The 69,535-nt window shown below is 47.3% G+C and overlaps 4 protein-coding genes across 8 annotated transcripts; 3 read left to right on the top strand and 1 right to left on the bottom strand.

The window, feature by feature from the left end:
• Positions 1–30,340: 30,340 nt before the first annotated feature.
• On the top strand, positions 30,341–54,015 carry BSDC1 (BSD domain containing 1). Of its 4 annotated transcripts, none has more exons than XM_027109280.1 (11): positions 30,341–30,393; positions 30,659–30,719; positions 35,494–35,610; positions 37,961–38,128; positions 39,569–39,623; positions 41,564–41,679; positions 42,102–42,170; positions 42,340–42,418; positions 43,370–43,846; positions 49,668–49,771; positions 51,720–53,259. In XM_027109280.1, exons 1-11 carry the CDS (start codon positions 30,383–30,385, stop codon positions 51,750–51,752), a joined length of 1,290 nt encoding a protein of 429 aa, XP_026965081.1. In that variant the 5' UTR covers positions 30,341–30,382; the 3' UTR covers positions 51,753–53,259. The 4 variants fall into 4 exon arrangements, with proteins under 4 accessions (XP_026965081.1, XP_026965080.1, XP_026965078.1 ...); XM_027109279.1 differs by lacking the exon at positions 51,720–53,259 and adding an exon at positions 53,909–54,015 and having other exon boundaries at positions 30,362–30,393; XM_027109277.1 differs by lacking the exon at positions 51,720–53,259 and having other exon boundaries at positions 30,362–30,393; positions 49,668–50,085.
• On the bottom strand, positions 53,813–55,838 carry TSSK3 (testis specific serine kinase 3). The gene is made up of 2 exons (XM_027109282.1): positions 55,294–55,838; positions 53,813–54,523 (listed from the first exon to the last, which is right to left on the bottom strand). Exons 1-2 carry the CDS (start codon positions 55,436–55,438, stop codon positions 53,862–53,864), a joined length of 807 nt encoding a protein of 268 aa, XP_026965083.1. The 5' UTR covers positions 55,439–55,838; the 3' UTR covers positions 53,813–53,861.
• An 11-nt stretch (positions 55,839–55,849) lies between these two features.
• FAM229A (family with sequence similarity 229 member A) lies at positions 55,850–56,814 on the top strand. The gene is made up of 3 exons (XM_027109281.1): positions 55,850–56,135; positions 56,217–56,356; positions 56,549–56,814. Exons 1-3 carry the CDS (start codon positions 55,998–56,000, stop codon positions 56,649–56,651), a joined length of 381 nt encoding a protein of 126 aa, XP_026965082.1. The 5' UTR covers positions 55,850–55,997; the 3' UTR covers positions 56,652–56,814.
• Positions 56,815–64,119: 7,305 nt separating this feature from the next.
• On the top strand, positions 64,120–68,329 carry LOC113621889 (uncharacterized). 2 transcript variants are annotated; one of them, XM_027109283.1, is made up of 4 exons: positions 64,120–64,847; positions 65,083–65,337; positions 65,622–65,706; positions 68,141–68,329. In XM_027109283.1, exons 1-3 carry the CDS (start codon positions 64,480–64,482, stop codon positions 65,698–65,700), a joined length of 702 nt encoding a protein of 233 aa, XP_026965084.1. In that variant the 5' UTR covers positions 64,120–64,479; the 3' UTR covers positions 65,701–65,706; positions 68,141–68,329. The 2 variants fall into 2 exon arrangements, with proteins under 2 accessions (XP_026965084.1, XP_026965086.1); XM_027109285.1 differs by lacking the exon at positions 68,141–68,329 and adding an exon at positions 66,522–66,571.
• Positions 68,330–69,535: the final 1,206 nt, after the last annotated feature.

The following is a 69,535-nucleotide window of genomic DNA, read 5'->3' on the forward strand; positions in this document are numbered from 1 at the left end:
CTTAGTATTTTACATGAATTCTTTCAATGAATTTTTATAAAAACCCTAGGAGTAAGTACTAATATTATACGTTACAATATTGTACTTATTAATACTGTACTTTTAAGACTCAGAGAGGATAGGAGATGATCCAGTTGCAACAGAGCCAGGACTCAAAACCTCCAGAGTTCATGCTCTTATAAATTACATTCTACTTTCTTCAAGGCTCAAAATATAGATAATACCTGAATCTAAGAATTACAGTCTCCAGGTAAGTCTCCAGTGTCCCAGTACAGAACTTAGAGACTGGCAAGTACAGTCTCAGCTCACACCCATTACCATAAGTTTGTGGAAACATTTAGTGGATGCTTGGGCTAGCCAGCATGCATTCTCCATTCTTATGGTTTTAGTGCCCTTTTTGTCTTTGGTGGAATCATCCTTGGCCCCAACCACAGCCAACGTGCTTTGCATAACGCTGGCACCATCCCCAGGCTCCGGACGTGTAAGAGGTAACATAGGCTAAAACCATCAACACATCTTACCCTCTGACCACAGTGACTGGCTCAGAGATGGCCATGTGACTTGGTCAGAGCCAATGAAAAGCAATGAAATGTTTGCTGGGGTCTCCAAAAAAGAGCACTCTCTACTCGGTGGGCATGTGGGATGTGAGGGATGCTGCTGCCACACCACAAGGGGAACCAGACTAACACAGATGACAGCCCAGCTCAAGCAGGAGCAACAGATGGAGCCCAGGGACACCATCTGAGCCCCAGCTCATGCTGTGCCAGAAGCCAATTGAGTCCCTTTTTGCTTTAGCTGGTCTGAGTTGGATTTTCTATCTCTTACAACAGAGACACTCCTAATTGATTGACTCCACAACCCTTGGTTCTCTCCTCTGTATTTTTATGTCCTGGACCTTCTCTGTCAGTGGACTATAAGCCCTTTGAAGGCATGAGCCGTGCCTTACTTCATAGATTTCCCCCACAGCCCCTGGCAGAGTGCTTTGGACAAAGTAGGTTTGCTAAATACAAAGGAATACTCCTTTCTTACCTGCTAAGTAGAACAAGTATAAATCAAGTTTAAAATCCGTCTGCTAATGAGGAAGACAGAAGCTGACCTACCCCGAGCTCTCCTCTCCATCTTTTCCCATCACACAAAGCACGCAGCCATCCATCAACTTACCCCTTTTATTTACTGACCCACTGAGCTCTGAGAAGTTCCTACATCTTCTACCTCTATCGGAATCCCAAAAGGCCTAGTTAGAGCTGCCAACCACAGCTAACAACTCTTCAGCACTCTTTCTTTCTGCAAATGGAACACAACAATTACCTCACCCAACAGAAATGAGGCACCTCCACCCCCCAGAAAGACTCTTTCCACTGGCCAAATAGATCCCTCAAGGCCTATGTGCTAACCGAACAGACTTTACTCATAAAAGACCAACAACAACGGCGTTAAATGCCAATTTACACCTACTTTACACATATTTATAACAAGTGATGCATTAAGTTTAGAAGCTAGAGAACCAGTTAGGGAAAGAAGTAGAGGAGCCTCTCTAAGCAAGTAAACTGACAAACTTAAAAGTGAGAACTGACAGCTAGGAAAAGGTAAAAAAGTTATAAAAAACAGACCCAGAAATTTTTTCAAAATATCAGCCTGAGGCCACTTGACTAAGGGTATTAAATACTCCTACATATTCAAAATGGCCTGAGGACATCACTAAATTATAGCCCAGGGCTATAATAGGTGGGACTAAGTCATCAAGATGATTCTTTTTATATTCACTCTAGACTCAAGGAAGTTATAATTTGGGGAATTGTTTTTTTCATCCAAAGTAGTTATAATTAACATTTTCATTCAGAAAGGAAGAGAACTGTCAGATATCTGAAAAATTCTACTCTTCCCAAATAAATCAGCTCTGAAAGTTTTCACAGGACTAAGATTTCACTGTCATTCTCACCTCTTCCAGCCACTCCAAACCTTCCTGGCTTTGGCAATCAAAATATTAAGGGGAAAACAAGACACAAGAGAATGCTACATTTAAAAACCACATTCTGTTCTTCCTCAGAACTGAAAGAAAACCTATCAGACTGGTAAAATCACATTTTTCAATGTAATAATATCCACTGTTGATGGAACTGTCCTTTGGAACACCATTTTAGAGGGGAATTTGGCAATATTTATCAAAACTTAAAATGTACACATCTTTTGTCCCCAAAATTTCATGGCTAAAAACTTACCCTTTTGAATGTATTCCCAAAAGTACATCAAGTCAAAAGTACAGAGATATCCATTGCATGAGGTTTTTGTTCAAGTGCAAAAGTAGAAACAATCTGAATGTCCACCAGTAGGGGACAAATTAAATCAACGAGGTACATTCACACAGTGGAATACTATGCAACCATGCATTCAATGAGCTAGAGCTGTCTGTGTTCATATAAAAAAGTCACCAAGATATATTAAGGAAAAAGGCAAGATTCAAAACAAAATGTACAGTATGATCCGATCTATGTACATGTTTTTGCTGGTATATGTTAAGAATTTTTTTCTGGAAGGTTTTATGAGCAAGAATTAACAGCAGATATCCTTGAGAAGAGGGACTAGGGGTAAGAGGTGTGTGGAAGGACCTTCATTTTTCATTTATAAACTTTCTGTACTGTTAGGATCTTTTACTGTGTGCATATATTGCTTTTTTTTTTTCTTTCCTTTCTAGCAAAGAAGAAAAAGGAGGAGGCGCAGAGGGATAAGGAGTTGGTAAATCAGGGAGATAAATACCTAAGTAGGCCCAATACTTCTTAACTTGTAGAATGGTCTTATCTACAGGGCCTCCTCCCAGGTACTTGCATTTTTTCACTGTAAGATGCTCCTTTCCAGCAATAATACCCAAAACCCATTTCCTCTGGCTTCCTCTCTGCAAACATTCTAGATTCTACCTGGTCGTATAAATACCCCCTGACTTTGCAAAACTCTATCCACATACTTTCTTCAAACCTTTCTCCAACCCTGCATCTGGCATACAATGTGGAAGTATTTATTCACATCAGTCCCACTTGCCTTCAGGGCTCTGCATCCCTGGCACATGCTGAGAATCACCACTTCTCCTGGAAAGGAAGCTCTTAGGGCACACGGCTCCCAGAAGCACATTCATCCACATTCTGGCAGTGACACTCCCAACCTTCCCACGGTTCCAATTCAACAGTTACTGGCTACAAGCAATGCCTGACACAAGGAAGATGCTAGGAATAGAAAAATGAACCAAGTACAGCTCATGTCCTCCAGGAGAGGGCAGATGCCAACACTAGTACCTGCAACCAACTCCGACATACCCCCGAGGGGATCGCAAGACTGTCTTCACTCCAGTGCCAGAAGCAGCTTTGAACTCCACCCACTCTTTCTGACAACACTCCTCCAGTATCACCAACAGGAGAATCATGGAAACCCACTCATCAATTGTTAGCATGTACTGAGCGCTACTCCTCATGAAGCACTGTAAGAAATACTTCACAAGCATTAATTAATTTTAATCTCACAATAACTCAGTGCAGTAGATAAAATCATTATATCCTCTTTTTCAGAGAAGGAAATTGAGGTTCAGATTTACAGATAACACGTTGAAGCTAGGATTGGGACAGAGATTCGTTTGAATCCCAGAGTTGACATCCTTAACCACTATGCCAAATTGATTTCCCAAACCCTCCAGGAAACCGCGAGAAGGGCTGGAGAACTCACTCACTCCTTTCCCCAACGCACGGAGTGCTGGGGAACTACTCGCAAGAAGAGTTTCCACTTTCACAGAAAGTATTTCTGGGTCAACTGTATCGTTGATTCACCAGCTAAACTGATCGCAAGACAAGGGGATCCTTCCCCATCCGGAGCCAGACGACCCTGCAGAAATCACCAGAACCCGTTACTGTACATGTTCTTTGGCCCCCGAGGGTGAGAACCGAGGCCTTGCCCCTCCCATGGCCTCTCCCGGACAAAGTGACCATCGCTGCGACGGTCACTGCCCCAGCGACCTGGCGCCATCAGAATGAGCGCGTGCCCATACCACCCGCTGGACGACGCCCGGGGTAGGGGGCAACCCAATGTCAGGGAAGGAGGGGAGGGAGGGGGTCGTTCATCGAGTGAGGGTTCGCCCGGCTGGGTCCGGGGATTCGCCAGCGCAGGACGGTCCGAGAGAGGCCGACCGAGGCGGAACATCCCTGCCCGCTGCCCACCTCGGGCCCCTCCCCGCGCCCCGAATCCTCCCCAAGCCAATGAAAGCGGCAGCGTAAACCCTCTTCTCAGCTCTCACCTTCCAGCGGGTTGCAGCCCCGCCGCCGCCGAGCTACGCGCACCGGCACGCCCCCCTTTCATTCACCTGTCGCCCCCTCCGGTGAGAGGCTGGGCAGCCGACTAATCATGGGTGCTCCTGGGCTGAGGAAGGCGGGCCCTTGGGCCAGAAGGTTGGTCAATGGCTCTGGTGCCCCCTCCAGAGGATGCGCTCTGAAGGCTCCAGTTCTCGCGGGGTGATGGGAGTTGTGGTCTCAGCGTTCATTTTTCGGGCAAAGATACAGTGGACAAAACTACAAGTACCAAGATGCCAAAAGGGGCAAGGACCAGCGCTTGTAAAAGGCTGGAGCTCGGTTCGGTCTTCTGAGTCCCACTTGAGGAACCTGCGAAGTAACGGTCTCTTTGTCCGAGGAGCTAAAAGCACGTCGTGCATATTAATACAGCCTGGAGAGTAAGAGCTATGACCTGTCAGTCCGCACACATTTTACAACCGCCAGCGCTCTCCGCAAAAGTTCTGGAAATGAGTTAAATGGTTTAATGTACTCAACAGGTTCTTCTTCAACACCCGCAATACTCTCTTCCCTTGAAAGGATTTCAGGTTTATATATACAAGTGAAACTGATAAACAGCAGTACTGACATGTTCCAAGTAACAGTACAGGCACGTTCTGGGACGGTTGTGAAATAGACAAACCAGGCTACTGCTCTCAGAGAGTTTAGTTCTAATGAAGGGTGTATTCGTTTGCTAGGGCTGCTGTAACAGAGTACCACAAACTGGCTTAAACAACAGAAATTTATTGGCTCACTAATCTGGAGGCTAGAAATCCAAAATCCAGATGTAGGCAGGGTTGGTTCCTTTTGAAGGAAGAATCTGTTTCAGGCCTCTTTCCTTGGCTTGTAGATGCCCATCTTCATGCTCATACACTTCTGTGTTCAGACTTCCCCTTTTTATAAGGACACCAGCCACATTGGATTAGGAGTTCACTGTACCCCAGAACCACCTCATCTTAACTAATGACATCTGTAACAGCCGTATTTCCAAATAAGGTCACGTGCTGCAGTACTGGGTCGTTAGGATTTCAACATAGGAATTAGGGCAGTGAAAGGGGACACAATCCAACCCATATCAGGGACAGATGGCCAATAAATAAATAGACAACTTAAAAAAGGAAATAGGTAAAGTACATGCCAAAGAGTTAAGACAGGTGGTAAAGCAACAAAGAATGATTCGGTGGCTAGGTTAGGTTGAAGGTCATGGATGGCCTCTCTCGGTTGGTAACATTCCAGCTGAGACCCTAACTAGAAGAAGTGAGCCAGGCTAAGGTGAAACAGAAGTGCATTCCAGGCAGAGGAAGAGTTAGTAAAGGCTCTAAAATAGAAACAAGAGGATGACCCCTGGAGTGACAGGCAGACCAGCTTAATGGGCGTGCAGTCTGTGCGATCCTACGGAGCCCCACTCTCAGAAAGGCCCCATGCTTGGTTTAATGTTCTGCTGCCTTAATTGCCCTTTTGCAATTCTTAATAATTTTTGAACAAAGACCACTATATTTTCACTTTGTACGGGGCCCCACAAGTTATGTAGCCAGTACAGGTGACAGGAAATGTGAATGGATAGAGAAGCAGAGGCCAGATCACCTAGGGATTTGTAGGCCAAGTAAAGGGGTTTGGATTTTTTTGTCTGTTTTACATGGGATGAGATACCTTTGAAGGAACGTAAGCAAGGGAGAGATATGATCTGATAGTAGTGGTCACAGTAAAAGATGCTAATCGGTGAGGTTAGGGTAGAGGTGGTAGAGATGGAGAGGGCCGGTTTAGAATATATTTTAGAGCTTGTCAACGACTAAACTGCAGCTCACTCTAAAAAAAACTTAGATAATTTAGATAAAGATAATTTAGGAGGTAAAATGTCAGCCAAACATCATTGTACAATCCATCAGAGAAAAGCAGTTTATTTATCCCTCGCAAAAGCAGACACCCAGAGAAGGACAGCAGCAGTTACATCTTTACTCTCAGGGTGCCTCTCCTTGTCACCCAGTTCCCAATGACCAGCTCAGGACCCAAGGATGCTTGATCCTCATGGCAGTGGAGAAGTCATCAGAAGGGAGGCATCTCCAAGCTCAGCCTCTCATATCTTCTAACCTGGGAAGTCATGTAATTGGTGCCTTAACCTTAATTACAACCATATATGAAACTCACCCTGTGTTAGTAATTCTACATTTCCTGCATCCAGTATACAAATTTAAGGTATCAAATTTTATGGCTGTGACACATATGCCCTGTGCTAGATAACTTAATAATAGTCCAGGCTACTAAAATAAAGGGGCTTTTAAGACATGGAAGCAACCTAAATGTTCATTGGCAGTTGAATGTATAAAGAAGATGTGGTATATATACAATGAAATATTACTCAGCCATAATAAAGAATGAAATAATGACATTTGCAGCAACATGGATGGACCTAGAGATTAACATAGTAAGTGAAGTAAGTCAGAGAAAGACAAATATCATATGACATCACTTATATGTGGAATCTAAAAAAATGACACAAATGAACTTATTTACAAAACAGGAAGAGACTTACAGACATAGAAAACAAACTTACAGTTACCAAAGGGGAAAGGGGGGGAGGGATAAATTAGGAATTTGGAATTAACAGATACATACTACTAATAGAAATAAAAGCAAAAATTTTAAAATGGGACCTAATCAAAGTTACAAGCTTTTGTACAGCAAAGGAAATGATAAACAAAATGAAAAGACAACCTACGAACTAAGAGAAAATATTTGAAAATTATGTGACCGACAAGGGCTTAATCCAAAATATACAAACAGCTCATACAACTCAACAACAAAAAAAACAAACAACCCAATCAAAAAATGGGCAGATGGGGGTTTCCCTGGTGGTGCAGTGGTTGAGAGTCCGCCTGCCGATGCAGGGGACACGGGTTCGTGCCCCGGTCCTGGAAGATCCCACATGCCGCGGAGCGGCTGGGCCCGTGAGCCATGGCCGCGGAGCCTACACGTCCGGAACCTGTGCTCCGCAACAGGAGAGGCCACAACAGTGAGAGGCCCGTGTACCGCAAAAAAAAAAAAAAAAAAAAAGGGCAGATGATCTAAATAGATATTTCTCCAAAGAAGACATACAGATGGGCAACAGGCACATGAAAAGATACTCAACACCTCTAATTATTAGAGAAATGCAAATCAGAACTGCAATGAGGTATCACCTCACACCAGTCAGAATGGCCATCATTAAAAATCTACAAATAAATGCTGGAGAGGGTGTGGAGAAAAGGGAACCCTCTTACATTCTTGGTGGGATTGTAAATTGGTGCAGCTACTATGGAAAACCATATGGAGCTTCCTCAAAATAACTAAAAATAGAATTGCCATATGATCCAGTGATCCCACTCCTGGGCATATATCCAGACAAAACTATAATTCAAAAAGATACATACATGCATGTTCACAGCAGCACTATTCACAGTAGCCAAGACATGGAAACAAACTAAATGTCCATTGATAGATGAATGGATAAAGAAGTTGTGGTACATATATAAAAGAGAATGAAGTAATGCCATTTGCAGCAACATGGATGATCCTAGAGATTATCATACTAAATGAAGTAAGTCAGAAGGAAAAAGACAAATACCATATGATATCATTTATATGTGAAATCTAAAATATGACACAAATGAACTTATCTACGAAAAAAAAACCAGACTCACAGACATAAAGAGCAGACTTCTGGTTGCCAAGAGGAGGGGAGGTGGGGGAGGGAAGGGATGGGAGTTTGGGATTAGCAGATGCAAACTATTATATATACAATGGATAAACAACAAGGACCTACTGTATAGCACAGGGAACTATATTCAATATCTTGTAATAGCCTATAAAAGAAAAGAATCTGAAAAGGAATATATATATATATATATATATATATATATATATATATATATATATGAATCACTTTGCTGTATACCTGAAACATTGTAAATCAACTATGCTTCAGAAAAAAGCTTTTTTTAAAGGGGTTTTTTAGGGTGGCCTGAAAAGGGGATATTTGCAGCAATGAGGTATAGGAGATATTCTTACGATCCCTGGATTTGATATAGTCTGCTGTGGAGCTCATTATCTCCAGACCAATAAAACCTTCAGAATTAAATACCCTGAACCTCAGTATATCATTCAGGGTTTAGTTGTAGGAAGCAGAAACCGTCCTGGCTAGTTTAAACACAAAAAGTTTCATATAAGAAATTAGGTGATACCAATTCTTGAGAAGGCTAGAAAAGTGGACTATCTCCAAACTATCCCACTAGGGTAGCTGCTACCTTTGCTGAAATCAGGAATGAGAGAAGTCAGGAGGCCACCACTGTACCTGTTGAGTTTAACAACACACCTCTGTGACTGCAATCTAGGGATCACTGGATTCAGGGATCACTGCAATCCAGGTACCACCACTACCTCCAAAACAGCCTCTCAACCCACAAGGCTAGTGACTGGTACCCTGGAACCCAGTTGCAGAAACTCCTCACACCTCCACTGCCATGTTTGCCATCAGCAACAAGCAGCAGGAAGATGGCCCCCACCTCACTTCCGCCTTCCAAATCTTGGCATGGCATTTTAGCTTTCCAGTTTCTGCAGCACAGGGACACTGGAGGGAGGTAAGAAAGGATGCTGAGTGCCGATCAACAATATCCAGTACACCAAACACCATGGATGGCACAGCACTGTGACACTGATTATAAAACCTGGGAGCTACAAAGCAAAACTATTTCCTACAGAAAATCAACTCTATCTTCCCAAAGAAACATGAAAAACTGATGCCACAGGTACCATTTGTTTCCCTTGCCATTTTAATCATTTTGATTAAAAATATAATAGGATATTTTGAGCTGCTGATTATTAGCTTCTGCCACACCAGAGCAATTGATTTAAGTATCAGGGTATACCCCCCACTTTCTGGTAGCTAACAAGTTATTGACTACTGTCTGATGTTACAAGTCTGCTTCTGTCAAGAAGCACTCTTTCTGGAGTGCTGCAAAGGATACCTTCATGAAAACCTCTAGTGGTTATGGACAAACTGTGAAGACCCACAAGGTAACTTTTGCTCTGTAAAAAAGGAAAAAAACAAATCCCCTACCCCTGACATCAGGACATATTCTGGCCTGATGGTGCCCTGTGGAAGCACTTGCTCCATCTGGATGGAGGGCCAGTGTCACGATGACAGCCAGTTGCAAGTACCCAGCGGGGCAAGTACTTGACCCAATGTCCCAAGATCAGACATTGTAGACATTGACCCAGGTTCGATCCTCACCGAACCACAACAGTCCTCCCACTAATACGTGCACAGCACCAGGGACCTTGTGCTTTACCCAGATGGGTGCCAAGTAGGGTGAGGAGCAGACTCCCTTTTAACGCATGTCAATGCTTTGCATAAAAACAGAGTAGGATAGAATGTGTGATGCCTCCTTTTCTGACCTGTGAGTATCCCTCAGATGATGCCTGGTTAGGAATTATCAGCTGGCTAAAAACAACACTTTTCCTACCCTAGGTGGCCCAATCCATAGGCTGTGAAAAAGAGGTTTCTAAAAAGGTGGCATTCTATGATGATACCCAGCAGGCTTCTTCCCCAGGTCCCTTTAAGTTGCTTGCCTTCTCTATGGATGTTCAACTTCAAGGTGTTCAGTTTCCCAACTTGGTGCCATATGTATTGTGGACGGAGATGTACAGGGACCAATAGACTGATGCCCAGAGCTTGAGTACAACGAAATCACTGAACAGAGTCACAATAGGACAATATATATTCTCCACAGACTGAATAAAGAATGACAATCATGGCTGCATGTTTAAGACCATGGAGTCCATATGGACATACCCAACTACCAGACTGTATACATTAACTATATTTGATTTCTGTTTTGAGAAGATGGAAAAAGGCTAGTTACTTTTTATTACAGAGATTTTTTGTTTGGGGGTTTTTTTTGGCCGCACCGTGGGCTTGTGGGATCTTAGTTCTCTGACCAGAGATTGAACCTGGGCCCTGAGCAGTTAAAGCATGGAATCCTAACCACTGGACCACCAGGGAATTTCCTGGAGAATTTTAATATACAAAGTACATTTATTGTAAATATCCTGTATGGGATTAAGGAAGTTCCCTAATGGGAAGGAAATAGGGCCTGCAACCCATTCCCTCTTTCTCCTGGGATCTAGGGGGAAAGAAATGTCTCTGGTCAAATCTTGTAAAAATGCTAATAACTCATGCTCTTGGTAAACACATTAATAGTACTTACTAGCAGAAAAATAACAGAGAATCCTTATCTATGAAAAGGTTTGTTCTTTGTTTTGTTTGTTTTTTGCGGTACGCGGGCCTCTCACTGTTGTGGCCTCTCCCGTTTCGGAGCACAGGCTCCGGACGTGCAGGCTCAGCGGCCATGGCTCACGGGTGCAGCCACTCCACAGCATGTGGGATCTTACCGGACCGGGGCATGAACCCGTGTCCCCTGCATCGGCAGGCGGACTCTCAACCACTGCGCCACCAGGGAAGCCCTATGAGATGTTTTTAATAGGATATACCTGCCCTGTCTAAACTGCTTACCATATATAACCCTGGAATTTATGGATTTATGGGGAACATGGAGAATGGGGAATATAAGCAGTGTAATTAATCAGGTGTAAGATGGAGATGTTCCAGAACCAAAATAATCCCCTCTGTGTAAGCAATGGCTTCCTACACATTGCTCAGAACAAACCTCACCTGTCAAATCTGAAGCTAGGACACATCTTATTGTTAGAGAGGAAGGACACTCTCTCTAAATGGGGAGCTGCATCTGACAGTATTGGACTTCTCCAAGGGAAGAATAATTTGCCTATGCTTTGTAATTGTTTTTATCCTTTAGATCATTAGTCTAGCATAGGGTAAGAACTATGACTTATGTGAGTCTGATTCAACAATTCAATTCCTCTTATTACCACTCTTCAGTTTGTTTTTTTAAATCATGAATAGATGTTGAACTTTACACTTCTTCTTCCTTTATTGAGGTGAATGTATGATTTTTCTCATTTAATTTGCAAATTAAATGAATTATATTAATTGATTTTTAAAATTGTCAAATGCATCTTGCATTCCTGGGATAAAATTAACTTGGTCATGATTTATTTACTTTTTCATAAATTGCTGGACTTGACTTGCTAGTATCTTTTTTTTTAATTTTTTCTTTAAAAATATTTATTTACTTATTTACTTACTTACTTGGCTGTGCCGGGTCTTAGTTGCGGCATGCAGGATCTTCGCTGCCGCGTGTGGGATCTTCATTGCAGCATGCGGAATCTTTAGTTGCGGCATGCAAACTCTTAGTTGTGGCGTGTGGGACCTAGTTCCCTGACCAGGGATGAAACCTGGGAGCCCTGCATTGGGAGCGTGGAGTCTTAGCCACTGGACCACCAGGGAAGTCCCTTGACTTGCTAATATCTTGTTTAGGATTTTTGCATTCATATTTATGATTGAGATGGATCTCAATTTTAATTTTTATTTTTATTCTTGTCCTATCCTCAGTTTTGGTTTCATGGTAATGTCAACTTCATAAAATGCCTTGGAGAATGTTCCCACTTTTTCTCTTCTCTGGAAGAACTTATGTAGGATGGTAATTACTCCATCTCTGCACAGTCCACCTCTTTAGATACCAACATCTACACTCATTCTTCTTCCCAAACATCAAATATGCTCATCTCCTCCCTGACAGACCACCTAAAGTCCCATCCAGTTATTGCATCTCACTGAAAGTCTCTGTGTGATGTGCAGTCTTCTCTATCAAGTCCAGATGCAGAAAACATGATCTGCCTGTCATTCAACACTCCCAATATACAATGATAGAGAAGAAACAGGAAACCTGCAATTTAAAAAGAAACAACAACTATCATTCAAAAAGAAGAGATTGTGAACCCCCAGAAGTCATGGCAATTGTCCAAGGCATTTATTAAAAGCTCTGGGGCAGGAATAGTGAGGATTCCCTGCACAGTCGATATTGTAAATTCTTGATAAGCTCATCAGCCAGCTAGCACCTGGATCTCTTCTCTGGAAGGATCTTCTTAGTCCATTGTTTTCTGTGTCCACATCTGAGGTGGGCATTGGAGAAAATGTCCTTCTTGGCAGCTGCCAAGCTTTTATTTTTGAAGTCTCTCGGCTTCAGACCCACCCTCAAAGCTCTGCTTCGTGAGGCCAGAGCTGAGACTCCTGGAAAACACAGTTCTTTTTTGCCAGCTGCCAATAGTGGATCCCAGAGGGAGACTGCAGTTCTGGAACAGGGTGAGGGTGTATCCTTCTTCCTGTCTACTTCTTATTCCCTCCAGCATCACCTCAGCAATGATTTTTCACTCTGGACACTGCAGTTTGTTCCAGTAGCGGCGGTTGATTTGGGTTTGTACTTTTCTAACATTCAAGAATCTATTTCATTGTGCCCCTCTCAGAGATACCAGGGATTGCAAGCAGCTCCTCTTCTCAGAGGTCTAGGTTCCAGCCATGGTTGCCAGACTTCACAAAGAAAACACCGACCACCAGAGAAATTTGAATTTCCGATAAACTACGAATAATTTTTAGTATATGTATGTCTCCTGTGATATCTGGGACGTAATTACATATAAAATAACTCATTGTTTATTTGAAATTCAGATTTAACTGGTGTTCGGTGTTTTTCTTTGCAAAATCTGGCCACCCTACTTCCAGCTTCTAAATTGAAATGATTCCACACTCTTCCCTGTAATGCCACAGCGGTATGGGTGGTAACTCCTTCTTCTTTTTTTTTTTTTAATTTGTTTATCTATTTTATTTGTTTTTGGCTACGTTGGGTCTTCGTTGCTGTGCGCGGGCTGGGCTCTCTCTAGTTGCGGCGAGCAGGGGCTACTCTTCGTTGCGGTGCGCAGGTTTCTCATTGCGGTGGCTTCTCTTGTTGCAGAGCACAGGCTCTAGGTGGGTGGGCTTCAGTAGTTGTGGCGCACAGGCTCAGTAGTTGTGGCTCGCAGCCTCTAAAGAGCACGCTCAGTAGTTGTGGCGCACGGGCTTAGTTGCTCCGCTGCATGTGGGATCTTCCTGGACCAGGGCTCGAACCCTTGTCCCCTGCATTGGCAGGCTGATTCTTAACCATGCGCCAGCAGGGAAGTCCCGGTAACTGCTTCTTGAAGTTACTCTTTTTATGATACTTTAGTTTCTTTTTGCCTTTTTGGTTCTCTAACATCTGCTTAAAAATTATTTATATAAAATGCTCTCTTTTAAAATAACTGATATGTTTTCTGTCTCCAGATTGGATCCTAACTGATAGACCAGCGCAGCCCACTTCCTGGTGATGTAGATTCCAGGACCCAGGAATGGCCTCAAATACAATCCCTCAAGAACTTAGTAGCTTCTAGTCTCTTTGCTTCCGGTAAATTTGCTTCCATATGTAAACAAACAACTACAGCCGAAACTCTCCTCTAGAGTCGTTGGCTTGTTATTGCTGACCTCTGAGCTCTGCCCATCAACCCCTCTCTTAACTTAATGGCCACTGTCATAGAAACAATAGATGAGCTCATTCGCGAGGGCTGGCAGGTGAAAGATGCTTTAAAAAGGCTTTAAAGCCACAGTCCTATCTCCTTCCAAGGTAAGCACTTTGCTGGCACCACCAATGGCCTGTCCAATTTGGGATACAGAAGCAGATGGCTTTTTCAGCTGTGCAAGGGACCCAATTATGGAGTTCTAGTCAATTTAGATTTCAGGCTTTTTAGGCAAAGTTCCTTCCTTAGTAAAGCTATGCTCCAATCATCTCTTCTTGCAAACTGGCTGGCTCTACTGTGAGTTCCTCTTTCCATCAAAGAAACACACCAACAATCTGAATTTTCCTACCACTGCCCCTAAAGCTACTGCCTCAGTTGGTTTATGATCTGCTTTCCAAGATAAGACAGGCAACATTGGGAATAAATATTTCACTTCTGTCATTTTATTTTTTAAAACATTTTATTGAAGTATAGTTGATTTACAATGTTGTGTTAATTTCTTCTGTACAGCAAAATGACTCAGTTATACATATATATATTTCACTTCTGTATTAAAAAGTTCACCTTGGGAATTCCCTGACAGTCCAGTGGTTAGGACTCCACGCTTTCACTGCTGACGGCCTGGGGTTCAATTCCTGATGGGGAAACTAAGATCCCACAAACGCACAACGCGGCCAAAAAAAAAAAAAATCACATTTTCCAGCCTGCAAAAATCTGTTTCTTCACTGCCCCAGACCCTACCTCCTCCCTGATTCCACCTTCTCAAGGTTCTGTTTCCTGAAACAACAGATATGAAATTCTGATTAAAGTAGGAATTGTTATGTAATAGAGATCTGAAAAATCTATAACTTAAATTCTGGATTTAATTTTTCTAATGAAAAAAGTCCAGAGGTAGGCAGCCAGGGCTGTGTAGTTCCATAAAATCATCAGGGACTCAGGTTCCTTCTGTTCTTCTGTCTGTCATCTAGCACACAGCTTTCATATTTAAGATTCCCTCGGAGGCCATAGGATAACTGCTGGAGCTCCAGTCATTAAAGCCAACCTCCAGGAAGGAAGAAGGGGAATGTAAAAGGGCAAAAGATATATACTAACTGAGCTAGCCCATCTTGTAAAGGAGTTTTCCTGGAAGCCCTACCCAATAATTCCTACTTAGATTTTGTTAGCCAGAATATAGTCACATGCCCACTCCTGTCTCCAGGAGAGGCTGGAGAATATAATTTCTTACCTGGGAACATTGCTATCTCAGGATGGTGTTAGTAAGAAAGAAAGTGGGAAATGAATATTGGTAAGTACATCTCAGCTGGTGGGATCAGCATTGACAGGGGATACTAGAGCGTAGCCCACAAGCTACAAGCATCCTACATGCTGTGGGCATCAGTAAGTACGTTTAAAGAAAGCATGGACACCCTACAAAAATCAGTTTTGATTCTATATACCAGCAATGAACAATCTGAAAGGAAATCAAGAAAAGAATTCCATTTACAATAGCGTTCAAAAGAATAAAATACCTAAGAATAAATGTAATCAAGAAGATGAAAAACTTGTACCCTGAAAACTATAAAATATTGCTGAAATTAAAGAAGACCTAGTACAGCAGAAAGTAACACAACATTGTAAATCAACTCTACTCTAATAAAAAATTTTTAAAAATCATATTGTGGCTGTATGTTTTAAAAAAAGAAGACCTAAATAAGTCAAAAGACATTCCATGTTTACAGATTAGAAGATTTAATATTATTATGATAACAATACTCCCCACAGCAGTCTACAGATTCAACACAATCCCTACTAAAATTCCAATGGCCTTTTTTACAGAAATAGAAAAGCTGATTCTCAAATTCATGCAGAACTGCAAGGGGCTCTGAATAGTCAAAACAATATCGACAAAGAAAAACAAAGCTGGAGAACACAGACTTTGTGATTTCAAAACTTACTACAAAGCTACAATAATCAAAACAGTGTGGTACTGGCATAAGGACAGACATATAGACCAATGGAATAGAATTGAGAGTCCAGAGATAAACCCAAACATCTATGACCAATTGACTTTCAGCAAGGGGGCCAAGACCAATAGGAAAAGAATAGTCTTTTCAACAAATAGTTTGTAATTGGAACAACTCGACAACCATGTGCAGAAGAATGATGTTGGATCCCTACCTCACTCTGTATACAAACACTAACTAAAGTGGATCAATGACCTAAATATAAGATCTAAAATTATAAAACCCTTAGAAAAGAACATAGGGAAAAATCTTCGTGATCTCAAATTTGACAATGGATTCTTAGATTTGACACCAAATGCCGAAACAACAAAAGAAAAAATAGGTGCACTTCAAAAAATTTAAAATTTTTGTTTTATTAAGAATGTGAAAGTGGGGAGTTCCCTGGTGGTCCAATGGTTAGGACTCAGCACTTCACTGTCTTGGCCTGGGTTCAATCCCTGGTCAGGGAACTAAGATCCTGTAAGACGCACGGCATGGCCAAAAAAAAAAAAAAAAAAAAAAAATGTGAAAGCAACCTACAGAATGGGAGAAAATATTTGCAAATCACATATTTGATAAGCTTTCAGAATATATAAAGAACTCTTAACAACGAAAAAACAAACAACCCAATTTTAAAATGGGCAAAGGACTTAAATACATATTTCTTCAAAGAAGATATACATGTATGTCCAGCACACACATGAAAAGATGCTCAACATCATTGGTCATTAAGGAAATGCAAAACCACAATGAGATGGGAAGCAGCAGCATAGCACAGGGAGATCAGCTTGGTGCTTTGCGATGACCTATGACGTAGAGACGTGGGATAGGGAGGGTGGGAGGCAGGCTCAAGAGGGAGGGGATATGGGGATATATGTATGCACTTTGTTGTACAACAGAAACTAACACAGTATTGTGAAGCAATTATACTCCAATAAAGATCTATTATTAAAAAGAAAACCACAATGAGATACCACTTCGCATCCACTAATATGTCTTTAATGAAAAAGACAGATAATGTAATAACAAGGATAACAGGTATATGGAGAAATAGAACACTTGTACATTGCTGGTGGGAATGGTATAGCTACTGTAGCATTTGAAAAGAGTTTGATGAGTTCCTCAAAAAGTTATAGATAGGATTACTATATGACCCAGAAATTCCACTCTTAGGAATATACCCAGAGAAATGAAAACATTTGTCTACAGAGAAACTTGTACACAAATATTTTTAGCAGCATTATTCATAATAGCTGAAAGGTAGAAACAACACAAACGTCCATCAGCAGATACATGGATAAGCAAAATGTGGTACATACACACAATGGAATATTATTCAGGCAGAAGAAGGAACAAAGTACTAATATATGTCACAAGTTGCATGAACCTCAGAAACATGCCAAGTGAAAGAAGCCAGACACAAAAGGTCATATTTTGTTTGAGTCCCTTTTATATGATATGTCCAAAATAGGCAAACACGTAGAGACAGAAAGAAGATTAGTAATTACCAGATAATGAGGGGAGGGGAAAATAAGGATATGAGGTGTTTTTCTGGGGGAATGAAAATTTGAAACTAGAGAGAGGTGGTAGTTGTACAACATTGTGAAAACAATAAATGCCGCTGAATTTTTTATTTTTTGCCTGTGCCGCAGGACTTGCAGGATCTTAGCTCCCCAACCAGGGATTGAACCCAGGCCACGGCAATGAAAGCGCCGAGTCCCATCCACTGGACCTCCAGTGAACTCCCTGAATAGTATATTTTAAAATGGTGAATTGTACGTTATGTGAATTTTTTTTTTTTTTTTTGCGGTACGCGGGCCTCTTACTGTTGTGGCCTCTCCCGCTGCGGAGCACAGGCTCCGGACGCGCAGGCTCACCGGCCATGGCTCACGGGCCTAGCCGCTCCGCAGCATGTGGGATCCTCCTGGACCGGGGCACGAACCCGTGTCCCCTGCATCGGCAGGCGGACTCTCAACCACTGCGCCACCAGGGAAGCCCCGTTATGTGAATTTTACTTCAATTTTGTTTAAAAGCATGGAGAAAACAACTGGTCACAGAGAGTATAAGTTAAGCAAGCAAGTCGGTTAAGTGTAGGTCAATTAAGAGAGGCTTCAGACTTCTTCAGGCTTCCCTGGTGGCTCAGTGGTTAAGAATCTGCCTGCTAATGCAGGGGACACGGGTTCGAGCCCTGGTCTGGGAAAATCCCACATGCCGCGGAGCAACTAAACTCGTGCGCCGCAACTACTGAGCCTGAACTCTAGAGCCCGTGAGCCACAATTACTGAGCCCACGAGCTGCAACTACTGAAACCCGCGCGCCTAGAGCCTGTGCTCCACAACGAGAAGTCACCGCAATGAGGAGCCCGCGCACCACAACGAAGACCCAACGCAGCCAAAAATAAATAAATAAAATTATAAAAACAAAAAAAAACATTATTTTTTTTTTTAAAAAAAGAGAGGTTCTTCTAGGGACTTCCCAGGCAGTCCAGCGGTTAAGACTTCGCCTTCCAATGCAGGGGGTGTGGGTTCGATCCCTGGTAGGGGAGCTAAGATCCCATGTGCCTCGGGGCCAAAAACCAAAACATAAAACAGAAGCAATATTGTAACAAATTCAACAGAAACTTGAAAAATGGTCTGCATCAAAAAATCTTAAAAAAAAAAAAAGAGAGGTTCTTCTAATACATTTAATCCAAGTTGTGAGGCTGGACTAAATTTCTTAGCAGGAGTGTAGAGGGTTATCTACTGAGCCACAAGGAAGCGTTCTCTCTTCCCTTGCCTGAAGGTTTTTATCCTCCCTTAATCGATAAGACTGAACACTCATTGCTGGAAAAAACTTAAGTCCCTTCTTGCCCTCTGGCCAGAACCAAAGTCCAAACCTAACACGTCTTACAGGATGAAAAACAGACAAAAAAAATAGGGAAGAGGAAGAGCCGGTAGGAAGCATGGGGCGGCCGGGCCGGGGTCGTGGGTGCTGGGCGGGAGTGGGGAGAGCTGACAGCTCCGGGCGGTGAGGCCGGGAGGGGGTGGGGGCGGGGACAGAAAGGGGGGAAAGGAGGGAGGAAAGAAGGGAGGGGGCGGGAGGAAAAAAAAAGTAGGGAAGAGGAGGTCCACCAAAAGAAAAAATTGCAGCAATTTGCTATTTTATATAATGAAAAAGCAGGAGACTATTTAGGGAGGTGGATTTGGAGGGTACTTAAGGAAAGCCTGAATATAATTTCAGATCAAAATGAATGTATTGATCTGAGTGTACTTACTGGAGAGTCTGCATTCAATGTGCATCCAGCTTGCGCCTGTTATTCTAGCAGTTTGAAGTGGTGGTTTATGCAAACGTGGATACAATACTGACCCATCATTAATTTGTATGACAGTAGAAAACTCTTGGCATAAACCAGAGGAAGAAATTCAAAGACCTCAAGAGGCAGGATGATTTATTGAATTTATATATGCATCTTGCTGACCAAGCCAATATTATATTCCGTGAAAAGGCCCAAAATTCACCTCCTTTACCAAAGCTAAAGGACAACTGATGAGGGAAATGCCAAAAATCATTAAAAAGCACTCTCCTAACCATCTTCTGTAAGCCAGGAATGGTGGTAGATGGGTCTACAATTGAAACAGACTCTCATCTCAAGGACGATAGGAGGATTCTAGGGTGGTAGAGCCCAGGTGGTAACAGTTACCCACCAAATACAAAGTGGGAAGGGTTACCAGTAAGGAGCAGAGTGGGCATGAAATCAGAGTGGTTTGATCCACAGAAGTCTTTGGCAACAACTAATCATAAACAGCCTACTAAGTTCCCATTTAGTTTTTATAACACTAACAGAAAAAAAAAAAAAAACTTCTGTGTCTAGTGAACAAAGGCCTCTATTGACCTAATAGACAAATTTGATCTTTCATCCAATCCCCATACCCAAATTAATTTACAAGTGCACTGACCACTGAGAAAAAAGAAAGTTAAGGATCCTTAAGGAAAGATACAACAAAAATACCCTAAGACCATACTGTGAGTCTTTCCCCTTGTCCAAAGAACTTATGCTCAGACACTGGCCACACTTATTCCTAGGCACCCACAATGTCTCTGTGCTGCAAAAGAGTGTGGGCTTATGGAAATGTGTGAATCAGTACCCAGTTAGGAAAACAGAGACCACCCTACATATTTCAAGAAGAGAGGAATTTAATTCAGGGATTGGTCACAAAGATAGTGGAAATGCTGGGAGCTAGGGGTAAAGGGTGGCATTCCCCAGAGCCCAGGAAGCTGCTGCCACCCTTGGGCTGATGCCTGCAACCCCACACTCACTACTGACAATGCCAGAGGACCCACTGCTGCCAAAGACAAGGCACCTCCTGAAACAGAAAGAGTTTCTCCCTTCCTCCCACCTTCAAACATAACCAAGGGCCTCCCATTGGCAGAACCTAACTGGGACCCAGCTAGCAATGGAGTCTGGGAAATGGAGTTGCAGGCTTCTAGCCCTGGCTGCACAGAGGAGATGACAAAGATACGGATGAGAGACTAAGTACCAAGTACCAAGTACCAAGTACTAAGTACCAAGAGACAATATGAAGTATAGGGAGTCAGGCCGTAAATGGAGTTTTGACCAAAGTCCCCTTATGGAGAGATCTAGGTCCCAAATCCATGTACTAGTTTTTGTGCTCATTTGTATAATTGGAATAGATATCTTAAACCACTGACAGAATGCTACACTGGCTCCCAGACCACAGGTTAAAAGCTTTTACTGCAAGAAAAATGAAGTAGATGTCGTTGAAGTTCATCATTCCCACCAATATGTAAATTAAAATTAAAAATCCTGAGAGCATTGTGAAGATTAATGCCACCATTAACAACGGTAAATATGCAGACATGGTGAAATTTGTAACATCATTATCCATTCTTCAGACAGTGGAAAAGACAGATGGTCATGAAGAACACAGAATCATATGTAAACTTAATCAAACGGTGGCTCTAATTGCAAATGCTGTTCCACATGTGGCTTTGGGGGGGGGGAGTGTATCAGCACAACCCCCAAAACTTGATTAGAAAAAAAATGTATATTTTCCATTGTGACAGAGAATATAAGAAGCAATTAGCTTTATAATCTTGCTCCAGAGAAAAGCCAACCCCTCTGCTCCATGCCCTAATTTAGCCTGCAGGAATCTTGATTCTGCCACCATCTAGATCAGACAGTTCAATGCAGGAAACAGAAACCACTCCAGGTATTTCAAGCAGATCTTGCTTGCCAGTAGCCACTCCTGAAGAAAGATGTCTTCTGCCTCACTTCTGTTTTCCTAAATCTCATCTAGAACATTAGCTGCAAGAGAGTCTGGGAAATGTTTTTAGCTTTACAAGGCCTCAAATAGAAGGATGGTGGAATAGAGGTCAAGAGCCAATCCAAGTATCTGTCACTTCATCCCACAGGCAGTCACACTGGAGGCCCCATACGGACAGAACACAAAAAGTAGAAAATAGCAGGTACCAAAGGGTACAAGATGAATTCAGTGAAAATATAGCATCATGACACTTCATTAAAATTCTAGAGTCATACAGCCTGAAACACGTCAGGACATTAGCTCCAAAGCAAAGGACAGGGCTGCTGCACTTTAGACTTCCTTCCTCATAGAAGGAGTCCCAATGCTTGGTGGATCTATTTGGATTTGGGAGGAAACAATACAGTATGATTGGTCCACTAGTCCTACCCGTCTGCCAGTTACCCGCTTTGAGTAAGGCACAGACAAAGAGAGGCAAGAGAGGCTTCTCCAGCTGTCCAGGCCGCAGTGCAAGTAGCTCAGCCTTTTGGCCCTGATGACCAAACAGATCCATGGCTCAGAGTGCCAGGTAAATTAGAATGCTCTATGGAGTCTATTGCAAACACTGATAGAGGGATCTCTGTAGACAGGCCCTTAATGTTTAGGGGTAAAGCCATGCTTTATTCATAAGAGAGTATTTTTCTCTTGTGAACTAGCTTCTGGAGTTTTAATGGGCTCTGATAGATTGTACACCTGACCAAAGGGCTCCAGATGACCTTGTAATCTGAGCTTCCCATCATGGACTGGATGTTTTCTGACCCCTATGCCCGCAGTTCTCAAGGGGAAATGGTCCATGTAAAACCTGGCCCAAACAGCCCCGAAGAGGCAATAAGCAGGTCGTCCTCACTCCCAGTGTGTCCATTCCTGCAACACTGTTACGACTAGTTTGACCCAGGTGATTGGGAAGGAAAAAATGTAGAACTGCTTTACGCATGGCTCTGTACAATGTGCAGGTACCAGCCAGAAACGGAGACTGCTGTGGCTTGAGCACCCCGCTCAAGATGACCCTGAAGGAGAGCAGAAGAAGGAAATCGTCCTGGTGGCAGAATCTGGCTCTTCCATGGAAAAAGAACTTGACCATCATTGCTGACCGAAGGCAGAAGGAATCTGGGATAGTGAGGAAGGAAAGTCATAAATATAAGATCAGCTTTAGAATAATTCAAGGAGGTGAAGATTACAGCCTCTACTTGAACTTCCTTCCGTGTATATATTTAACATATTTTAAATACATTTTCTTCTCTTTCTTCTCTCCTTTCCCTACTATTGTCTCTTTGTGGTTGTATATGGAGACTATCTTCACCATTCAGTCATAGATTACAGCTTTTTGAGAAGGGATTCAGAGAAAGCTACAGGGGGAACATCAAGGCATTGGGGTGCCTTTCCTGGGGGGTTAAGGGTATTTTTAATTACAGGAGTGATATCCGCTTTCTACTCATTGGGAAGCAAGTCTAAGTTTGGGACACAGGGTATATATGTTTGGCAGCAAATGGGGTACATAGTTAATGTTTGGGCCATCCACATTGCAGGGAAGGAAAGACTTTCCCTCTACTTCCCAGTTTCCATAGCTGGGCCTATGAAATAAACTGGTAACAGGCAGATTAACAGGAGAAAACGTATACAAATTTATTCCTTTTTAATATCATGTGCATAGGACATCGCAGGAAAAAAAAAGTAAATGCCAAAATAAGTGGTGAGATTTGAAAGATTATACACTGCCTTAATAGGAAAAAGGGAGGGAAGAAGTAAGGCACTTAGGGGAGAGAGTAAATGATTTTTTGGGGGAAAGATGAATGGGCCCTTAGAAGAATATATGGTAGATATGACAGTTTATGACAGTTTGTCTGAGTGTGGGGTCAACTTCTAGTCTCCCTATGATAAAAGTTTATCTTCCCTGGTTAATGAAACTCCAGGGGAGGGGATTTATGATAACTGAGTTCCTTTTGGAGGATTTGTCCCCAGACAGATGAGGGAGGTTCAGAGAAAGCCTCTCCCTGAATTTGCTGTTTTTCAAGTGCCTTCAGTGCAAAATAATCAATATACCAAGGCAACATATTTTGGGCTGACATTTCCTGTACTCCTTCAGCATCCAACCGCAGTCTCCCTTTTGGGAAAAACCCTCACTGTCTGTTGTCACAGTAGGAAGGAAATGCTAGTTCTCACCTCCCACTGCTAGGTCCTACAGAAGCAGAGCGGGCTAGCTCTTTCCTCTACCCGCTCTCAGATACAGCCATGGAGCAAGCTTATGATGCACACGTTCCAAGCACAATGCTTGGAAGCAGCTGGAAATATATTACTATTATTGTTGTTGTGCTGTTCTCATTTTCCAACGCAAAAAAAGAGGCACAGAAAGGTGATGTGGAGGCTTCCCTGGTGGCGCAGTGGTTGAGAGTCCGCCTGCCGATGCAAGGGACACGGGTTCGTGCCCCGGTCCGGGAAGATCCCACATGCCACGGAGCGGCTGGGCCCGTGAGCCGTGGCCGCTGAGCCTGCGCGTCCGGAGCCTGTGCTCCGCAACGGGAGGGGCCGCAGCAGTGAGAAGCCCGTGTAAAGCAAAAAAAAAAAAAAAAAATCTTCCCTGAAGTCAGTCCACAGCGCCACCTTCAGGGAGCCTTGGTGACAGCCACCCTGGGAGCCAAAGTCATCAGCTCTTCTGCATAAATATCCTTTGCTCTTTGGACCACAATAATCTACCTCCTGAATTGCTGTAAGAGTTACATGAGACAACAGTACCCCTCACAGAAAGGATGCCCCCCCTTTTGTAAATTATAAAGTGATGCATAGACTTATCAGAGGCTGGAAGGAACAGGGCTCTGCCCAAGATAATACAACACAGTGTGTTAGGAGTACAACGAGGACCAGGGGTGTACTGAGAAAAGTTTAACAACTGGCTTGGGGGCGGGGGACACGATTTGTCGCGTTTGTAGATTTGATGATGTAAACACTCCCACCTTCATTGATTTTGAACTACCAATGTGACATTATCTAATGCAGAGTTGGGAAGAGATTACAGTAACACACCATTATATAGTATTTCTTACATATAGATACAAAAAATGCAAGTTATTTCAAAAGCATAGATGATAGTGAAATGTATAAAAATATAAGTTTGGGGTATTTATTACCTTTTGCTTTTATTTCATTTAATTGTAAGTTTTTATAATTTACGTTTTTGTAATGGCTGTGTTCAACAACCAGCTCATAAAATTCCCAAAGTTCTAACAGTCAGCTCTAGAAGGCTGAACTAGAACCATTCTGCTGGCTTTTAGATATTTCCTGTGCTGCTTCCACCAGCAACTTAGGCATTTTCATTTTGCACTGGGTCCCACAATTTATGTAGTTTGTCCTGCTGCCAACTCTATGATGGAATTTCCACTGCAGAACCAGGGCGGGCTTTGGAAACTTCACCTCCTAGGATCATCCCGGGCCTGGCTGCCTTCCACTGAGGAAGCCCAGCCTCTCTAGGGGAACCAGAAGGTTATTCTAGGACCGCTCCCATCAGCCCGGCTGGAGGCTAGACGCCAGCTTCACTTGAATGAGTCCATAGCACCATCTGGTGGCAGCTGGGTGTTAGTGTTCCCTGGGAGCCAAAGCTAGAAGGATCCAGGGAAAAGAATTGTTGGCCAGGAGGGATCCAACAATGCAGGAGAGGAGATGTGGGTCAAAGGAGGGTTAGAGGGTCAGGGACGGTATAAAATGATGCATTCATACTTCACCTTAGAGATAGAAGAGAACTTGGAGGTCCTACGGATGGTGAAAAAACAGTGCAAGAGAGAAAAAATGACCAATGCCCATAACCCAGGATTAAAATCTACCTCTGCTGACTCCCAATGCAGTGATTTTTCAACATAACATTTAATTCAACAGATGCTTATAAATCCTATACCAGTGCCTAGGACAGGGGTAAGGCTAAGACAATAATAATTACCACATTAAGGACTTTATGCCATAAAATATGTTGGGTGTTTTACTTTTTTTTTTTTTTTGGCAGAACTACGTGACTTGTGGGAACTTAGTTCCTGGACCAGGGATTGAACCCGGGCCCTACAGCAATGAGAGCATAGAGTCCTAACCACTGGACTGCCAGGGAATTCCCTGTGTTTTACTTATTTTACTTAGTTCTCACAACAACCAGGAGTGGTATCCCCATTTTAATGATGAAGACACTAAAGTCAGGGGAAGTTAACTTGCCCAAGGCCACATTGCTGGGAAGTGGCTGAGCTGGGATTTGAATCCAGATCTGCTTGATGCCATTGAAGGGAGCCAAGGGTCAAGGTGCAGGGATGAACAGATGGGGAAGACCAAAGAGACCCAACGAGAGTCCTACTCAGTCCACACACACTGAGGACCTCATGGGCAAGCACTGTGCTAGGCCTGGAGGTGAGGGAAGGAGGCAAAGTGAGTAGAGAGAAGGAGAGGATGCAGTCCTTGTCTGTCTGCAGCTTGTGGCTGGGTGGGGAGACAGGACATGAGACTGGACAAAGTTAAGGCATACGCTATGTGCAGAAACTTGATTTTATCAGAAAGCCTTGGACTCAAATCAGAGTTCTGCCATTTCCCAGCTGTGTGACCTTGGAAAAAGTCATTCACTCCATCTCTCTGAATCTCAGCTTCTTCCATGACAAACGGAGATCGGAAATAGTTCCTACCGCATAGGACTATTGGGAAGATTACACAAGGTACACTGTGTAAAATGATCACCTGATTAATAAATGGCACCATTAGTGCGTGGTCACTAGGTCACATCACCTTCACAGCACAAGTCACTTCCTTATTCAAAAACCTCTGGTGACTCTCCTCTGCCCATGGATTAAGTTTGAATTTTTAGTTCTTCATCCAAGGTTCTCAGGAATCTAGATGTTAATGACCTTTACAGCCTCACCTCCATCTTCTCTTTTCCCTTTTCATTTTAGCCACTCCAGCTCGCTCCCAATTAGACTTGTCTTTGTCCTTACTCTCCTTACATTTATTATTTCACTTGCTCAACAAATATTCTATTCCAGGTACTGTTCTAGGTGCTAGGGGTAGACAGGTAAACAAGATAAATAAAAATCCCTGCCTTCACAGAGGTCATATTTCTAGTTATAGTGGGGCAGACAATTTTTTAAAAAGTAAAAACTGTAGTACATCAGATGGTGATAAATGGTGTGGAGAAAAAAATTAAGCAGGGGAGAGGAATGGGAATACTGCAGGTACAAGCAGCAATTTTAAATAATGTGGTCAGGGTGGATAAGAAGATTATATTTGAATCAAGACTTGAAGGAGGTGAAGGTTTGAAGCACATGAATGTCTGGGGGAAGAGCATTCTAAGCAGAGGGAACAGCAAACTCAAAGGCCCTGAGTCAGGAGAGTGCTGGAAATTTTCAAGGAACATCAAAGTGGCCAGTATGGCTGGAGCAGAGGGAATGAGAGGCCTTGTAGGTCAAGGTCAGATCAACTATGTAGGGTCTTAAAGGAAACTGTGAGGCTTTAGTGGCTTTTCCTCTGAGTGAAATAAGAAGACACTGGAGAACTCTGAGCAGAGGAAGATTGTGATCTGATTTACATATATATTTTTTATCGTGGTGAAATACATACAACATAAAATTTATCACTTTAACTATTTTTAAGTGTACAGTTCAGTGGCATTAAGTACATTCACATTGCTGTGCAGCCATAACCATCATCTATCTCCAGAAATTTTTCACCTTCCCAAACTCAATCTCTGAATCCATTAAACAATAACTCCCCATTCCCATCTCCCCCCAACCCCTGGTAACCACCGTTCTGTTATCTGTCTTTATGAATTTGACTATTTTAGGCATCTCATATAAGTAGAATATTACAATATTTGTCCTTTTTGACTGGCTTATTTTACTTGGTATAATGTCTTCATGGTTCTTACATGTAGCATGTGTCAGAATTTCCTTCCTTTTTAAGGCTAAATAATATTCCAACATATGTATATACCACATTTGTTTATCCATTCATCTGTCAACAAACACTTGGGTTGCTTCCACTTCTTGGCTATTGTGAACAATGCAGCTATGAACATGGGTGTACAAATACCTGTTTGAGTTTCTGCTTTCAATTCTTTTGGGTATATACCTGGAAGTGGAATTTCTGGTCATATGGTAGTTCTGTGTTTAATTTTTTGAGGAATCACCATACTGTTTTCCACAGCAGCAGCACCATTTCACATTCCCACTGTCTTATGCTTTTTAAAAGATTACTTTCAGGATGAATTAAGACTAGACTAATGGGGTGCTTCCCTGGTGGCGCAGTGGTTAAGAATCCGCCTGCCAGTGCAGGGGACACAGGTTCGATCCCCAGTCCGGGAAGATCCCACATGCCATGGAGCAACTAAGCCCATGCACCACAACTACTGAGCCCGCGTGCTGCAACTACTGAAGTCTGCATGCCTAGAGGCCATGCTCCACAACAAGAGAAGCCGCCGCAATGAGAAGCCCACGCACCACAACGAACAGTAGCCCCCGCTCGCCACAACTAGAGAAAGCCCTCGCACAGCAATGGAGAACTAACATAGCCAAAAATAGATAAATAAATAAATTAAAAAAAAAAAGATTACACTAACAAAGGCACGAGTGGGAACGCAGAGATACCAGTTACCCACATGAGAGATGATGGTGGCTTGGACCTGCATAGTAGCAGTGGAGGTGGTGAGAAGCGATGGGATTCTGGTTTTGTTTTAAAGGTAGCATCAACTAGATTTGCCAAGGAATTAGCTTTGGAGTATGAAAAAAGTGCGGAATCGAATTGTCTCCCAGGTTTTTGGTTTGAGCAACTGGAGGGATAAGGTTGCCATTTACAGCTTTGGGGAAGTTTGCAAGAAGTTGAGGTGGATACATCAGGAATTTGGGGACATGTTAAGTTTAATATGTCTATTATACAACCAAATAGAGATAATGATCCTGGTGTTCAGAGAAGTTGTGTGGGTTGGAGAGAAAATTTGAGAGTTTCCAGTGTATAGATGGCATTTAAAATCATGATACCTCATCTGGGGAATGATTACAGACATCGAAAAGGAGAGGGTCAAGGGCTGAGCCCTAGGACATTCCAGCGACAAGAAGTGGGTGTGAAAAGAAAACAGCAAAGAACACTGAGAAGGAGATGCCAGTGAGGTAGAAGGAAAGTCAGAAGAGCAAGATGTCCTGGAAGCCATGTGAAGAAAATGTGTGAAGGAGAAGGAAAGTGATCAATTGTGTTAAATAAGATACTGATGGTTCACGTAAGATAAGAACTGCAGGGAATTCCCTAGCGGTCCAGTGGTTAAGACTTCAAGTTCTCACTGCGAGGGCCTGAGTTCAATCCCTGCTTGGGGAACTAAGATCCCCACAAGCCAGACACTGCAGCCAGAAAGAAAAAAAAAAAGAATTGCAAACTGGCCATTGCTCTTGGAATCCTACCAAAAGTGATTCAAAGGACCGTGGGGAGGCAAAAACCTCAGTGAAGTGGGGTCAAGAAAGAATGGAGACAGCGAGTATAGGGAATTGTTTCAGGAGTTTTGCTGTAAAGGGGCGTAGGGAAATAGTGACAGATTAAGAGAGGGTTAGTTTTTGTTTGCTTGCTATTAAGATGCGAGAAATAATAGCATGCATGATGACAGAAATAATCCTGAAATCACCAGGCTTCCCTGGTGACACAGTGGTTAAGGATCCGCCTGCCAATACAGGGGACATGGGTTCGAGCCCTGGTCCGGGAAGATCCCACATGCCGTGGAGCAACTGAGCCCCGTGAGCCTGTGCTTTAGAGCCCGCGAGCCACAACTACTGAAGCCCACGCACCTAGAGCCCATGCTCCGCAACAAGAGAAGCCACCGCAGTGAGAAGGCTGAGCACCACAATGAAGAGTAGCTCCTGCTCGCCACAACTAGAGAAAGCCCATGCACAGCAACAAAGACCCAACACAGCCAAAAATAAATAAATAAATTTATTAAAAAAAAAAGAAAGAAAAAATCCTGGAAAGAGGGAAAACAAAATGACGGGGGGGGGGGGGGGGAGAATTACTAAAGCTACACCCATAGACAAGTGATGATAGATAACTAATAAAGACCTACTGTAGAGCACAAGAAATGCTTCTCAATACCCTGTAATGACCTATATGGGAAAAGAATCTAAAAAAGACTGGATATGTATGTATGTACAACTGAGTCACTTTGCTGTACAGCAGAAACTAACATAACGTTGTAAATCAACTGTACTCCAATAAAAACTAAAAAAAGAGAGAGAGACAATGGGATCTAGGCCAAAGTATGAGGGCGCAGATGCAGGCTGGTAGCAGATGAGGCAGTAAGAGCAGGGGAGGCCTCCTCCGGAAAATCTCTGCCTCTCTCTCTCTGTCTCTCCCTCCGTGTCTCTCTCTCTCTCCCTCTCTCTCTCTCTCTCTCCCTCTCTCTCTCCCTCCCTCTCTCTCTCTCTCTCTCTCTCTCTCTCACACACACACACACACACACACACACACACACACTCAATCCCCCTCCTCCAGACTGTCTCAGGATTCCTCCAGACCACATCCAGCTCACGTTGTTTTGAGTTAGGTCGCCAAGGGCTGAGGTAACTAAATGTGTCTCCCCCATTTCCTGAGAGCCCCCCGCAGAGGCTGCATCGAAGTCACCTCTGAATTTTCCTCCACACACCTCCAAACCCCGGCCCAGAGCTCCGCAGACTGCGCTTGCTGAATTAGCCCGAAGAGACGCCAGGCAGCTGCTACGTGGCGGGTTTCATAAAGGGAGGCGGTCCTAGCCCTGCGCTCAGGGACGCAGACATTCGAGCTCCAAGCCGACTCGTTCCCTTCCTCCCCTCTACTTCCAGCAATCCGAGACCCCAGTCGCAGGGCTGATCTTGACCCAAAGCGGCCACCATATCGGATGTCTGTGGCTACCGAGAGAGGTTCGAAGTTGGTGGGGGTGGGGCTAACACTTGGGGTGGGGCCTGAAGACAGTGCTGGGTGAGGATTGGACCGAACGCTCAGGAGTCGAGTTTTATGTTTTTTTTATTTTTTATTTTTTAACATCTTTATTGGGGTATAATTGCTTTACAATGGTGTGTTAGTTTCTGCTTTATAACAAAGTGAATCAGTTATACACATACATATGTTCCCATCTCTCTTCCCTCTTGCGTCTCCCAAGAGCCGAGTTTTAAGTCCGAACTCTGGACCGAGACTGGACCTAGCTCAAGGAGGCGGAGCCTAATGAGGGAGCGGGGTGGAGATTGGGCTGAGGGCGGTGTCGGCGCGAGGATTGGGCCGCGCGCTCGGGGGCGGTGCTTGAGGGGGCGGTGTCGTGTCGGAGGTCAAAGGTCAGTAAATAGTGGTGATGTCATGCGGGCAAGATGGCGGAAGGGTGAGCCAGTCATCCACTTCTCGGGCGTTGGGCCCTGAATTCTCCCAGGGTTGGGGTGCTGGGCCAGGGTCCCCGCAGGGAACAGGAGGCTAGCGCGGGCCTGGACGGAGCTGAAAGGGCGGGGTGGAGTCTCAGCATGAGGGGGTGGGGAAGCGGCCTGCGAAGTCTCGGCCCGCGGGCCACATCTGAGGAGGGAACTGAGACCCGATTCTTGAGCGGGCGAGAGTCGCGCTGGGGGGCCGCCAGATGTGTCTGTCTTCCACAGGGAGGACGTGGGATGGTGGCGGAGCTGGCTGCAGCAGAGCTACCAGGCAGTCAAGGAGAAGGTAAGCCGGGCCGGCGCCCTTCCTACGGCAGGGCCCCGCGCCGCCTCACTGCAGCCTGGTCCGAGCCGTCCCGCCGGACCCGTGTGGGCTCCGGGCCTCAGGGATGAGGCCGACTTGGGCCCTACGGAAAGACAGACCCCAACTCAGACCAGTGTGACTCTAGCTACAGTGAAATAAATACGGTCTTAAAGCCTGCAGCGACCCTGTGGTAGGAATCCGTGGGAAGGAGCGGTTTATTTCCGCTTGGGAAATTCACAACTTCGTAGAAGAGAGAACATTTGATCTCGGCCTTGAAGAAAAAGGATTCTAGCGATAGAAACCTCCTCTAGTCATTCAAATATTAGAGTATATGCCACAGCCAGCACTGTCTGACTCTGTGGTCCTGAGGATACCGACGTTAGCCAAGCAGGTGCAATCCTGGACCTCCCAAAACTCACAGTCTAGTGGGGAAACAGCAATCCCTGTGGCCCGAGTGAGGCTTGGCTCTGCCGGTGGGCAATGCCATTGTGTGTTGCTGTTTCAGTCCATGCTAGTTCGTCAAAACCAACGCAACTGAATTCTGGAAAAAGTTAATTACTGTTTAGCTCAAGCAGCTGGGGTGAGTCCTGCTTCAGGGCAGACTCCAAGAGGCTTCTGGCTTCAGTTAAATCAATCCTCTATTCTGGGAGCATTTGTAGTGTAACATCACTACAGCCCAGCAAAATCTGAGAGTGACCTGAGCTGTTTATGTGGTTGATGAAGACTCAGAGGATTTCAAGCTGAGGTTTAATAGGAGAGACCCCAAAAGAGCTTGCTTTTTGTTGAGTAGTCTACTGGAAGGAGAGTCCGATGTTCATTTAGCAAATGTTTTGTGAGGGCCTCCTGTGTGTTACCCTTAACGTTGGTCTTACCATAACTCATGAAAAATAGGTAGTTGGTTAGCCTTCCATCTTTGTTCTCTCATTTGAAGCAAGGGGAATGGGTGTTGTTTCTGCCTTTGACAGTTCCCCATTTGGAAAGAGAAAACTTAAATTTCCTATTCTTATATGAACCTAGGCAAGATATTTAACCTCTCAAAGCCTCAGTTCCTCATCTGTAAAGTGGGAATACTAATAATACCTACCTGCTAGGATTGTTGTGAGGATTAAATGATAATATATGTAAAGCACTAAGAACAATATCTAGCATACAGTAAGTACTAAATAAGTACTTATTTTTATTATTAAGTACTGAGAGCCGCGGGGAAACCTCTTAAATACCTGCAGTCCATTTTTCCTTCCATTTTGTTCTTGGTCTTTCAGTGCTTTCCTGGCCTTGCTTCCTTCCCTCCCTATGCTGGCTCCGTCTGGACCACTCAATTCCCAGCACCCCCAATTCTCTTGCACCCAATAGCATATATTGCCCCAGAAAATACAGCCCTTGGTGCTGTGATCTGCTTCCCTCTGCCCCTTCATTCCTCTGGGTGTGTGTGTGTGCTTGCTTGCCCACGGACACTAGTAGGGAAAGCCACGATGCTCTTTGGCCCACTGCAGATTCCCCAAACTCTCTGGGCTGGGGCCCCTCACCCTCCACCCCGCCCCAGCAACTTTTTTCAATCTCACATTTGCTTCTCCCCTTGCCTTCAGAAACTTTCCCCAAACCTAACTCTTCCTCAAGTCCTCTGTCCAACCACTTCCTCTTTTACTTCCAGGAGACAAGCTCACCTCCTACTTTTTAAAATTTGAAGTCAATAACATGATCTCTCTTAACTCCCTCCCCACCCCTGAAGCCACTACACATAGACTTATCTATATAAACACTCAGCTTCACCTACCACTTGCCAAATCCAGTGGTGGTTTTCAGGTCTTATCTTTCTGGACCTTTCTGCTGCATTAGACGCTAGTGATCACTCTCTCTTTCCTGAAACTCTACTCCCTTGGCTTTTGTGGCATGATTCTCTCTCAGTTCTCCACATACTTCTCCAGGCTTTCACTTCCTCTTTCACGAATTCTTCTTCCTCTGCCTGCCCTTTAAAGGTGGTGTTTGAGGAACCTTATCCTCACACATTGCTTTGTTCACTCAACAAACTCTTTCATTTTAGGGAGACTCCTAATCCTTTTCTGTGAGATTTAGTATTTGAGGAGAGCTCTGGCTAGCCGGGTGTCCCAGATATCCCACAGTCACTGCAGATACTACATACCAAAATCATTGTCACCATCCTCTCTATAAACCCACTCCCCCTTCTGCATTTTCTTCCTCAGCTGGCAGCACTGCAATCATCCAGTCACCTAGTTTAGTTGCCAGTAGCTCTTCCCGACTCTTTCTTGTCCTGAGTCAAAACATCTATTTAATCACCAAATCCACCTTTTTTGCCTAGTATTTCTTGAACCAGTCCCATCTTCTCATCCTGACCAGCACTGTCCTTGTTCATTTTCTTCTATTTCCTTTCCTGGGCTATTGCAACAGCCTCCTGACAGGTCTTCCTCCATTTCTGATCTTGTCACTCTTGGACCTATAGTCCATGCCAGTCTCTGGAGTGACCTGTCAAAAACGTGAGTCTCATCATGTCCCACCTGCTTCAGACTTTGGTGGTTCCCCATCACCAACAGGGCTGACCAGGCCCTCCAAGGTTGCCCTCTCAAGCTTTATCCCTCACCACTTCTGTGTTACCCTTTATTTTCATTAGAACTGAAGTGCTTGTAGGCCTCAGTAAACCCCAGGCCCCACCACGCCCAGGCTGCCTTAGTGACTCCTGCTCATTCTTTAAGGCTCAGACCAGGCCTGTCAACAAGTCTTTCCAACCTCCCCACAATACACCAGTCACTGCTCTGCCCTTGCACATCAGCACTGTTACGTGAGCATTTTCCCCAGTAGACTGTGACCTGGAGGGCTGGCACCATGTCTGTTCATATAGGTCCCCTAAGAGCTCACAGTCTAGTGAGGGAGACAACCATTCATCAAATAATCATGTAAATGGTTATGTAATTAAAATTGCCCTGGTACATACCAGTCTAACAAGCACACATTTTTTGAGTGCCTACTTTATGCCAGGCTCTATGTCAGACACTGGGAGAGCATCAGTGAACAAAAAACAAATGCTCTATGTTCACAGAGCTCACAGTTTATCCAGGAGGATAGATACGAACAGGTAATTATAAATCTAAAGGACAGTAAATGTTAAAGAAGAGAAAGTGCAGGTGCCCATGAGCAGGGGAGCCAACCTACATCTGAAGGAAGTGACATGTAAACATAGCCAGGTGAGAGGGTTCGTTCATTGTGTTTGTTCGCTTGTTTTGAAGAGTTAGAACTATGTGTCAAGGAGAGGGAATGATGTGTTCAGATACCCTGAGTTAGGGAAGATGGTAGAACATTTGGGAAACTTGAGGAAGGCCAGCTGGAGCTCAGTGAGGGGCATCGTGGGAGGGGATGAGAGTCCGCCAGGGTGAGATTATATGGGCCTTGTAAGTGAAGGTAAAGATTTTATACTTGCCATAGGATACCATGTAATCACTGAAGAATGTAAAGCAGGGGCATCATGGTCTGCTCTGACTTACTAAGCTCCCACTGGTGTCACGAGGAGAAGGTAATAGAGGTATCTGATGCAACCTGGGAAAGGAGTCTGGTTGAAAGAGCAGGTTGGCCTGGACTAAGGTGGTGGTGGTGTGGATGGAGAGAGAATTGATAAATGACTCTTCTACTCCAATTAAGGAGTCCTGAATCTGAAATGGAGCCATTCCCACTCGCAGAGAAGCCTCTGGCTGATAGATGAGATTGTCCCATTGAGAGACTTCCCAGGATGATGAAAACTAGGCAGGCTCTTCTGCAAAGAAAAAATCGCCAGAACATTCAAAAACATGTTTTTAAAATGTAGGTGATTATCCCTGTGTAAAATGAAAGGGCTTGAAGGGGTGAGCACAGTGATAGTCCGGGAACGTGTCTTAGAGTGGGTGAGGATGAAGCAAGACAAGGTAAGACTTAGACAAGAGCTGAGGGCCTGCTGTCTCACACTGGGTTTGAGTGCAGAGTGAGAGTCAGACCGGTCCGACAAGCAAGTATCAGTTCTGCCCAAAGGAGCTCTATGGATGAACAGAACCTTGGGGAATGGTGGAACCAAGGCGGCCTAGGAGAGAATCTGATCCAGTATTTCTTTTTACACCCCCTTTGTTGAATGTAAAAAATCACACACCTTTTTCACTGGTGTTGTCAAAAATTGCTCATAAAAGCTTTCTAAACTATTGCTGTTACCAGTACAACGTATTTATAAAACCTTTCACAAAAATAATTTCACCTACTGTCTCATGTTTCAACTGAATTTCCCTGTGACAAAAAAAGTAAAAATAGAAAACACTTTCCTTTGATTAAACACACACACATACCCCCCTTCTCTTTGTGTTTGAAATTGGAAACAAAGGTCATGACTTACAGCATAGCTAAGTGATGCATCAAAGTCTGTTTTGTTTTCAGACTGCTTGTGCCCCCTTCCCCATTCTGCTCATGAGAACTACTGATCTCTTCCACCTCCCTAATTTCCCAGGAGAAAACCGAGGGCTAGATGAGAGTTCCTCCTGGCCACATAGCTTATAAGTGTCTGGGCTGAGCTCAGTCCCCGTTCTCAGAGCAGCAGGAAGTTCCTCTGTGCTCTCTGCTGTCGGGTAATGCCAGGTCATGGAATTGGGACAAGTAAGCATTGTTTCTGAGCTCAGGCTTCCCATGTCACTGAGTTTTCCATGTTTCTGTATGATACTAACGCACAGGGAATAGGAACAAAGGGTGGTGGCACCAGCTGGCTCTGTCATCCCTCTCTGTCTTCCCTTAGTCCTCCGAAGCCTTGGAGTTCATGAAGCGGGACCTGACAGAGTTCACCCAGGTGGTGCAGCACGACACAGCCTGCACCATTGCAGCCACTGCCAGCGTGGTCAAGGAGAAGCTGGCTGTGAGTACCACCTACACCCTCCAAGTGACTTTCCCACATAGCCTGACCTGCCTGGGACCCTGGTGGGAGCTCCCAACCTTTCTACCGTTAAGTGATTATTTTTTCCCATAGGCTCCCATTTTGAAAATTGTGTCCGTCAAGCAAACAAGCTACATATGTTAAGTAATAATAAGCTTTCCCACTTCTGTATTGTTTTAGCAGATCGGCAAAGTCATTCATTGTAGACAATTTAGAAACTACAGATAAATAAAAGAAAAAGAAAGACCTAGAGATACCCGTAAGTCCCTCTCCCAGAGATTAACTACTGTTAATATTTGAGGAGTATATCCCTTATGTATACTTTCTTTTTCAAAACTGGGATCAAATGAACACCATGTTTCATAACCTAGTTTTTGACTTAATCATTGCAAACCTCGTTCTAGAGCATGCATAAGTGGCATGGTATTCTGTTATGTGGATTTGACCAGTTCCTAGTTTCCTGTTTGTTTTTTCCAGTATTGTAAACAGTTACAGTGAACATGCTGATTGCTTAATCTTTCCCCTTAATATTTTTTTCCTAATAAGGTATTGGAAAGGATATAGGGTGAATATAGTTGTTTTAGACCTTTTAATATCTACTGTAAAACTGCTCTCCAGAAAGGTTTTGCCAACTTATATTCTTATTGGCCCTGGTTTTATCAATCAGAGATGTATAGTGGAATTCTCTTGTGAGATAGGAGTTAGATTCTAAAGTCAGCATGGAACTTGAAAATTGTATATGGTCAAAGATATCCCTGCAAACCTCAGATTTCCAATGAAGTATATAGTATACTAGTTTTGTATTACAGTTTCTCCTTTAGTATTGGAACAGATTTCAGTTTCTTTGATCATCAGCTGAATCAGTTGCCTAGTAATTAGAGGCCATGTTATGGAAAACATGTTATGGAGTTTTTATAGCCAAGCTTCTTTTGTTGAATCTTGTAAAATACTGTCTGCCTGCTAACCACAGCTACTGATGAGCGTGAATGACAATTAGTAATTGAGCTGAACTGCTGCAAGTCCAGCCAGTAGCAGAGATGCCACTTGTTTCTTTCATTTATTTACTCCTTTTCTCATTCAACAAATACGATTATATACCTGTGCCAACATGTGCCAGGCACTATTGATAGTCTCTAGGTTTAAAATACCTGGGCAGCCTAATCAGGAGTAAATGTGACACTTTTCTACAAGGTTTGCAGAGCCTGGTCCTGTCTCTCAGCCTCCCATCCCTTCTTTCTTATGTATGTATGTATTTATTTATTTATGGCTGCATTGGGTCTTCGTTGCTGCATGTGGGTTTCTCTAGTTGCAGCGAGTGGAGGCTACTCTTCATTGCAGTGCATGGGCTTCTCATTGCAGTGGCTTCTCTTGTTGCAGAGCACGGGCTCTAGGCATGCGGGCTTCAGTAGTTGTGGCACGCAGGCTCAGTAGTTGTGGCTCACGGGCTTAGTTGCTCTGCAGCATGTGGGATCTTCCTGGACCAGGGATCGAACCGGTGTCCCCTGCATTGGCAGGCAGATTCTTAACCACTGCGCCACCAGGAAAGTCCCATCCCATCCCTTCTTGCTCAAGGGCATTCTGACCAGTGTGGCTCAAGATTGGTGCCCCACTTGCCTCTTCTAGGAGGTCCATACATTGGCCCTCAGCTGGTCCCAGGTTTGCCTCTACACAAGGCTGTTTGTTCTCATCCTACCCATATGTCCTCAACCTTTCATACAAAATACTTCCTGAGCAATGATGATGATGAGATTGTAATATTACAGTACTGCTAGTTATTAAATGTTTGCCATGTGCTGGGCATTGTACACACCTTATCTCTTTTAATCTCCACAGTACCCCCCTGAAGGAAGTATATTTATCTGCATTTTACAGATAAGTAAACAGACTCTGAGAGGGTTTAGGTCTCATAACCAAAAAGTAGTAGAGCTGGGATTCAGATCCAAGACTGACCCCAAAGCTAGTACCGTTTCCATCACTCTACCCATAAGTCCTCTTCCCCACTGAATGTCTGTGGCATGGATCCTCCCCTGTCAATTTGTGATCAGCCTGGTCGACCTTGAAATTTTGTTGAAACAGCCAGTCAAGGAGCTCTGCTCTGACCTACACAGGCCTACTGTGGCCCTGTTCCGCACCCCCATCTGGGGGATGGGGACTCTGGCTGCCCCTCTCTCCTTCTCCAGCCCCAGAGATGGGGGTGAAAGGTCGTGAGCATTTCCCTGGTCCCCACACACAGTACACTTTGACCCCTGATGCTTCATACCTCCATACCCTGTACCCCAGTTTGCAGCCTGCTCCTGGGCCACTTGCTTCCTCTGTTGGCTTCTCTCTGCAGACTGAAGGCTCCTCGGGAGCAACGGAAAAAATGAAGAAAGGGCTGTCTGACTTCCTAGGGGTGATCTCCGACACCTTTGCACCCTCACCAGACAAAACCATTGACTGCGATGTCATCACCCTGATGGGCACACCCTCTGGCACGGCTGAGCCCTATGATGGCACCAAGGTATTCACTAGCGGCACTGGGCTCTAGCTTCTAACCTGAGCTCACAAAGCAGTACATGTTCATAAAAAATAAATACATGTATATAATTAAATTGGAGAATACCAATAAGCAAGAAGATAATAGTTTCTAAACCCGTAATCCCATCACTAAAAGAGAACCACTGATTCTTCGTTGGTGTATAACCTTCCATTTCTTTCTGCTTGCAAACACTGGTAAAGATAGTTTGGGGTTTTTCTTTTTAACAGAAAAAGCACTTTATACATGCAATTTTGTAACCCACTTAAAAATTTGCAATTAACTATTAGCATCTTTCCTAATCACCATCATTTTTAATGTCTTTAAATTCTTGCAAGCGTATATAGCATAATTTATTCAGTCATTTCCTTAGTGCTGCACATTTGGATTCCTTTCAGCTTTCATCCATAATAAGGAATGCTCTGGACAGCATCTTTATGGGCATGATCTCCACATTTGTGTTATTTAAGACTAATTTCCAATAGGAATAAATGTACAGGGGGTGGATATCTTCAAAGCAATTAAATCAACAAGAATGGTAGTATATTTCTATTGCATTTTATCTTCTCACCATTACTTCTTTTTTTTTTTTTTTTTAACATCTTTATTGGGGTATAATTGCTTTACAATGGTGTGTTAGTTTCTGCTTTATCACCATTACTTCTTATATTTTGTGGAGCGTTTTCTCCCAGATTCACAGTGTGGTGTCACAGCAGTTTGGTCTTCTTCATAGCATTTTACCACATTGAATTTCAATTCCAAACATGATTTTTCAAGCATGTTTTTCAGCACTAGTATTAGCACCACCACTTAGTACACATTTAAGTGGATTGTGAAAATTTTTTAATTATAGGATTTTAAATTATAACAGTGAATCACCAAAATCGCTTGCTGAAGTTGTGATACAGCCAGCCCATGCTTCCTGCAATAATGAGGAAGGAAGGACGGGCTTTCCGTTTACCAGCTAAAGTTTGCCACTCCTGTGGCCCTAATGGGAACACAGATTGCAGAACACAATGGCAGACTGGCTATGAAATTAAGAAATTCTTGATGAATTGTTTTAATTTGAGGGAGTTAAATATTTCAAAATTTGCCAGTAAATTTTGCACTTTATTAATATACTTGCACTAACATTTTTCATATCTCACATAATTCAAAACCATTTTATACATATAATTTTATAGCCTCCTTACCCTTTATTTTCTTAGTTTCCAGGGGTGGAATACTGGGTGAAAGACCATTTTTCTAGGAGCCCCAGTTTTGGACTCCTAGCCCAGTACTCCACTCCATAGCCCACAGTGTTAATTGCCAGGTGCCCTGTGGGTATGGTAGCCAACAGGGGAGAAGCTGGTTGTGGTTGATCGGCAGAGAGGGGTTGCTGTCTATCCCCATCACCCCAGAATTTCTGTTCTCTGTTTTTTTTAGGCTCGCCTTTATAGCCTGCAGTCAGACCCAGCAACCTACTGCAATGAACCAGATGGTGAGGGGGTAGCACTGAGGGGGCAGGCTTGCTGGGCAGGGAGACCAAGCGGGTCTGGATTGCGCACCCTGTTTGTCTCTGGTAGCAGTGGCCAGGCACCCACTGTGTAGAGGGACCAGAGTGGGGCTAGTTTGACCCTTACATCTGGTGGGATGGGTTGATGGTCCCCCTTCCTCCCTGAACCCAGACTGTCTTCATCCCCTTCTACAGAGGCTTTGCTCCTCTCGTCCCTCATCCTCAGCTTAGGCTCCTTCCCAGCCCTGCTGCCCTGCCTGCCTTCCCTTTGGCCTGTTTGCTAAGCTCCTGCTGTGCAGCAAGCCCCAGGATGGGAACCAGACACCAGAAATGAGTCAAGCCCTCAACCAACCCTGTCCAGACCTCCAGGAACCTGCTGTTAGGAGACAGAAACAGGGAATAAAGCAAAGATACTAGAGATAGAGTGACTTGACTGCTTCCACAGAAAGAGGGGAGCAGTGGGATCCCAGAAGATGGCATGTAACCCAACCTGGGAAACCTAGCATGTGACACCTGAATTGAGGTTTTAACGATGAATTAGAAGTAAACTAATTTTACTTTTAGAAGTGGGGGAAGTGTATTCAAGCAGGACAACAGGAATTTGAAGTTCTCGAAAAACCTAGGCATTTGGGAAGGCCAGACAAAGGGTGCATGTGAGGAAATGAGGGCAGTGAGAGCTGCCAGGGGCACCAGACTGGAAAGGCTTTGGGTACCAGACTAAGCAGTTGGAATTTTGTCCTAAAAGGCTCAAGATAGTGGTTCTTAACCTTTTTTTAAGTCACAAAGGCCTTTAAAAATCTGTTGAAAATAACAAGCCCTCTCTCAACAGAATTTTATATGCATATGGGAATTCTTTAACCCTTTGAAGCCTATCTTTGGACCATAGCCTGAAATGCCCTCCTGTACAGAACTGTTGAAGCGTTTTGAGACCTGATGTGATCAGATTTTGCATTTTATAGAAGAGCCTTCAGGCAGTGTTTTGTAGGATGAAATAGAGAGGGAGAGACGGAAGATGGGAAGACCAGTTAGGAGGCTTGATAGGAATCTTCATGTCAGAGGTAAAGCCGGAACCAGGGAAGGGGCGGGTGGAATGAGGAGGAAGGTATGCATGTATAAGAGACGCTGAGGAAGTGGAATCCAGAGTGACTCCATAAGGGAGGAGTCTGGGAGGGCCTCCAGCTCTCCAGTGGATGAGTGGGTAGGACAGGTGGGCGGGGGAAGAAAATGAGCACACGTTGTATTTGCAGCATATGTGCAGGTGGATGTGTCCAGGCACCTGGACCTCTGGATCTGGAGCCCAGAAAGGCAGCCTGAGCTGCAAAGACACACTGAAGAATTGTCAGTGGGAGGAAGAGGTTGAAACTCATGGTTTAGTGGAGGTTATCTTGGGGGAAAATGGAAAACGAGAAGAGATAAGGAAAGGAAAAAGAGGAGCCCACTGAAGACTCAGATGGAACAACGAGAGAAGTGGGAGGAAATATACAAAGAGTGAGAAGCCAGGAGAGAAGAGGGCTTCAAGAGGAAGGTAGTGGCTCCCAGGGCAGAAACTGTAGGATGGTCACATGAGGAGGAGGACAGAGAATCTGCCACTGGATTTGGCAACATAGGGTCACTGGTGGTAACCTGAGAATAGCTGTTTCAGAGAGGAGAGGATTCAGTAGCCAAGTGCAGTGGGATAAAAAGCAGGCAGGCATGGGAGAGAGTGGAGACTGCAGCCCCTCCCAGTGATCACTTAGGGGCCATGCCCTGATATCAAGCTTACCCACCCCTTCACCCTGCCTGACCCCCCACCTTGGGCCATATGGCTTTGGAAAAACCTTAAGTTTTCCTCATTGTCCATGTCCAGGCTTAGGTGTGATTTCTCTAGGCCCAGTGTTCTTTCTCCAGACCCACGGAACTGACCATCAGTGTCTGTCCCTCTGCAGGGCCCCTGGAGTTGTTTGACACCTGGCTTTCCCAGTTCTGCTTGGAGGAGAAGAAGGGGGAGATCTCAGAGCTCCTTGTAGGCAGCCCCTCCATCCGGGCCCTCTACACCAAGATGGTGAGGGCCTAGCCGGCAGGACCTCAACCAACTCCCGGCCTGAGGTGTGGGGAGGTGGGAGGGACATGTCCAGAGTCATTGTGGAGTCCTCTGGCCTAGAGAGCAGCAGGAGGCCCTGAGGAGCCAAACCAGCCAGCTCCTGAGCCAAGAATCCACATGGGGGAAACTAATTTGCCAGGCTTCTGGCAATCATGGTGAGAAATGGAAGGGCCGGCAAAGCCTGGTGGGAGTTCTTTTCTCCCTCCTTGGCCAAGCTGGGCCAGGAAGGTGGGTCTGGGGAGTGGAAGTGCTCTAAGAATCACTACTCAGCCACTTATCCCATCTGATATCCAGAGTGGCTGGGAGCTGGCTGATGAGGCTGGGAACATAGACCCCCACATAACCACTCCCAAAGTCTCATCTCCACTGTCCCCTCCCTCCAGGTGCCTGCAGCTGTTTCCCATTCAGAATTCTGGCAGCGGTATTTCTATAAAGTCCATCAACTAGAGCAGGTATGCTGGCCTAACCAGGGAAGGTCCTCCACTCAGCCATGAGGGAAGGGGGCTGGATTTTGTTGAGGGAAGAAGGGGACAGAGGGTGCCAAGAGTTCTGGGGTCAGGACCAGAGTCTGGGAAAGAGGGTTCCCTGACTGCTCCTGGCCATCTACTCCCCCACATTCAGGAGCAGGCCCGGAGGGATGCCCTGAAGCAGCGTGCAGAACAGAGCATCTCTGAAGAGCCTGGCTGGGAGGAGGAAGAAGGTAAGAGGTATTGAGAGGTGATGAGAAAGTACCAAGTCCTGCCTGTGGGAGACTGTCTGGGCCATTCTCTCTGAAGCCTGGAGGGACATGGCACCCCAGGGAAGAGGAGGGAATGAATATGGTGTTTGCTCATGCCAAGGATACACTGAGCTAACAAGGGGTTGTTTACCAAAGCTGGTGGATCCCAGGTTTAGGTACAGAAATCACATGTGTCACTTGAAGCAGGTTTCCCTGCTAGCCCATGGACCAGTACTTAAGAGTAGGGGATGCTTATTGAAATTCCAGATTCCCTTCTTCCACTTCTAAATAAGACTCTATGGACGTGTGGCCAAACTTGTATTTTTAACAAGCTCCACTGGTAATGTTAATGACCAGCCAGACTTGGGAACTGCTGGCTTAGGGACAGAGCTGAGCTTCCTCTACCTGGTAGCTCAGCTTAGGACAGTGTGTGGGAGCCACCTGCATGGTATGTTAACACAGTTACTAAGTGCTTATATTATATGCCCAACCTGTACTAAAAGCTTTACATGTATGGTCCTTACCACAACTTCATTATCCCTCTTTTGCAAATGAGGCAGATAGGTTAAAGAAGAGTTAAGTGTCTCGCCCAAGATCATGCACGTGGGATATAGCAGAGCCCAACCTGAACCTCAAACTGACTGACTTTAAAGTCTTGGCTTTCTAAGCTATAATATTATCTTGAACTGCACTGCTAGAAGCTGAGTGCCCACCAGGCATGTGCTATGCCTCAAGGGTGGGAGAGAGTTTGACCAACAGGGATTATCTGCAGAAGAATTGTGATGGAGAGGGAGGTGAGGAAACTGGCACCCATTAGTTTTGGTTAGAGCAAACTTTGGTGGGAACCTGAGGTCTGTTTTCAGAGAGCTCCAAGGTTGTCTTGGGGCTAACCAGGGTACATCACTCTCTTTCCCTACCTTTCTCTCTTGACAGAGGAGCTTGTGGGCATTTCACCCACATCTCCAAAAGAGGCCAAGGTTCCTGTGGCCAAAACTTCCACATCCCTTGAAGGAGGACCTGGCCCCCGGAGTCCCTGTGAAGAGAATCTGGTGACCCCGGTTGAGGCTCCAACAGAGGTGACTCCATCGGAGAGCAGTGAGAGCATCTCCCTCGTGACACAGATTGCCAAACCCACCCCAGCATCTGAGGCACCAGTGCTGCCCAAGGACCTGTCCCAAAAGCTTCTAGAGGCATCTTTGGAGGAACAGGACCTGGCTGTGGATGTGGGCGAGACTGAACCCCCACCCCTAGCTCAGTCCAAGCCCCACACCCCTGCTGGCCGCCCCAGCGGTCCAGAGCCCCGGCCTCCAGCCAGAGTAGAGACTCTCAGGGAGGAGGTACTCACAGACTTACGGGTGTTTGAGCTGAATTCAGACAGCGGGAAGTCTACACCCTCCAATGGAAAAAAAGGTAAGCCATGGGCTTCCCTGGTGGCGCAGTGGTTGAGAGTCCGCCTGCCGATGCAGGGGACACGGGTTCGTGCCCCAGTCTGGGAAGATCCCACATGCCGCGGAGCGGCTGGGCCCGTGAGCCATGGCCGCTGAGCCTGTGCGTCCAGAGCCTGTGCTCCGCAATTGGAGAGGCTACAACAGTGAGAGGCCCGCGTACCGCAAAAAAAAAAAAAAAAGGTAAGCCAAGGCCAAAGCCCAGGGAGCGTGTGCGGGCAGGGCAGGTGAGAGTTGCCACCTCACAAGGCAGACTTGTCTTCTTGTCCCATGTGAGGATCCTAGGAGCAGATGGCCTTCATTTGTGCTACTGATGATGACAGCTACTATATTATGATGACAGCTACTGTAGTATTTATTATACCCTATTCCATCAATTCCAAGATGCATTTATTCTCTGAAATTAGGATGCATCTTACAGTTGTTGGAGTTTTAGATTCAACAAAATAAGGTTTATGTCAAATCATGTGTTAAGGATGTAATATTGCATTTAATTTCTCAGTTACCAGGGGAGCTTGTTAATTTCCAGTTTACAACTCACAACTCCATATAACTGTCCTCATTTTACAGATGAAGAAAGTGAGCCTCAGAGATGTTAAGTAACTTGCTCAAATTCACACGGCCAGGAAGTAGCAAGCCCAGATTCAGACCCAGCTCTGTCTGACCTGAAACCCATGCCCTTAACTACCACACTGTGTCAGTTTCTATCCTTTTGAACAGTTCAACTTTGGGGTGGGAACTCCTGTGACATTGATTGCTGTCAAGGGTCTTCTTCCATGGATGACCTCAGGAAAGTCAGTTAGCTTCCCTAGGCCTGTGTTAATTGTTATTATTATAAAATATATAAACAAAACTTACATGTACAGCTTAAAGAAGAATAAAATGAACACTCATGAACTTGCAGTGACCCAGCTTAAGTAATAGAGCTTTAGTTTCTTATCTGCATAATGAAATTTTAGACTGTAGACACTTTGACTTTATGTCAAGGGGGGGACCTCTCTCTAACTCCTGCAATTAAAGGACAGTGATGGCTCTGGTGTCAGCTTGTTTTGCCACATCCAAAATACCTCTCCAGAGATAGCCAATTGTCAGCAAGACCTCCCCTCAGCTCCTCACACGCAGGCATCCTGTCTGCCAACACTCAGCACCAGTTGGCCACAAAGCTTGCCCAGCAGGTGAGCACTGGCCTACTGGCAGTGAGGGACTGGCTTACTGCAGTGGATGGGGAAACAGGCTGATTTCCAGTTTCCAACACAGTGTTTTCTGTCTGACTCTGATTCAGTGAGGTCATCCATTGAGCTCCTACCCACTCTTTATAAGACACTGAGGAGGGGTAAAGGCTGCAGTCTATGATGAGGCACGAAGCAGTATGAGACAGGCTTGGTACAGGAGGAGTTCAGAGAAAGAAGGAACCTCTGCGCATCAGCAGGTGTTTCACCAAGGAGACAGGCATTGTATAGGAGAGTTGGAGAGTTTGCAGCAGGTGCGCAGGGAGCGGTAGTCCAAGCTGAGGGGGCCTGCAAAGTCCCCCACATGTCAGATCGTGCATTGGGGACATGGGGCACATTGAAGCGGGTGACCAAAGCCCACGTTTCTGTATTGTTCCCAGGAGAGGGAGGAACAAGAACTTAAAATCTTAAGCCGAATTCAGAAAGTTGGACTTGGTGCCACAAAGCAGCAGGGCATGCTGCTTATATGCCCAACCTGTACTAAAAGCTTTACATATAGAGGCTAAGGGCTCAGGCTCTGGAGTTCAGACAGTTCTGGGTTCAAATCCCAACTTTGCTCATAAGCCATGTGACTTCAGAAAAGGTACTGATCTTCTCTAAGCCTCCATTTTCTCCTCTGTAAGTTGGGGGTAATTATTTCCTGATAGGTCCTCAGTTAGGGAAGAAATTTGGGTAGAGCCCTGCTTTGGGGAGATGATGCAGATAATAAGACGTACCATTCTCTGAGCACTTTCCATATGTCTGTATAGCTCTGTGCTAAGCACTTGATATGCATATCACTCAATCCTCACAAAAATCCTGAGATCTGTGAGATTTTCCCTTTTTTTTTTTTTTTTTTTTACTGGTAGGAAACTGAGCTCAATCACCCATCCAGTAGGTATTTAGAAAAGTGTGACATTGCCTTTAGGAGAGTGAAGAGTAGGTGATGGACCCAATATGTGTTGTGTGGTTGCTGGGTGGATGGTACGAAGGGTCCATTTGAGATAATGGTCGTGAATTTTAAGAGACACCAGTCAGCACAGTAGTACTTTTGTCCAGCCACATTCAGTTGCTCAGGTGCAGGCACAGAGCAGATGGGGAGTTGGACTTAATCAGGGTTCAGGTTTACCCAGGTGAACTCAAAAAGACAAGAGTCCAAGTGTATGCAAGAAGTGATCAGAATGATGGTTCATGGAATCTGAGCTGGGTAAGGGAGGGAATAACAGTGAAACAGTTGGAAGGTTAAAGAATTATTGTTTCCATTGGGAATTGGGCTATTGGAGAGAGTGATGAGAAAAAAGGAATGGTGGGTAGAGACTGGAAGAAATGAGATTATGGGGAAGATGCAGCATAAGCTCTTAACAGTGCGCTATACTTCCTCTAATGCACTGGGGGATTCGCAAAAGGAGGGCCGGGGGATTCAGTGCAGGAGACCCACCAGAAGTAGTTGTAGTCACTTAATGGGGGGAAGCCTGGGTCTTAGACTAGAGTGGGACAGTAGGGACAGAGTAAAGGGAGGAAGAATCTTAAAAGAGGCCTGGAGGCAGAGTGACTCCTCCCTCTTTGTCCAGATGACATGAGGGAGGCTTGGTCTCTGGATACAGCAGTCTCTGGAGGTGGCCCTGCCACAGGGACCTCTAAGGTTCCAGGGTGATGCCTGTCATTGCAGAGCTGCTTCCCACCTGTATATTGTGCCGAGATCCATTTGAGCAAGGAGACTAGACTTACCCTGCTCAGGCTCCCTCAGCAGGGAGCAGAGAGGGGAGATTAGGGCAGGCCCTGTGGCCTGCAGACTGGAAGGAGCTCTGGGCTTAAAGCCCCACTTCACTACTGACTGACCTGGGAGTGGCTTTTGCTTCCATTTCTTCTCTGGAGAAGCAAAGAGCCAATTAAACAGAATAAAATGAGCTGTGAGTGACAGCACCATGAGGTTAATAATCACCTGAAAACTCCCCTTTCTTACAAACAAAAGAAAACAGTAAAACTTCATCATGAAATCTTAAATTGTTGTTGCATAGATCAGTTCTCTGCCACATGCACAGTGTAAAGGAGAGCTTAGTATTCTCATTGTGTGACAGGACAGGGTGGTGGGAGGAAGCAGGTGGCAGAGAAAGTCCAGATTCACATCTCTGCCACTCAGAGCCTTTGTTTCCTCACCTGTAAATTGGGACTGTTAATACCTATCCCAGAGGGTGGGTGTAAAGTGCTCCAAAAATGTTAGCTGATGCTTTCTTTTTTACCCCAAAGGGTCTGCCCTAGCATTTAAGCCTGAAGAGGAGAGTTTCAAATCCCTAGAGGGCAACCTGGGGTTAGGAAAAGCTGTCATGACCACAGCCACAGCTCTGGAGGGAGAGATCAGCCGGGAGTCCAGCTTCTAACCCACAGGAAGCCTGCACTGACAGGGAGCCAGACGCAAGCCACCAAGAGTGTCCTGAAAGCACAGGGAGCCTTAGATGTGGAGTCAGAAGAACTGGGTCTTGGTTGCAGATCTGCCCCTGACTGGGTGTGGGACCATGTGTAAAATTACTTAACTCTGGGACCAGGCCTTTAACAGCTCCATTTGTTAAATATCCACTGTGTATATATGTTACAGGCACTTTACATGATACTGCTAATTTTAACACTGTTGTATCTCAACTGCAGGCCAAGGTCTATACAGAATCATCTAGGTACCTGTTTATAATGCAGAATTCTGGGTCACCACCTACACCTGCTGAATCTAAATGAGGGGGGATGGGAAGACAGGAATCTGCATTCTAATAAGCTCCTCCAGTGGTTCTTTGCAAAGAGGGTGGTTTTATCCTTATTTTATAAATAAACTGAAGCCCAGAATAACTTGCCCAAGACTACACAATAGATAAAAGAGTTAGGGTTCCACCCAGGTTTGCTTGGCTCCAGAGACCCTGCTGTTACCACACCACTTAGGGCTAGCTGGGTGACTAGAGAACAGTGCAAGAACCCGAATAAGGAATGCGGAGGCCAGGCTTGGGGAGGTCTCAGAGCCTGGGTGCATGGTGAGGAACAAGCTGGACAGGAAGAAACAAGGTATTTACAGGTGGTGCCATTGGGGGATCAGAGCTTACTCTTTTTTTTTTTTTTTTTTTTTAGAGCTTACTCTTTTTAAAGGTGCTTTTTAAAAAAAATGATTACAAAGTAATATGTGTTCATTTAAAAAAATATATTACCCCATGACCTCATCACCTAGTGATAATTATTGTTAGTATTCTTGTGGGTGTTTTGCTCATTCTCTCTGTATGTGTGCATGCATCTGTGAGTGTATTTTTTTAATGGAATCATACTGCATATACTCTTTTTTTACAGGAACTATTTTTGTAGTTTTCTTCTTACTAATAACTTTCACATGTACATTTTTTTTATATTGCCTGTAAGAAAGCATACCCAAATATGAATGTTTGGAGCAGTAGTTGTCAAACCTTAGCAGGCATCAGAATTACCTAGAACAGGGAGGAGTAAATGTTTTCTGCACAGAGCCAGGTCACAAATATTTTAGGCTTTTGGGGACATACAGTTCCTGCCCCAGCTCTGTCGTTTCAGCATGAAAGCAGTCATAGACAATATGTCAACAAGTGGCCATGGCTGTGTTCCAAAATTTTATTTCCAAAAGCAGACAGGAGGCTGGATTTGGTCCACAGGCCATAGTTTGCCAACCCCTGATTTAGAGAAAGAGTCCACGAATATTTACTGAGTACAAACTATTTGTTCTAGTCACTTGGAATACATAAGAAAACAGAAGATCCCCGTCCTCGGGAGCTCACATTCCAGCTCCTCTACTATTAGACAGTAAGCATAGTGAATCTGATTATGTAATACACTAGAAAGTGGTAAATACAATAGAAAAAAGAACAACCAGAGCAGAGTGAGGGGTCAGGGTGCAACTGAAGATAGGACAGTCTGGGTAGGCCACGTTTAGATGGTGAGATTTGAGTAAAGGTGTGAAGGAAGCGAGTGAGTTGGCCTGTGGGTATCTGAGGAAGAGTTCCAGGTACAGGGAACAGTCCTTGCAAAGGCCCTAGGTGGGAATGTGCCTGGTGTGTTTCAGGAGTAGCAGGATCAGTGTAGGTAGAAGGGAGTGATTGAGGAGGAAGAGGTTCATTGTTTATTTCTTCTGGAAGATTTCCATGGCCCCTAGGGAGCTTCTGGACCACAGTACTTCTCCACTATTCAGTAACTTGCTTTTTCTCACTTAATAGTTTAAGACTATTTTGCCATGTATATAAATGTTTTATAGCCTAACCTTTAAAAGCCACATAATGTTCCATCATATGACTATACCATTTATTTTTGTAATTCCCTATCAGTGAACTTTCAGGTAGTTTTTTAAGTTTTCATCACTGTAACAGCACTACAGTGAACATCCTTTTGGTTAAATTTTTTTACTGAATCCAGGATTTTTCCTTAAAATAGATTCCTAAAAGTGGGATCACTGAGCCAGAGAAAGCAGAATGTAAAGACGTTTGGTGTGTATTTGTCAGGCCTTTCTAAAGAGTTCCATCACCCCCAGCTACAACCTCTTCACATACCCCTTCCTGTCTCTCACACTATGGATCATGGTTCCAGGCTCAAGCACAGACATCAGTGAGGACTGGGAGAAGGACTTTGACTTGGACATGACTGAAGAAGAAGTGCAGATGGCACTTTCGAAAGTGGATGCTTCCGGTGAGGTGAGTCGGCCTGGTTGGCCACAGGGAGGCAAGCACAATGATTCCGGGTCTGAGGACTCTCCCTGCCAAGCCCGACTGTCCCTGCAAGGTGGATCCCACTCCTATCTGAGGTGGCAGGCTGCGGGAAGGAAGCTAGGGCCTCCCACTCAGGCCCTGAACAGTAGTCATTAGCAGGGTCCGCTTCCCCTCAGTTCCAGGGGGATGGATGGGGGAGTTCTTGACCTTAGCTCCTATCAGAATCACCTGAGGAACTACTAAAAAATACAGATGCCAGGGCTTCCCTGGTGGCGCAGTGGTTGAGAGTCTGCCTGCTGATGCAGGGGACACGGGTTCATGCCCTGGTCTGGGAAGATCCCACATGCCGCGGAGCGGCTGGGCCCGTGAGCCATGGCCGCTGAGCCTGCGCGTCCGGAGCCTGTGCTCCACAACGGGAGAGGCCACAGCGGTGAGAGGCCCGCGTACCGCAAAAAAAAAAATAAAAATAAATAAAAAATACAGATGCCAAACCCTGCCCCAGACCTTTTGACTCATGGTCGCCAGGTGTGGGACCTGAGCAGATTTCTGGCCTTGGAGACAAAAGACGATGTGATCACTTAACCTGAGCCTCTGTTTCCCCATCTAAAACATGGCACTGATCATTATAATTTCATATGCTGTGGTAGATGATGCATGTGCACACCTTAGGCATAGTGCCTGGGGACATGGGCGCACTAATAGACGTTCCTGAAACCACCACAAAACAGTCATAAGCTCAGAGGCCTATTATTCTTATTCTTCACTTGCTCTCAGAATCAAGGATGGTCGTTTTGAATGAGAGGCTGGGCAAAAGTCTCTCATAGCTAATAAGGGACAGGACTGAGGCTCCAGCCCACACATCTGATTCAAGTCAGTGTTATATCCACTGTCACACAAGAACCCCATGATTCCTTCCAACATGTAGCTCAGGAACCTGCTATAAAGAGGTGAACAGAGTAGAGAGAATGGGAAGGGCCTTGTTTTTCATGCTGAGAGACTGAAGCCCAGAGGGAGGTAGTGACCTACACAAGAGTATTTTACACCTGTGACCTCACTATACCCGGGGTAGAGAAGGCCCATGGCACCTCTTATGCCACGTGGCCTTCATGGCTTTGGTGTCTTTGCAGCCCTCTTTAAAACCCGACATACAGGGCTTCCCTGGTGGCGCAGTGGTTGAGAGTCCACCTGCCGATGCAGGGGACACGGGTTCGTGCCCCGGTCCGGGAAGATCCCACATGCCGTGGAGCAGCTAGGCCCGTGAGCCATGGCTGCTGAGCCTGCGCGTCCGGAGCCTGTGCTCCACAACAGGAGAGGCCACAACAGCAAGAGGCCCGCGTACTGCAAAAAAAAAAAAAAAAACACAAAAAAACCCCGACATACAATATATCTGAACAGAATTATTTATATCAGGGGATCTGCTGATATGAAGAGAGGCCAAGAGACAGTTGCCTGGGGAGACTTCAGCTGGGTATTAGGGTGCTGGAGCCCCTAGTGAAAGCCCTGCGAGCACCTGTAGTCCAGTGCCACGCTTGCTTCTGATCACAGCACCACTGTAAAGTTCCCTGCCTCTCAGGGCCATATTCTTACCTGCTCCGCAGGAGGCAAGTTCTCCTTCAGGGATTGACTGACGGGCTTCTTGTAGTCAGGGCGTCCCCTTGTGGTGTCCAGTGTTGGTTGGTAGAAGCATTTCCTTTGAGTCTGGAACCATCAGAACAGCAGGCCCACCGCTTGGGCAGAGGGCAGCTCTGCTCCCCAGACATTCCTTGAAGCAAGTGGTTCGCTCTGAGAGGAGGCCGGGTATGGCCTGGGGGAGTTGGGGCTGGGGCTGCGGGGAGGGCTGTCCCGAATTGGAGGCAGCCGGGGAGCTTGGGTCTCAGCTTGACTCAGAGGAGTAATACGTGTTTGTGCTCTCCATTATCCCCTCCCTTTGCAGCTGGAAGATGTAGAGTGGGAGGACTGGGAATGAGGGGAGCCAGAGCAAGCCGCTCCCCTACCCACAGCACTTCCCACCTCCCTCGCTCGTCTCCGCCCGGCCCTGGAAGACACTGACTAAGAATGTCCCCCAAATGGCCTCTGTCAGCCAGAGCTCTAGGCAGATTCTGGGTTGTTCCTTGTTGGCCCTTTGGCCCTCTGCTCACATCTGGGAAGGGGCTTGCTAAATCCAAACCAGGAACTCTGACTTGTGCCAATCATAGGATGACCCGAGGGGGAGGAAACCTACCCCCCTCACCAGAAGAGCCTACATTTCTCTGCTGAACACCACTGTTCCTGGGGACTCTTGCTGGGAAGTCCCAATGGATAGCCCTAGCCCATCTGCCTGTGTAGGCAGAGGCCAAGCTACCAGTCTCTTGGAGGATGCCGAGAAAACACACTCTGTCACCCATAAGCAGGCAAAGAAGGCCATGCCACCTGCCCTTGGCTAGACAGGGATGGTGAACACATTTTGGTTCCTGTCCCAGCGGGTAAGAGGCATTCATTTCTGGGAAATTTGCCTCTCTTAGGAATCTCCCCCTCCCAGGCATCTTCCATTCCTGGAAAGGTTCCTTGTGGTTCAGAATCTAGAGACCAAACTCCCTCCTTTTACCCAGTCCAGGCTGGTATGTCCCCAACGCCTTTCCCAAGGCTTCTTCATGTCAGATGCACCCGAGTCCTTAGCCCAGCTGTGCCACCTGCAAGAGTGCTCTTGCTCTTCTTCCCCTCCCCAAGAAGGGAGGGGGCCACTTCAGGCCCTTCTGTGTGTTGCCTGGCGGGATACCTTGTCCAACCAGCTACCCACCTCGACTCCCCTGTAGCGTAGGACACAAGCCAGCTACCAGCGGTACAGAGCAGTGATCAAAGCTGAGTACTTACAACTCTGGTAAGCCCAACTTCTCCGCCTCACCCCTTCTGCATCTTGAAGGGATATGCTGGGGGTGAGCTTCTTGAGACTGTCATCAGGTTTCTGCAAAAGCTCTTCTTCCTGAAGGCAGATCCAATCCTTGTGGCTCTCACCCCCCACTCTGGTAAAAGCTGCACCTCTCTTGGGGGGATGAGGGGCTGCAGGAATCCCTGGAGACCCTGGTGCTTCACGATGCTGCTCTGGTGATTCTTGTATATAATCTGGTGTGTTCACCAATGATTTAAAGTGATTGTGGTCAGGGGCGCTAAGAGAGTGGTGGTCACTTCCACTTCAAACCTTCAATGAGGGGGTGGGATGGAGAGAATGCTGAATCTTTTTTTGATGGGATGGGGTTTTTCTCTTTGTAATTATTTCTTTAGTTTAATTAACCTTTTGGTTGTTTGTGCAATATTATATATTTTAAATTATAATGTATCTCCCCAGAGTATTTTGTAGCCGGGAAAAGAAAAAAGGAAAAAAAAAAGACTCTAACAGCTGTTAGTTTTGTAATTAAAAAAGAAAGAAAAAAGAACTTTGTCCTGAACCTTTTCCAGACTTGCCGTTAACAGCTATTAAAGAGATTCAACAGAAGCTGGAAGGTGTCTGGGGCTCTGTTCTTGAACCCTACGGCAGCTGCCCCAGAGCCAGGGCAGAAAACACACTATGTGCAGGGTGCCTTCCTGCTTGGAGCCTGGGGGTTAGGATGGGAGGTAGCCTGGGTTCTGAGGAAGTCCCTTGTCCTCATCCCAGGCTCACCTTGGCCTTTGGGATGAGAAAGGGACAGGGCCCCCAACAGGCCTCTCACCAAGACAAGGAGTCAAGAGGCCGTTACTGCATTCCCAACGCTTCTGCTTTTATTTGGAAAGGAAGTTGCAACAACAGTGGTTCCAGTTGCTCTTGGTCATTTTTCTCCTCTCCTCCGCCTGTATGTGTATGATTCTGGGGTCTGTTTTTAATTAACTTTAGTTAAACACCTGTATGAAAATCACTTGTCAGCTGTAATAAAAGGGAAGTCTGAATGAGGCCCTCTGGTTCCATGAAGATCTTTAAAGGGAAAGAGAAGTAAGGCTGGAGAGGGTGTAGGTAAGTTTTAGGATAAGTAAACAAAGTGTAAAATATATATCACCATTTTAGAAGTGGGTTTTTGGGTTTGCTTTCTCCCCCTACTTTACTGGGGAGGACTTGCCATTGCTTTTATCAAGTGCTTGCTAGCCATGGATGCCAACTGACTTCTTCGATTGAAGGCCGGAGGATCATGTCTGGTTCCAGGAGCCGCTTGAGCAAGTCCTGGCATTCAGCCGAGATGCCCAGATGAGTGGGGAAGGACACCCTCTTCTGCTGCTGCCACAGCATCTTGGGGATGTCTGTGTCATCAAAAGGTAGGCTGGCACAGAGCATGACGTACAGGACCACGCCCATGCTCCAGACGTCACCCTTCTTGCTATCGTGGGGAATACCCTGAAGTACCTCTGGGGCGGCATAGGCTGTGCTGCCGCAGAAGGTCTGGCTCAGCTCCCGGCATGATTTGGGCAACACCTTGGCGAAGCCAAAGTCTGTCAGCTTCAGGTTGAAGCCCTGCAACAAAGCGTTCTCGCACTTGAGGTCCCGGTGAGCCACACCACAGCCATGGCAGTAGCGGATGGCCTCGACCATCTGATGGAAGAGGGCCTTGGCCCGGCTCTCGGGCAGTGGCCCCCCATTCAGCACACAGTCAAAGACATCCCCTCCTTCAGCCAGCTCCATCACCAGGTAGATTTTCCCGTCTGCAGACTCCAGCGTCTCATACACTCGGATGATGTTCTTGTGGTCCAGGGTACGGACAATCTGGAGCTCCCGAGGCAGGAATCTCTGGATAAACTCTACGGAAACAAGCGAAAAGAGATGGCGCATCAAGTCCAGAAGGGCCTAACTCCTCCCTCCTGTCTGCTGCCTTCCAACTTCTGTCTGCCTATCTCCCCACCATGTCTGGGTCTTGTGCCTTGGTTCCCTTTCATAGTCTTTAATGTCTGTCTGCTTGGACACTGCAAAGAATGTTCACCTCTATTGTTTTTGTAGTTAATATATTACTGAAAGGAACTACTCCCTGTCAGCCTCAGGGACTGTTGTGAGCAGCCTGTGAGACCACGGATATCAAAGTGCTTTTAGGCTTTTAGACTATTAGGGACTTTTAGACAAGGCTATTGAATCTCAGTTACGAGGCCTGATTTGCCCACAGCGTGGTGAGCCCACTCCTCTCACGTCTGCCTCCTGACCCACAGTTCTTTCCATGAGCCCTGTCTTTTCCCCATCTCTGCCTTCGTTGGCTCCAGCTCCTGCCCTCTGCTAGCCCTGGCCATGGCCTCGCCAGTCTCTGTTCCCCTCCTGGAATAGGAAAGGCCTTGTGGGCTCCGGCTCTGCTTCTGAGGATCCTTTACCTCCTGCCACTTTAATCTTGGATTTTAGAGGGTGTGATTTTCCTGGACTCCCAGCATCCCTCTGTTCCCCACTGACCTACCCCAGAGCCACAGTCTCTCTTGCTTTCCTTGGTTCCAGACTAAAGGGGAGGAGGGAATGATCCTTCTGACTGGAGGAAGCACGCACCCACCCACCTCAGCCAGCCCTCACTTCCTCCAAAGGGGCCCCAGCTCACCTTCTGGCCCTCCCATCTTGTCTATAATTTTAATCGCCACTTTTCTTTGGTGTTTTTTGGAAACTGCTTCTTTGACTTTTGAGTAGGTCCCTTCCCCAATGGTCTTGCCCAGCTGGTACCCATTGGAGAGCAGAAAGCCCTCCATGCTGTCTAGCACCTCCTTCCTTCCTATCACCCTCTCAGCTCATGCTGCCTCTGCGAGGCAGCTCTACTCCACCATTGCCCTTGGCCTGCTCCTTTTCATCCGTAGCCTCCCCCAGCGCTAGAACATTCTCCGTCTGGACACACAAGCCGCGGGTGGTGGAGAGGGAGGGGGGTCAGACATTTTAAAACTCTGGCCCAATTGTGATGTAGGTGTTGTGTGACCCTTGGCCAAAATTGGCAATGCCCCCTGCCTGCCCTCACCACCACCACCAAATCCAGAACGGGTGAAGTCACCGCTGCGCTCAGCCCCCGCGCCAGGTAGTGAGTCGCAGCCCCGCCTGTGGGGGGCGCTCCGGACGTCTGCGCGCGGCCCGGGAAGCCAGGCTCCTTTCCGTGGACACAGCCTCCTGCTCCCTCAACGGGCAGCTGGGGGTCTGCGCGACCCATGGCAAGAGCCCTCCAAGTACCGGCTCGCGCCGCGCTAAGTGCTGGCGCGGCGTGGGGTTCCCCGGCGGGAGGAACGGGTTCTATAAGGTCAGCGCGCCAAGGCCCGGGTCACAATGCAGCCCTCCCCCTCGACGCCCGCGCCCCGGGCGCGCCGCAGACACCTGCCCGGCTCCGCCTGGACCGGAGCGTCCTCTCGCGGCCAGGGCTCGGGCAGCTACTTCCTGCCTGGGACCGGTCTCGGCCTCCGACAGGTAAGCGACGGCCCACGGAGCGGGCGCGGGGAGGGGGTGCCCGGCGGCCCGCGAGCTGCCTGACCGCCACTCCCCGCGCAGAGCGCCTCGGCCATGAGTGCCCAGGAGCCCCCGCAGGGTCGGAGATTCCCCATTGAGGCCGGAGACTCCCCTGGCCTTGCCTTCCCCCGCGAGACCCAGGACGGCCCGGAGCGGGTAGCTACGGAGCACAACCCGGTCAGGTGAGGCCAGCGCTCCTCCCCGCCGCCCCACCCCGGCCCACCTTCCGTCCCCCGATCGCCCCACCCCCGCCCCACGTAAGGTCCCACATCCACGCCCGAACCTCAGGGACCCCAAGTGCACTCCCCGATGCGTCCCGTACAGGATGAGCCTGCCCCGCCTCAGCGCCCCCTGTCGCGGCCCGCTTTCCCCAGGCCGCTTCGACGCTGCCCCGGCTGCCACTGCCTGACGCTGCTGCACGTGCCCATCGACGTCTACCTGGCCTTGGGCGGGAGCCCCCAGGTCCGCGCCACCTGAGTGCGCCTGCGCACGGCAGCTCCGCGGGAGCCGGGCGTGTACGAGGCCCGCCGCAGGCCACCACGCTGAGATCGCGCGCGCCGAGCAGGAGACAATGATGCACATTTTAAAATAAAAGAACGATGCACATTTTAATAAAGCACAGCATAAACTGTTCTTTCCACTCCGGCCAGTGTTTGTTTATCACGTCGGATCGGGCCCGCACGCTGCTCCGCCTCATCCAAAGGCATCTTCCCTTCTGCTGCCTCCTCACTTGGACCCAGCCCCAGGGGCCTGCCCTTCCGACTCCGCTTTCTTCTCCCTGGACACCAAGCCCTTCCCCCATTTCTTGCTGGTCATGATCCCTTTCAGGGCCGCCTTTCTGCTCAGGCTCTGCCCTCATCCATCTCCCCAACACTCTCCTTGGTTCTCCAGTAAAATTAGCATTACTGTGCTGGACTCTGGGGGCCCAGGGAAGCTTGGGACTGGAGGGGGTGGACAAAGAACTTAACGAGAATGGCCACCCACACCAGGCCCATTTAATTCTCCCAAGATGGAGTTTGGTTTTGCTACCTGCTGTTTTGTGACCCTGGGCACCCCTGGCTTTGTTGAAGGGGCTAGGGGCTGCCCCGTCCATCTTGAGCTTTGGTTTCTCCTAGGACTGGTGGGGCCAGAAGACTGGGGAAGAAGTCGTTTGAAAAACTTCGATTTCTTATTCCTTTTTACAGGTGAGGGAACTGAGCCTTAAGCAACGTGCCTGGGGTCCCCCAGATGACAGGTGATGCTAGTGCACTCCTCAGCGTCCTCAGACTTGAGGCCCCAAAATCCATGCATAGGAGGGGCCCATGACAGGAAGGCTGCCTGGAAGCTGAATGAGTATTTCCCACTTTCCAATTTTGCTTTAATGAACCTGTATTATTTTAATATTGGAAAAAATGTATGTAACCCAAAGGTCAGGTTCAGTCTCCTGTCCCCTGAGATTTAAGTACGATTGACTCAACACCCCTCCTCTAATCCACATGGAGTAGAAGTCTAAGCCTCCCAGAGCACTTCAGATCCCATGGTCACCAGAAAGGGCCACCCTTTTCGACTTCCACAACTTCCCTCCCAGGCAGTCCCAGATGTAGGAGGCTTATTGAAAGAAGAGAGGATGTTTGTCAAAAAGGATCTACTTCGACTTTAGACTTGACCATTCAGTGCCCTGGTCCTTTAACATCCTGGCTCTTAAAAGCCCCTCCATGCCTTTCCTTCCCCTTCACCAGAATAATCCCTGGCTTCAGGCCATAGTGCTGGCTTCTCTCTCCCTCCCTCCTCTCCCCCTTCACCCTTACCTACTGGAGACCACCCCCAACCTCTGCCCTGCCACCGGGACTCTCTGTTCTTCTATCAAGTGAAATAATCCAGCTGTTTCAATCCCCACCAAACTCCATGCAGGTCCTACTCCGTTTAACAACCCATTCTGCTGCTCTGCAGAAAAAGGGCCTCCCTGCCAGTAAACAGTACTCACCCTCCTTAGGAGGCCCTTGTAATTTTAGAGAGAGAAAAAACGGCCTCTGTACGGATAAGGTCTCTCCATTGCAAGCAACTGATGATGTAGCTTAAGCAAAAAAGGAATTGATTGTTTCAAGTTGCTGGGAAGGATATGTTAGTGATTAAAGGAAGAACTATAGGAACCAGGGCATCCATTGGGCTGGAATCAAGGATTCAACCCCACCAGGACTGTTGCTTTGTTCCTCTCATTCCTGATTATCTCCTCTGGGCAGGGAACATGGCAACATGGCTGCATCAGCTTAGAAATCCCAGGAAGGGGGAATTCCCTTGCGGGCCAGTGGTTAGGGCTCTGTACTCCAGATGCAGGGGGCCCAGGTTCGATCCCTGGTCAGGGAAATAGATCCTGCATGCATGCCACAACTAAGAGTCCACATGCCACAACTAAGAAGACCACATACCGCAACTAAAGAGTCCACATGCTGCAACTAAAAGATCCCGCATGCCACAACTAAAGACCCCGCATGCTGCAACTAAGATCCGGCACAGCCTAAATAAAAAAAAAATTTTTAAATCCCAGGAAGGGAGACCTGCTTTCTCCCAGTCTCGGTATACCTATCCCTGGGAAGGCCAGTGATTGGCCCTTTTAAATCACATGCACATTCCTTGGGCCAATTACCACTGTCAGGGAGATGGGAGACTACAATTGACTAGGCTGAACCACAAGTAAGCCTATACTTGAGATGCAAGCACAGCCAGGTGATTGACAGCATCACCAGAAAATAATGGGTAATGATGGAGAAAAAACATTCCAGGAGCAGAGACAGCTTATATAAAGATCAAGTACCCCTGGGAGGAAAAGAAGCCCGAAAAAAAGGGATAGAGAGTGGCAGGGGCCAGTGTAACAACTCAATTTGAAGGCAATGAGGAGCCTTAGAAAGTGTGACCAGGAGTTCTGTGTGACTGGGTTCTCCTTCAGGCTTTGCCCCTGTTTCATTCAATACAAGTCTACCAGCCAGGCCTGTGCAGGACACTGGGGATTCAACGATGAACTTGACAAACATGGGCCTTGACCCTCATGGAACTCACATGGCCTAGCAATGACCTGCTGGGAGGCAAATCCCTTCCCTCTGGGCCCATTTCCTCACTAGTTTAAAAAAAAAAAAAGAAAGCACCAGTGATCTCTATGGACCTTGCCAGCCCACAAATGCTGAATCCTTCCCATTCTTCCTTTCTCTCTTATCTCCCTCACTTCCTTTCTCCAATCTTCTCGACACTCCTTTCCTTTAAAGAAAGATTTACTGGGACTTCCTTGGTGGCACAGTGGTTAAGAATCTGCCTGCCAATGCAGGGGACACGGGTTCAATCCCTGATGTGGGAAGGTCCCACATGCCACGGAGCAACTAAGCCTGTGCGCCACAACTACTGAGCCCACACGCCATAACTACTGAAGCCCGTGCACTCTAGGGCCTGCGTGCCGCAACTATTGAAGCCCGCATACCTAGAGCTCGTGCTCCACAACAAGAGAAGCCACTGCAATGAGAAGCCTGCGCACCCCGCTCGCCACAACTAGAGAAAGCCAGCACGCAGCAACGAAGAGCCAATGCAGCCAAAATTTTTTTTTAATTTTTTAAAATAAAATAAAATTTAAAAAGATTTACTAGTGGCCTAGTGGTTAGGATTCCGAGCTTTCACAGCTGTGGCACGGGTTCAGTCCCTGGCCAGGGAACTTAGATCCTGCATGCTGTGTGGCGTGGCCAAAAAAGGAAAAAGAAAAACAAACAAACAAAAAAGATTTACCTCTATGTTTGTTTAGTGAGGGATGCAAAGAATACAGACAAACACCTTGCCAGTGGGCCAGACCCTGGGGCTACATAGCTCTAGAATGGCCATGAGCAAGGGGAAAGGGCATTCCAGGTGGAACACTGTGGACAAAGGCCTTGAGGCAGGAAAGTGGAAGACAATTTCAAGGAACTCAGTTCAATCAACTTTCACCAACACCTACCTGGGCCACACGAGGTGCAGAGAACCCAGGCCTTTATCTGACAGATCCCTTGCCCTTGCAGAGCTCAGAATTCAAGGGATCCAGGGATGAGTTAACAGAAGAGAAGCTGAATCAGGGAGGCCTTGTGTTTGAACTTTGTTCTGTAGGTGACAGGGAGAATGACAGGCTCCAACCTGGGCCACTTCACTCTATTTTTCTTCTCCTTTTCCATCATGTTCTCTGTTGCTTTTTTCCCCCTGGAAAAGTCACTGGCCTAAACTCTAGTCCTAGATTTGAGTCCTGATTGCCATTTACTAGCTGTGCAAACTTGGGCTACATACTTAGCCTCTCTGAGTCTCTATTTCCAAATCTGTAAAATGGGGCTAATGAAACCTGGTGGAAGCTTTCAGTAAAGTCATGCACATAGAGCACCAGGCAAGAATGTCGTGCACCTCTAGCACTGAGCAAGAGAGGCTGCTGCTGCTCCTACCTTTGGCTTCAAGGGGCAGCAGAGAGCCAGCCAGCCATGTCCCCAGGGGCTGGGTGATGCCCAGCCTTGGAGAGGGTTGGGGAATCTCTCTCGACTCCCTCTGCCAAGTTCCTCACAGTCCTGCTCAGGTGCTGAGGAACTTGGTGGGGAGGGGGCGCGGGTCATTTCCAGGGGAATCCCCAGGTGGGAAAGGCAGAACTGCCTCCCTCACCCTAGAGGGTAAAGCTTTCCCCAGACCCCCCAGGCAGGACCCCCACATCCCAGCCTCATTCTCAGTTTGAGGAATGAGGAGGGGCCCAGGGAAAGGAGGATACTTGAAACACTGCCTTCCCTGACTTCTCTCTCAGACACCTTATTAGACAGCCCCTCCCTAAGGGACCCTCTTTTAGAAGGAGGGGGCGAAGTACAGATGGACCCCCCCCCCAGGTTACCATGGAAATGGCAGGGAAAGGGTTGCTATATCTCCATGGCAACAATTGACGTCAGCGCTACCCTTTCCCATCGCTTGATATGAGAAGGGGGCAGCCACCCCAACCACAAGCAAATCCCCCACAAAGCCTCCTCCCTTTACTGAGCCAATCAACCAAGGGGTCGACAAGCTTAATATAGCACAGGAGTTAAAAGCACAGACTCTGATGTCAGTCAAACCTTGGTTCAAATCCTCTTTCTGCATCGTTTTAGCTGTTTGAATTTGAGCAAGTCCCTTAACCCTGGAAGTCTAGTACGTACAACAGGGATAGTAAGCTACATGCCTCCGAGGGTTAATGTGAGGATTGCAGGGGATTATGCAGGTAATAGGCAGTGGGCCAGCTCGTGGGAAGTGCACACTGATGCTAGCGACTCTCTAGAGTCCTGGGGACTTGTCAGGGCATTGTGGCTTCTCAGATATAGACTCGAAGCCCCTAAAAGGCCCCCAGAACCCCTAAGGACTGGGCCCTGAGTTTGAGCATTCAGAACTGGGGGCGGGGTCTCAGGGTGAAGCCAGAGACAGTGGAGCTTCCAGACCCTGAGGAAACCCCAATGCCACTTTCCCTGCAACCCCATCACATCTGGACCCTGACCCAAATTCCCCTTCCTCCCCCCCGCCGGCCTCCTCCTAGGCCTCCTTAGCAGGCATCTAACACTCGGGACTCCATCTGCTCCTCTAGGAAAAAGCAGGGATGAGGGCCGTGGGAAGACATCAGGCAACCTAACACCAGGTAGATCAGTGGGTTCGACCCCACAGGAATATGGGTGTCCCAGCTCCCACTGGCCTCTCCCCACCTGCCCTTGGGGTAAGGATACTGGAATCATTCTCACTCCCTCTCTCTTCTCCAATTCCCAGTCCTGGTGCCCACAGTCTATTCTGCTCCAATTCCACCGCACTGCCCTGAACCAGACCCCCATCGCTACTCATCGTGATTACTCCAGCAGCCCCCTAACTGGTCTTGTGCTTCCTTCCCTGCTTGATTCCTCTAGCCCAGAATTATTCTATAAAGACCACAACCCAGCCATGTAATTCTCCTATTTAAATCTCATCAATGGCTTCTTTACATCACTCGTCCAGCCATGTGGACACCCCTGAGTTCTTCACAAAACCTTCTTCCCACCTTTCAGCACATTGTTCCTTCTGCCTGGAATAGCCTCCTCCCATCCCCCTTACCTCTCAGATCTCCACCAATTGTCACTCCTCAGAGAAGCCTCCTCTGACCACCTGTCCTTCCCCTCCCATAGCACCTGCTTGTCCCACTGTGTACTCATCTCTTCCTTGATCCCTGTTGAGTGCCTGTTTACCCCATTACACTATGGACTCACGGAGGGCAGGGGCTGTGTCATATTCATCCTAACATCCCGGGGCCTAGAATGGAAGCGTTCAGGAGTTGGTAGAATGTTTACAGATTAGACTGGCTAGTGAATGACTGCTTGATCGGTCTACAGAGAGGCTGAGCACTGTGAGGAGAAGGAACAGCAGAGCCAGCTGCGGGATCTGGGATGGCTTCCCTAAGGAAGCGACACTGGAACTGAGATGAGAAGCAGTTACCCAGACAAGGACATGGCGGTGGGAAATATCCCTGGCCCTGGGACTGGTCTGTGCCACGAGTGAACGTGGTGGTGAAGACACAGTGAAGAGGGACACATTCATGTTTTGGAAAGACAATCCTGGCTGCTCTGTGAGAACAGACCACATAAGAGATTGAGAGTAGCAGCAGGGAGATCATTCAGGAGGCTGCGGCAGCCTCCCAGGTGAACGGCCATGGGGCCTTGGACCAGGTGGTAGCGGTGGAGATGGAGAGAAGCAATTGGATTTCAGACATATCCTGGAGAGGACAGGATTTCGTAACTGCTTGAATATGAAAAGGGAGGGACAGGGAAGAGTCTAGAACCAAGCCCAGATTTCCAGTTCAGGCAACCGAGAAAACGGCCAAGCTGGGGAACATGGGAGGAAGGGCCGGTGTGGGGCATGTTTGCTGTGAGGTGAAACATCCAGGCGGACGGGGCCAGGAGATAGGTGTTGGGCAGGGAAGAGAAGCTTGGGCTGAAAGAGAGAAGTGAGTCTCTGACACAGGCAGACACCAAAGGCATGGGAACCCATGAGATCCCCTGGGACAGACTGTAGAAGGCCCAAGAACACCCATGATTAGGCAGTGAGTGAAGGATGAGAAATTTGCCATGTGGCGGCAACCACATGGTTGCAAATAAATAGCAAAGAAATCAAGAGTCCACAGTGTCCAGAAAAACAAGGGCACAAAAGTGTTTCAAATAGGAGGGAGTGTTTGTGTCAAAGTCAGCCACTGCTAAGGGGTCAAATCAGATAAAGACTCACGAGCATCCCTTGGATTTAGCAACAGGGAAGTCAGTGGTGACCTTGACGAGCTGCCCCTGTGGAATGGTGGGGGAGGAAGCCAGACTGCAGGGGTTGGGTGAGGAAGTGGAAACAACGTGTGTACACAACTCTTTCAAGAATGTTGGCTGTGAAGGGGAGCTGGAGAAGGACCTGGGGTCGAAGGAGGGCTTTCTTCTTTTTCAAACATAGGAAAGACTAGAGGCTGTTTGTTTGCTGCTGGGAAGGAGCCATCAGGGAGGGAGAACTTGGAGACAGGTATAGGAGAAAGGAATGAGAGGAGGGAAATTCCCCAAGGAGGGAAAAGAGGAGGTGGAATCCCCAAATATAGCCACACAATTGGGAGGGGGGCAAGTCAGGGCCATACAGGGCTCTGGGGCTCAGAACAGCTGCCCACTGTCCCCAGCAGCCAGTGTGAGTCACTGGGGGGAAATAGCCCAAACAGGCAGTGTGGGAAAGGGAGCGGGGCCAGCGTGCTCCTCAGGATCCCCAGAGGGTGGGGGAGCAGGGCCCAGCCTGGGCTCTGAGCCCGGAACCCCATGCTCTGAGCAGGGCAAGGGCACAGAGAGGTTGTCTCACCCTTTGTAAGGATGGGCAGAGTAGTAGGAAGCCTGGGTCCTACTACTGGGTTTTCTCTGCCCCTCTCTGAACCTGTTTTCCTTTCTGCAAAAAATGTAGGCTTTTAATTTTTTTTTTTTTTGGGAGGGTGGGGGGGTGGGGCTGGGGGAGGTGTCAGGGACCCTTTCTAGATTCCTTCCAGAAATATATGTGTGTTTGAACTTTGCAAACAGTTTCAGGCCTCCTGAAGCTCCCACAAACTCAGTCCTGGCTTCCAGATAAGAACTCCTGAACTAGAGGTGGCTGAGAAGCCTTCTGCCTCTGATATCTAAGAGTGCCCCAGAGCAAGGGAAAGGCTCTTGTAAGGGCCATGAGGGCAGAGTTGGGAGGCTCTTAAGCCCGGGAGCAGTGAGGCCTTCTGAGGTGTGGTTTCTTCCTGAACACACCATCAGGGGTGTGTAAGCAGAAGCTGGAGGCCCCTGGGTGAAATAAGGAAGGGTTTATCCAAATGGCAGCTGACCTTCCTATCCTGGGCCCCCTCTTGCTGCCTCTGCCTGTCCTTGCCTTTCTGTCCCTGATCCTGGGGGAGGAGGGTCTCAGGGGATCCTCCAGCACTGGTGACCAACCCCCTCCCACTGAAGCAGCTGAAGACAGACCACGGACTAGACCCCGCCAGAGGGGCTGGCGCTGCCCCACCCCGCTCTGCCAGCTGCCGCCTCCTGCTAAAAACAGCGGGGCCCGGGGGGACTATGGGCTTTCAGGCCTCCCCCTCCACGTCCCAGCAGGTATTAAAGAGGCCGAAGCCGGGCCAGGAGGACTGGACACTATGCTATTCACCGAGACTGCCCACTTCGCGGCGAATTTTCTTCTGTCCCGGTGAGGGGGCCCGGGAGAGGGTGTCGGCGCGATGAAGGGCCCCGGTCTGGCAGCTGGGGGGGAGGAGTCCAGATCCTTGGGAAGGCCCCGAGGGGGGCCTCTAATCCCCCTCCCCGCCCCTCCACATGGGCCAGGAGTGACCCCGACCCTCGCGCCGCCGCGTCTGACACGAGACGGCCGCCTACTCCCCGCCTCTCGTGCCTCCTGGGGTGACCGCTGCCCGTCTACCCCGCAGGCGCCCCCGGGCCACGCCCCCGCACCGCCTTGACCAGGAGTTGTGTTTCTGGGGCTGCCGGGGCCCGGCCATGCCGGCGCCCGCCGCCCACCGCAGCCTGGGCGACTACTGGCTGAGCCCGCAGCGCCGCCGCCCGCCGGGCGCCGCCTGGCGCTGGCCGGCGCGCAACCTACTGCTGCTGCCGGGTACCACCGGGCTGGCGGACTTACCCTCGGCGCGTAGGCCCAGCTGCTACGGCGCGCGCCCGCGCCTCATGTGAGCGCGCGGGGGCGGGGCGGAAGCCCTGGGAGGGAGGGGCGGTGCCTACGGCAGGGGAGGGGTCTGTGGGAAGGGGCGGATCCCCAGACGCGAGGGTCGGACAGGGGTTGGAAAGGCTGGGCTTGACTGTACCTAGGAGCGGGAGGAGTGGGAGGAACTGAGTGGGAAGGGTGGGGCCTGAAGCGGCTGACCACGGAAGGGACAAGGCGAAGCGGGCGTAGACTCAGAGGGGGCGGGGAGCCTTGCCGCCGTCCTGTAGGCCCAGTTTTCCCTCCCTCCAGGTGGAAGCACCGGTGGCAGAATATTAACTACCAATATCTGGGCAAGAGGAAGACACATCTAGTTCCCCTGCGCCCGTGAGAGCCGGTGAGGGGCGGGGCCAGAAGAGGGCGCGACCTCGGAGGGGCGGGTCTAGAGGCGGGGCCTGACGGAGGTGGGGGTGGGGAAAGGGTGATACCCGGGCACGAGGTTAGTCCGCCCTGCCTTACAGGCTCGAGGACCCAGAAGGGCCGAGCCGCAGTGAGAGAGGCCCCGCAGGCCGGGCGTGGGTTTCTTCAGGGTTATTCAGCCCTGCCCTTCTCAAACCACCACAAACATTTTTTGGAAAATTGACATTCGACTATATTAAAATTTCTGTTCATCAAAGGACAACTAAAGGAGTAAAATAGAGTTCCAAAGAGGGCTCTTCAAACATAATGCCAACTTGGTGCCCTGCGCAGGGAGTGTGGGAACCAGAATAGGTCATGCCCTTGGGCACCAACTGGGTCGGTCCCAGGACAGGAGTCACCCCAGCCCCAGGCCTGATGACCAAACTGAATGACCTAAGGGAAGCAGCCTGCTTGAAGGACACTGTCCTGTGTGTGTCTGTGTGTGCTTGATATTTTGGGGCATCTCTGAATGTTTGCATCACCTCTGAGCATGGCTCTTTTTCTCTGTGTGTCTGTCTATCCCTGGTCTCTGTGTCCATTTATTTCTTCAACAAATATTTATCAAGGGCCTATTTTAGAGGGTTGTGCCAGGTTTATACTCTGAGTCATTGAGTTCATATTGGTGAAAAGAACAGTTGAAGTTCCTGTCCTCATGGCACTTACATTCTGGTAGGGAAGACAACAATAAAAAAGTCAGAGATATGGGGACTTCCCTGGTGGTCCAGTAGGTAAAACTCTGTGCTCCCAATGCAGGGGGCCGAGGTTCGATCCCTGGTCGGGGAACTAGATCCCACATGCATACCGCAGCTAAGAAGTCTGCATGCCGCAACTAAGAATCACGCATGCCGCAAGTGGAAGATCCCGCATGCCACAATGAAGATCCTGCGTGCCACAACTAAGACCAGGCGCAGCCAAAATAAATAAATAAATATTTTTTAAAAAAAGAGATAAACAGTGTGCTCTGTTTGAGAAGATCGAGGTGGGCCAGGTGCTACATTATATGGAGTGGGCAAGGACTGTGTCTTGTTCACAGATCTAGAACAGTGCCTGACTCATAACTGGGGCTCACTAAAGGTTGCATGAATGAATTGGTTGGCTGAGTGGTCCTGTCTGAGGAGGTAACTCTTAATCAAGGCTTGAAGGATGAGAGATCAGCCACTCCAGACCTGGGAAGAGTGTTCTGGGTGCAGGGAATAGCATGCATATGTCTCGTGGGTGGCCCTTTGCCCCTGGCTGTCTGTCCTGGAATACCTCTTTGGCTATGTCTCTGTTCCTGTCTGTTGTCTCTGTGATCTTGGGAGCCATGGGGCAGGTTTAAATGGGGCCCCTCCAGGCTCTCTGGAAGTGAGGTCACTGCTGAGCTCATTCACTCCACTGGCCCACTCTGGCCTAACCAGCCTAATCTGGACATTCCCCTGGAAGCAATCCCTCCCCTCAGCAGCCTCTGTCCCACGATCTCTGGCTCCTTCCCAGGATAGCATCCTGCAGTCTGGAAGGAAGTCCTTCGTCCTGCGTAACCACAGTCCCTGCTGGGGCAACCGCAGCCCTTTCCTCTCATTCTGCCTCATGGGCCAAGAGGAGGAGATGGGCTGGCCCTGCGGCAGCAGATCCTGCCGGGACAGAGAGCCCAGTAAAGGCCTGACAGAGTGGAGGTGACAACCCCTCTGCAGCCCCAGCGAGATGAACCTCAGAGGGAAAGAGACCATCACTCATCTTAGGAGTCTCTGCCACATCCATTATTTCATTTAATCCTTCAATATCCCTGTTTTGTTTTTTTTGGTTTTTTTGTTTTTTTTGTTTTTTTTGCGGTACGCGGGCCTCTCACCACTGTGGCCCCTCCCGTTGCGGAGCACAGGCTCCGGACGCTCAGGCTCAGCAGCCGTGGCTCACGGGCCCAGCTGCTCCGCGACATGTGGGATCCTCCCGGACCGGGGTACGAACCCGTGTCCCCTGCATCGGCAGGTGGACTCTCAACCACTGCGCCACCAGGGAAGCCCAATATCCCATTTTTTAGATGGAAACTCAGGCAGGTCCAGTGAGGAAAACATGGCAGAACTGGGACCAGAACCCAGGTCTCTTGATGGAACAGTTATAATCCTAACAACTCATATTTATTCCACATTTACTTTCAGCCAGTTATTATGCTAACACTTCGCAGGCCTCATCACAACCCTATGAGGTGGGTGCCATTGTTATTCCCATTATTCTCAGATAAGGAGACTGATCAGGGCTCAGAGCCATTAAATGACTTGCCCGAGGACACCCAGCGAGTTCACAGCAGAGCTGCACGAGAGCCCAGACAGTCTAGGGTGCTCGGCTACACAAACTGTGCCCCAGGTCCCAGAGGAGTGTCACAGATGTCTGTTTTCCAGGGACTTGGGAAGACAGGCTTCAGGTTCATCTCCTCATGATCCTGAGGCTAACTTGTGCCAAGCCAGGATGAGCAAGAAGATGGCCTGGAACACTGCACAGTCCTGTGTCCCCTCTCAGTGGATGAAGATTGTCCACCTTTGCCCTCTCCCCTGGTATCTCCATGTTTCTGCCCTTCACTGCCCGAATAAAGCAGCTTTCACTGCTCTCTGGCTCTCCCTACTTTGGGGGATGATGATCTCTGTTCTCCCCATCCACACACACTGAGTTAGACTGAACCCACAGGGCTGGGATGGCCTCTGTAGCCGCCCCTGAATGTCCCACTGCACCCGTGACCACCCCGCCATGGGGTAGACTGAGTGAACCCGACTTGTTCCTCCTCCCCAGACTCTCACAGGCCATAGAAGGAGAGGCAGAGACATACGCCAGCTCAGTAAAGTGCCACAGAGGGTGACATTAGTTTGTTTGGGGCACAGTGACTCCTCTGGAAGATCAGGAAAGCCTTTTGGAGGGGTACCTTGAGCTGAATCTTGACAGATGGGCAGGCCCTGGGTAGACCTACAAAGGGAGTAGCAATCCAAGCAGAACTGGCAGCATGGAGAAAGGCTTGGTGATTTGCAGCCTGAAATGGTATCATCAAAGCGGTCATCCTGCTGAGAGAACCGTGAGACTGGCAGCCAGGAGGGCTCTGCCTAAGATGAAGCTAGCTGGGCCTGGAGCTTCAAAGACCTTGAAGGCCAGGCCAAGGGGGTGGACATTCTCCAAGAGGAAGTAGGGAGCCATGGACAGGTTTAAAGCAAGGGAGGGACATGGTCCCATCGTGGCACCTCTAAGCCTAGAGCCCTCCCGGGGTCTCAGAGTCCACTCTGGTGGGCAACAAGTGGTCTCTGGCCCTCAACTAGGTCCAAGGCCCTGAGCACCTGTCCCTGTGTTCCCCTCTACTCACTCTCGCAGGTCCTACCTGGGATTGAGGCTGGGAGTGGATCCCGCTCATGCCTCCCTGCAGGGGTTCGGCAGAGGGTGCCGATGGTTAAAGGAAGGAGTCTTCGGGTGTCCACCCTGACTCATGCACTCTGTGGTCAACAGCAGCCCCCTCCCCCCTCCGTAAGACCCACTTATGACCCCTCCCCTGCCCTTTTGGGAGGGGTCTCAGTCAGATAAACAGGTGACTGCAGGGCAGCTGTCCCCACGCTCCACACCCAGCGGACCCCTAGAGCCGTCTCCCTTCCTCCTCTAGCCCCTCTCCCTCCACATGGAACCTCGCCCCCATCTCTGGTGCTCTCCGCTCCCTGAATGTCTCTGCACTTCATCTCCTCTGCCCTCTGCCCTTGCCTAGTTCAGGCCGCCTTTGCCATTGTCTGGACCAGTCTGATCAACTCTTCCCTGGTTTATCTCGC

This window comes from Aethalodelphis obliquidens, unplaced genomic scaffold (assembly GCF_003676395.1).
Source record: "Aethalodelphis obliquidens isolate GAN/ISIS:26980383/991018 unplaced genomic scaffold, ASM367639v1 scaffold9, whole genome shotgun sequence".
NCBI classification, from domain to species: Eukaryota; Metazoa; Chordata; class Mammalia; order Artiodactyla; family Delphinidae; genus Aethalodelphis; species Aethalodelphis obliquidens.

What these genes read in the sequence shown, in the direction of transcription:
- BSDC1 (XM_027109277.1), top strand. An exon ending in AAGTCCATCAACTAGAGCAG is followed by an intron (nt 42,171 to 42,339) that starts GTATGCTGGCCT and finishes CCCCACATTCAG; the next exon opens with GAGCAGGCCCGGAGGGATGC. An exon ending in ACCCTCCAATGGAAAAAAAG is followed by an intron (nt 43,847 to 49,667) that starts GTAAGCCATGGG and finishes TCATGGTTCCAG; the next exon opens with GCTCAAGCACAGACATCAGT.
- TSSK3 (XM_027109282.1), bottom strand. Translation starts at nt 55,438, where the DNA reads ATGGAGGGCTTTCTGCTCTCCAATGGGTACCAGCTGGGCAAGACCATT. An exon ending in CAAGATGGGAGGGCCAGAAG is followed by an intron (nt 54,524 to 55,293) that starts GTGAGCTGGGGC and finishes TTGTTTCCGTAG; the next exon opens with AGTTTATCCAGAGATTCCTG.
- FAM229A (XM_027109281.1), top strand. Translation starts at nt 55,998, where the DNA reads ATGCAGCCCTCCCCCTCGACGCCCGCGCCCCGGGCGCGCCGCAGACAC. An exon ending in CCGGTCTCGGCCTCCGACAG is followed by an intron (nt 56,136 to 56,216) that starts GTAAGCGACGGC and finishes CTCCCCGCGCAG; the next exon opens with AGCGCCTCGGCCATGAGTGC. An exon ending in ACGGAGCACAACCCGGTCAG is followed by an intron (nt 56,357 to 56,548) that starts GTGAGGCCAGCG and finishes CGCTTTCCCCAG; the next exon opens with GCCGCTTCGACGCTGCCCCG.
- LOC113621889 (XM_027109283.1), top strand. Translation starts at nt 64,480, where the DNA reads ATGGCAGCTGACCTTCCTATCCTGGGCCCCCTCTTGCTGCCTCTGCCT. An exon ending in GCGAATTTTCTTCTGTCCCG is followed by an intron (nt 64,848 to 65,082) that starts GTGAGGGGGCCC and finishes TCTACCCCGCAG; the next exon opens with GCGCCCCCGGGCCACGCCCC. An exon ending in GGCGCGCGCCCGCGCCTCAT is followed by an intron (nt 65,338 to 65,621) that starts GTGAGCGCGCGG and finishes CCCTCCCTCCAG; the next exon opens with GTGGAAGCACCGGTGGCAGA.